We start from the raw sequence: 72089 nt of genomic DNA on the forward strand, positions 1-72089 counted from the left end.
GGGTTAAATTGACAATAAATATTCTTTTTCAATCATTTGACTACTTTGGATCCTGTTTGGATGGGAGGGGTAATTTTTTTACTAATTTTTTTAGTGGGCCTAGGAGAACTAACCCAAATAAACTCCTCTAGCGTGGGCTAGTTTTTTGGGGTGGGTTAGATCCAACTAACCCAAATTAACCCATCATGTTTGAATACTTTTAGATTATTTGAGCCTCAACTAACTAAAACTAACTCTAACTTAGGGATCCAAACAAGGCCCTTGCTCGAATCCATCTAGCAATATATCCGTCAAGCAACTGATCAGCGTGACAGTACATCGTCTGCCATAGTCCAGTCCACGTCGCATGAATAGTTCTAGGGACCGCATATTCATCTCTTTTTGCATCAGTCACTTTTGCTCATAGCCGTCAGATCAGGGATGAACGGCCAAATCTCATTGTTCCTCCTCCAACTGTTTAATCTTCTTCCTCCAATCGTGCAGCTCCCCCCACACCCTCACGCCCCGGATCCAAATCCAACCCTAAGAGCAACTTCAATGGGGCGACCCATTTCATTCACCCATGTCCATTTGGATTTGCGCGGACAAAAAGAACGGCCCAACGCAGAGACCCATTTCTATTTTGCGTCTGCTTTGTGTCCTTGCGGACCCATTTCCAGCTCAAATCTGGGTCTGATTTGGGTCCAAAGTGGAGACAAAGCAGGCGTTTTCTGCGTCCTCTTCGTCCGCCTCTGTCCACTGCCCCGTGCTCCCTGGCCCACCTGGCATTCACCCACCCATCTTTTCTGTATGTCTCACACTGGTCCACCGCTCGCCCACCCATCGAGTTGCTCTGCCTAATGCCAATCGTGGCACCACCGCATGCCCGAGACGTGCACGACCACGCCGCCTTGCCGGAGTTGTGCACCACCGCGCCCACCCCGCCGCCTCGTCGAAGCCGTGTGCCACCTCACACCGGGGCGGTTGGGGGTGGTTGCGTGCCTACACCTCCGCCGTGCAGCTGCTAGCCGGCGGCAGCGGCCAAGTCGTGGGTGGCGGGGCAGCACGCCAGCGCCTCCGCCGCCGCTGGGGTGCAGCAGCAGCTAGGCACTTCGGCCGAGCCCGCCATGCTCGGCCACGCCTCGACTCCTCGTCCGGGAAGGCCGCGCCCCGCCGCGCCTGGCCTCGCCTCGTCCGGGACGGCCGCGCCCTGCTACGCCCCGCCGTGCCTCGCCCGGGACGACCGCGCCCTGCTACGCCCTGTCGTGCCTCGTCCGAGACGGTCGCGCCCCCGTGCGCCCGGCCTCGCCTTGCCCGGGACGACCGTGACCTGCTGCCCCCTGCCGCGCCTGGCCTCGCCTCGCCCGGAACGGCCGCAACCCTGCCGTGCTCGTCGTTCCTTCCCCGCCGACCTCGCATTGCCCCCGCGCCAGGCCGGTGTTGTTGCAGCTCTCACCTTGCCTCCCCGTACAATGCGCTGCCTGCTACATGTTTGAGGAAATGTCAGGGTAGCATGTTAAAAATGGGTCTGGCCCCGTTGGGTGCATGGGCCGGCCCAATTGAAAAAGCGGATACGGACGCCCGGACGGGCGACCCAAATGGACAAAATGCGGACAAAATTGATGTCCGTTTGGGTCGGCCCATTGGAGTTGTTGTAAGTGCTTGCCTCCGCCAGAGGCTATGGTGGCCTCGTCGTACCGCCCTTCCCTTGACCTTACCCCACCACGTGTTGGCCGCCGCCCCGACCACCCCTCTAAGTCCCCCATGAACAACTCCCCTACACACCTCTCCCCTCCCGTCCCCTCCCCTTCCCTCCCCCCATTAAGTTTCTTCCCACGCCTCCACCTAAGACGCCGCAACTCGTTGTTGCTCACGCGTCGTTTCCGGTGAGGTCCTAGCTCGCCTCGGTGGCCGACACTCGTCGTTGCTGCTCCTCACATAGTCCCCATCTTCGGCCTCATGCTACGCGGAATCGACTGACGCCACCAAAAATTCCAGGCAGAACAACATATGATAAGTAATACTCCTTTTTTAAGAGTGCGGTGTTTCTTTTTAAATGGCAGAACAACAAACGAAAAATGCCTCCTTTTGTCACGGGAAAAAATGCCTCATATTTGATTAGTATTTGTAGCACTATATTTTTTAGGGGAATTTGTAGCACTATATTGACAATACATTTCTATTCCCAATTGAATACCAACTTCCTCACACAATAAGACCTCAGTTTGCTCGGGAAAAAATGTCTTAGGTAGTGGGAAGAAACTATTTTGTGTTTTTAAGGGGACAAGTACTACTTTATGTGGCAGATTTTTTTAGCACCGTAGATTTCTTTAGTATTTCTTTTTGAGCCCAACATATTTTTTTTGTGCCAAGGGTCGGCGGGAGGGCTCCGTTTTTACTCGTTTTTTCAATCTTGTTAGGGTTTGTGTCCTGCTCAGGAAGGCGAGACGACGACGGCTCCCTGAAGATGAAATAAAGGTCTCACCGCCTAGCCCCCATTCCGGCGGTGCGTTTAGCATCGTTGGTGGGCGTGTGGAGGTGTGTCTCTGGCAGATCTATCTTTGATGGATTTGCTCGGATCTCGTTGTTCTTCGTCTACGTTCGTGTGTCTTCGGTTTGGATCCTTCCGATCTACATTATTTTTCATTGGCGGCGGTTGCTGTTTTTGGGTGTTGGTCCTATGGGGCCTTAGCACGACGACTTCCCGACTGTCTACTACAACAAGTTGTGCCCGATTCCAGCGATGGAGGGGCGATGACGGCGGCGCGCCTTCGGCTCGTTTCGATGCTTGTAGTCGTTGATAGGTGGTGTACGGATCTGGATGTATTTTTTATTTCTGTTGTTTGTTGTACTGTCATGATTGAAGATGAATAGACTGAAAGATTTCCCGCAAAAAAACATAATTTTTTAATGGAGCAGCTTTTTCGTAGGAATTTTTTTTAGACATCTCACCAACTTTATTGATTCAAAATGGTGTTCATATGTACAAGGATTGGGTCGTGAAGATCACCCGATGCCTACCTATATCTAACATACAAGCAAATTTGGTGAAATTATGAGCTTCAAAATTAAAGATCGTACGTTCATAAAAGAAATTACAAGACTGAAAGATATTCTTTCCCTCTTGAATTTCCTGAATGAATGCTCCACACTCAAGACTCAAAGACTGTGAAGTAGTGACAGATTTTCTTTTAGCAAAATTTTTTTTAGGGGTGCATAGATTTTTTTTAGATTTTTAGATGATGTGGTGTAAAGGGAGAGAATCAAAAGAAGGCCCAAAAGAATAAGACGGCCCAAGAGAATAGAATCTAGGCCTGAAGCCGAAGAAACCGCATCTGAAAATCTAGGCATGCATCTCGCCGCCGACTACCCCCACCGCGGCGGTGGCCGCCTCGGCCTAGGGCCATTCGCGGCAGCCGTGTTCCGCACCGACAACCGTCGCCGTGCGATTGCAGGCGGCGCCGTCCTCGCCTCGGCGCTGCTTCTCGTGGCCACACCACGACTCCGCCACTCGCCGGCGCTCCACCTCTTCGCCGACATGCGCAACCTACTCGGCGTGCCCAACACCCTCAACGTGCTCACCGCCTACCCGCTTCTCCTTGCTGGAGTACCAGGACTTATCCTGTGCCTCTTCGGCGGTGGATGCTTCGGCATAAGGTGAGCCATATGCCCTTTCCCTTGCTCGCACACCAGCTATTTGGGGAAATGTCTAGCTTAAAGAACTAAACATGTGAATATATATATTTTTGCTTCACATGATATGCATCATTTTGAGGGTTTTGCTATACTTGTTTCTTTAAAGAATGGGATGAATAATCAAATTGTCAAATTCGCAGTAAAAGACCTTGAACAATTTTGTGAAGGACGCACATCTTATCAATTATGCTTGAGAACCTTACAAGAGAGTTCTTAGTGTGTACTAGTACCTACTCCCTCCGTTCCGATTTACTCGCCGTGATTTTAGTTCAAATTTGAACTAAAACCACGACGAGTAAATCGGAATGGAGGGAGTAGCAAGTAAGAGCACTTATTAATGGACGATGACCGAATTAAATGTGAGTATTGCAAAAGGATGGCCATGAACATGACTCACCATGGCCCAATGAGGCTTCAGCTCCACTGATTGAGAATATGCAGTAATGCTCTAATTAAAGAGAATATTCCTTATCCAGTGGAAATTGAATTTTTTTTCTCTTTTATATGGAAAATTTACCATGTTTTCCTACCTATTGCTAGATTTCTTGATGGAATGCATGAGCTTTAGAAATCCGCAGTCTTGCAACAGAGTAGAATAAAACAGTCGGTGGGATTTGAAATGTAGGTGGTAGGTTAAAATGTGTCAGTTAAGATGTGTATGATATTCCTGCTTGCAGAAGTCTGTCATTTAGTTCTCAACTAATCATCCTGTGGCTTGCTCCCTAAAGAAATATTCTAGTATCATTGTTAAAAGAACAAGCCGGAGTGAAATGATAGTGTGCTCCTTGCATTGTGTTAAGTTTCACAGAAGTAAAATTTGTAGCTGATATTTGTTACTTCAAAGAAAATTGTGCTCTCATGTTCTGCTGAATGTGTCAAATGAATTATACTGGTGTTAATAAAACCTATGTTACTTTTGTGGAAATTATGTAGCTTAAGGTGGGAAGCCTTGGGATGGTTCCTCTTCTATGTGGGGAATGTAGGGGCAGCATTTGGCTCAGCTTACTATCACCTCAAGCCAGATGATGACCGGTTAATTTGGGACAGGTTGCCGGTATTCTAAACATTTCTTCTTTCTGCCATCCTCCCCTCTGCAGTTTCCTAATTATTAGTTTGTCTTTTTGGTGTACTTAGGGACCGAGCTATTTGTTAATTAAACTTCTGATTTGCCTAGTTTGGACTCTATTGGTAAATTACTCTGTTCAAAATGCAGTTTGCCTACTTACATTTTAAATTCAAGCATTCACCATAGGCGAAAAATATTTGTATCTGGGTTTCTATGTGATTTAGATATTAATATTATTGCACTATGTATCTGATCTGAATGTTCTTTTGGTGCATAAACCAATGGGATCCATGAGACCCTTTGTTGAGACGAATGTTTACTGGATGCTCTCACAATGCAGATGATGATGTCGGCCTCCTCGCTTTTGTCGATATTGGTAATTGAAAGAGTTGATGAGAGGGCCGGGTTATCTTGTTTGATCTCGCTCTTGTCTCTTTTACTGGTGAGCAGTGCGTGTGAAAGGTATAGACAAGTGCCCAGTTGTGGGGCTTCTTTATTCTAATATCGGCGTCAAATAAATTCTGAAAATGTGTATGTAATGTGTTGTTCTGGCTTGGCTGGCTGCAGGATTCTTGATGATATGCGCCTGTGGGTAGTTTTAAACCTGGTTCCTTGTGTTGCCATTCCTGCAATGCTATTCTTGTTCCCGCCAAAGTATACACACTCAAGATTTTGGTTTCTTGCTACAGGTAAGGTAACAGTGAATTGATCTAATGCATCGAAACTTATTAACCTTAAAAAAAAGTCTTATTTAATTGGTATCTCGGTGCAGGCTTTTACCTTCTGGCAAGATTCGAAGGCCTTGCCGACAGAAAGGTTTACAGTGTGAATAGATATTTCATTAGCGGTCATTCCTTGGAGCACCTTTGCTTCGCCATGGTTACATTGATACTTACTGTGATGCTATCCTTCAGAAATATTAAGATCGCCAGGTACCAATCAACTGATGTTAGTCACATTTCATTTCTCTGAAGAGCTGCTTTCTTGAATCACTCTGGTTGATTTGGTAGTTTGTTAGGGTTTGTTACTCGCAAAGGTGTTTGGTCCTCTCTAAAGTATATAGTAATATGCTAGTAGTTGCTTAATACCAATTGCTTCTGTAGTTAATCGCGCTTGACAAATCATATGAATAAAACACAAGCTACAAGGTTTGGATTAATCTACCATTATGTGTCTTCTCGACAGGGACTCGTGACTACAACTCCACCATTGCTTGTTTGTAACAAATGGCAAATTTCCTGTCAGAATTTCTATGTTCGGAAGAGCCCCTCCAGAGTCCGGAAGCACCTGAAGAAACATAAATAGGTGATCTATGTATCCTATCTTTCCACTACCTGGGTGACTGACGCCCTGCATAGACATTATTTCAATGTATGTTCATGTCGTGAGTTGTTTGTGTTTGGAGCTTGTTAACTTGACCAGCAGAAACATTGGAGGACTATATTGCAATTTATACAGATTTCAGCTGTCACAAAACCATAGATTTGTTGCTCATCATAGTTTGCGTCCGCTGATTGTTCGAGGTTTGCTCAGTTCCTCGAAAAAGGGATTGTTCAGTAGGGTTGTACATCTGTACTTTGCTACTGGCTAACAACAAGAAATGTTGCTCCACCAGCTGGAGCATTATTGAGGGATACAAATGGAAAATTTATTGCGGGAGGGAACTAGAATATTGATGTGTGCGCAGATGTTCTTTCTGCAGAGGCCATGGCTCTTCGGGTATGGCTTGATTTTTTTTCGTTTTGTTTTTGAAATGAACATATGCTATTCCATTACGACGACCTGCTGGTTAAATCACCAGCTACATCGTTCATTACAATCTCAGGAAAATGGCCGAACCAAATTTCATAGCTGCCAGTCCCTAAGCTCCATATGCAGCTAAGACAGGTGCTGCATTGTTACAGGACCTTGGACATACATAAAGATTAACATTACCAAAAGCAACTTTCATTTTGAAATTTAATCTCCAGCAGCAAAGGCTCCCAGTGGCGCTAGATCACAGTTCTGGCTTGAGATCGTTTGCTTCAGTACCATGGAGTCCATTTCAAAGATGACTTGGCTACACCCATGTTGGTTGCTTTATTAAGCGTGTTTAGTAGTGCCCGTGTTTTAGCATGAAGGGCATCAGAGATATGTTCTAGATTTCCTGCACCTGCGGTAATGAGCGTTCCGCAATCATTTCTTACAGTAAAGCCCCAAAAGCCCCACCCGCCTGAATGTGTTCATGAAATGCACCATCAGTGTTTAGGAGCTCACTTGGCGGAGGAGTCAATTTTTAGGTGTTTTCCTGCTTTTGAGTCATTCTTGCCGGTTGACGTTTCTGTATTCATAAGTGTGGTGAAGATAATATATCATCCGAGGATATGATTTTATCTCCAGTATGGCTTGATTCTTGGGTTAATTGGATAAATGCCCAGTCTGTTCGGTGATCAGTTTCGACAAAGTTGAGGCAATTTGTCAGGACCCCGACTCAATGCCACATCGATCTAGCATGTAATACCTCATATCACTTTGCGGCCTCACGCACGGTATCCCCACGGGTGTCGCCTTACCTTTGCACGGGACCGTTTGCGCCTTTTGGCACACGTATATGACAGTGTCGCTAGCATCTATATGATAAGGAGGCCGGGCTGACATGGCTAGTCGTAAACCCAAAGTGGCACAAACTTACAGGGACAGGCATCCATGACCCAGCATCGAACGTGTCGGTCATCAGCGAGTGAATCCAGGTTGTAGCACTGGGCTAACAGGACTCCGGTGAACCGGGCTGTAGCGGGCTAACAGGACTCCGGTATTCATCGCGTGACATTTCCCCGAAGGGACAGACACATGATCGAAGAAGGACACATGCCGGCCAGCCTAAGTGTTCCGGAGCAGTAGCAAGCTACCAGGGCTCAGTGGAAGCACTAGGAGACATTTCCCGGTAAGAGAGACTACTAAGGATAAACAACTAGATAGTCAGATCCCACACATAGCAATACACATTACACGTACGCATAACATGCAAGTATGTGCTGTACAACATGGCATCACAGCATAACTCAACAACTCATATAGATAAAGGCTCAGAAGAGCCATCCTAGCATTTATTACAAACAGGGGTCACATGACCCAACATTCAGAGCAGTCAAGCAACAAACGGAAGCATTACATGTCTGAGTACAGACATCTATAAATGAAAAAGGCTGAAAGCCTGACTATCTGCAACATCCGATCAAGATCGTAGCTGAGGTACTAGCTACTAGTCGAAGTCCATGAGAACACTAGTAAGACCGAAGTCTCCGCTGCAAAAACATAAATAAAGCAACATGAGTACAAAGGTACTCAGCAAGACTTACATCAGATCCTATCATACATGCATTTATATCAAGAGGGTAATGTGGGGTTTAGTTGCGGCAAGCCAGCTTTGACTCTGTGGCTATCCTGTTCTACGACTACCAGAACTTCTTGAGGTGATATGGCGCACACGAGTCCACTAAGCACCACACAATACACTACTATGGATTCATCCCCGTCTCCCTACGAGAAGGCCATCCATAGCACTCACACTTGTCTTGAGCATTTTATAGTATCCACTTCAAATTTTCTATGTACCATGTAAGCATCTACGAAGTCCATAACCGCGGACCCGGCTATTCGAATAGATCATGTTAACCCTGCAGGGGTGTACTTCTTCACACACGCTCTCGCCACTTACCACCATGTACACGTCATGTATCTCGGCAACCTTCAAGCGGAAGCCTGGCGAGGGTGTCGGCCACGACCTGACTAACCACACAAGACTCTAATCCAGGTTTATCGCCTATTCGGGTTCCATCCGCAAGGAGATCCGGCCGGGGTGTCGCTCACGGCCCCAAACGATGTGTGCAGGGTTCCCAAGCCCACCTCGCCGGATGGATCTACGCTTGGTACACCGTGCCACTTGTGCCTAGTCTGTCCCAAGCCCACCTGGCCGGGTGCCACTTGGCAGACTACTAACACTACCTACAAACACCAGAAACTAGTTGCGACTCCTGGACAGAGATCAAGTTGGTTAATAAGTCGAGAGGGCTTGGAGCGCCCGGAGCCCAATGTGTGGTAGTATCGAGTCATTGGACAACATACATAGAACTCAGTGCTTAAGGACGGTTCCAGTGAGACAACCCACCATGTACTCCTACATGGCCTCTCACCGCTACCTTGACCAAATCGTGTTCACACACTTAACTCTCAGCACCAGAACATATCGTAACACTCCAATTCATTCCCAATGAATCAGACCTGACACAACTCTAAGCAATAGCAGGCATAGCATGGTAGGAACACAACAATGGCTTCAATCAACTCCTACACATGCTAGTGGGTTTCAACTATTTACTGTGGCAATGACAGGTCATGCAGAGGAATGGGTTCAGCTACCGCAGCACAAAGTAGCAGATGAATCGTTGTTGTCCTAATGCAATAACTGAGAGCAGGAGCGAGAGAGTAGGATTGTATCGGAATGAACAAGGGGGTTTGCTTGCCTGGTAAATCAACAAGGGAGGCACTGCTTCACAGACAGGTACTCTGGAACGTCTCCGGAGCAAGACCTATCGAGAAGGAACAGTGTCGGCAATCAATAAACAAACATATGCAACAATATGATGCATGAACATGGCATGAAGATGTGATGCTGTTTGGGCTAATGCAACTAGTACTCATTTGGTTTGAAGTCCATTTGAACCATAAGCTCAAATGCACTTCCAAAGTAGGCTCTTATATATGCCATAATGTGTTTTCCCATATTCAGCATGTATAAGTTGGTTTGTCATGCATGAAACTAGTACAGATGGATAGATTACATTTTTCTGATAATTTTTCATATATAATTTATTTCAATCTGAGCTACGGTTGAATTGATATGAATTTTTGAAGTTTAAATCAATTTCTGGAATTTCCTGAATTATTTTAATTCCAGAAAATATATATTGCGTCAGCAGTGAGTAAGCATGACGTCAGCAAGTCAACTGCGGCTGACTGGGTCAAACCTGACGTGTGGGGTCCACACGTCAGTGACAGGGGGTTAAACAGGGTTAGTTAAATCCTAACTAAAGGATTAGTGGCGCTGGGGCCCACTGGTCAGTGTTAGTAGCTAATTAGGTTTAGTTAATATTTAACTAAAATTAGCAGGGCCTGGCCCCACTAGTCAGCGACCCTGGGGTCAAACCCCAGGTCAAAACAAGTCAAACCCGCCGGCGGTTAGTCGCCGGCGAGGTCCGCGGCGTACTTGTGCCCCGGGTTTCCTCTGTGGTGCTCCAAATGGCGCGCGGCTAGGCGCGTTGGAGAGCTAGCTCGATGGCGCGTCGGGCGGTGGCCGTGGCTGGGCCTGGGGTGGCCGGAGTCGACGGCGGCGAGCACGGCTGCGGCTGCCGGAGTTCGGTCGTGCACGAAAACGCGTTTGGAGCTCGAAGACGAGCGAAGCAAAGCGCTAGGGATGCTCTACGGGGCCTTACGAGTGTGTTGGACTCGCCGGGGTGACCAAATGGTCACCGGAGCTGCGTCGACGGCGAGCTCGGCGGCGGCGGAGGTTCGGCCATGGTGGAGAAAGGGCTACGGCGTGCGGGTGACCAAGCGGGGAGGGGGAAACGGTAGCGGAGCTCACCGCGATTGCAGCGGGCGTCGAAGCGGGCTCGGGGACGCACTGGAGACGGCGGGGCGGCGATGGGGATCCACGGCGGCCGGCGATGAAGAAGACGACGGTGTCGGCGATGGGGCGCGTCCCTGGTCACTTGGCTCGTCGAGGACGATGCGGACGACGAGGCGGAGCTTCTAGGCTCGGGCGGAGGGCGAGGGGAGGCCGGTGGCCGCGGCAACGGCGAGCGACGGCGGTGATGGCGCTCGGGTGTGCGAGGGAGAGAGCAGGGGGAGGGGAGGAGGGCGAGGGAGAGTGCGAGAGAGGTCGGGGTGGCTGCGTGGCGTCTCCGGGGCATCCAGACGAGGAGGGGAGAGGGCAGGCAGGCAGGGAGGCTGGTGGCGTGGCGCGGCGGAGCGCGCGCGCGTCGGGCACGCGCCCACCCCCTGTCGAGGACGAAGACGACAGAGGAGGGGGCCAGTGGGCTGGGCCGGCGCTGGCTGCTGGGCCGGCCAGGCCGCACAGGAGCTGGGCCGCAGGTAAGTTTCTCCTTTTTATTTCTTTTCTAATTTTTCTGACATATGTTTTGATTTAATTAAAATACTAAATCATTTTATCACCTTATGCCATTTTTGCAAGAGCTAACTATATTATTCCAGAGCTCCTTAATAAATGGCATAGTTTTTGGACCATATTATATATATATAACAATATATATCCAGGGCAAATAATTATCGGATTAATTCAAATGGCCAAAATTAAATATCCATGAGCTCCTAAAATATTTGTTAGAATTTTACTTCTGATCAATATTTTCAGAGAGCAACATGAACATTTCCTTGGACCTTTTTGGAACAATTTTTATTTGGGTCATTTCAGAGATGATTCTGAGGATTTCACAAATCCTCATTTCAAAATTAAATGAAATTTAAACATGATGCACAAATGACTAGCTAGCCTAGGTCATACCAGACTAGGGATGTGACACAATTTCTCTAATGAATGATACGCATGCTTGTGTGTATTCGAGAAAAAAAAAGTTGAGGCAATTGAGACAGTGATCGCTGGAGGCAGATCTTTGGGTGTAGCTGCAGCAATCTTCCCACAATTGTTATCACCTCGTTTGTGAATTCCCGCAAACTATCTTGGACATTGTTATAAAGAAGCAAATTCTGTTGCGCATGAATTGGCCACAAATGGCTAGGTCTGGATTTTGTAGTACTAGTACTAGGTTTGAAGAGGTTCCAAGTGAACTGATCGCTCTATTGATTCAAGAATGTAACTGTTGTCACAAGCTAATAAAGGGGTGACATGATAAAAAAAACAAGAAAGCTTCCCAGATGGGCGTTTTGCTACGCCGACTGGTGGGACCCAGTGCCAGATGAGCCGTTTCCTCCGAGCAACCGATTCTCGTCGATGCCACCGGCAGCGCCGCCGCCTCCTTTCCGTCGTCGCTGGCGGCGACCAACCGATCCGCGACCTCCCGCCGACCACCTGCGCGATCCCATGGAACCGCCTCCTCCGCGCCCACATCTGCCGCTCCCGTCCAGACCTTGCGCTCGTGCTCTACCGCCGCATGCGCGCGCTCTGCCCCACGCTCCCCAACACCTACACGCTCCCCCTCGCCCTCCGCGCGGCGACCTCCCCACGAATCGCGTCCGCCCTCCACGCACACGCCCTCCACCTTGGCCTGCACGCCCACCCGGACGTCGCCGGCCAGCTCCTCGCCGCCTACGCCAGGCACGGCCGCGCCGACGAGGCCCGCCACGTGTTCGACGCAATGCCGTCGAAGGGGACCACCATGTCCTGGAACACGCTCATCTCCGCGTACTCGGTCTGCTGCGACCCCGACAGTGCAATGGCCACGTTCTGGCGCATGGCCGCCGCCAACGAGGCGCTCCCCGACGCCGTGACGTGGACGACGCTGCTCTCGGCGCACGCGAGGTGCGGTAAGCATCCGGTGGTTCTTGAACTGTTTGGAGACATGCACCGCAGCGGATGCGAAGGGAACGCCGAGTCTGTGGCCGTGGCGCTCTCGGCGTGCCCTTACGCCGGCGACCTCTCATTGGGGAAAGGGAGGGCTATACATGGCTACGGCGTCGCGAAGGGCGTCGTCCGTGGCTACCTGTTCGTCACCAACTCGCTGGTGTGCATGTACGGCAAGCTGGGGAAGATGGACGACGCCCGGGAGGTTTTCCGGGAAGCCAGGGAGAGGAACACCGTGACATGGAACGCCCTCATCACCAGCTACGCTGCTGCTGGGATGTGCGACGAAGCGTTGGACGTGCTCGTCCGGATGGAGCAGCGTGGCGGCATGGTTGCTCCCAATGTGGTGAGCTGGAGCGCTGTCATCGGCGGCTTCGCGTCGTCCGGGGACAATGAGCGCGCACTGGAGCTGTTCCGGCGGATGCAACAGCAATGGCTTTCGCCAAACGTGGTGACCTTAGCTACCGTTCTCTCAGCCTGCGCCGAGCTGCTGGCGGTGCGGCTGGGTCGGGAGGTCCATGCCGACGCGATCAGATCCATGGTTGACCGGCACTTGCTCGTCGCGAACGGGCTCATCAACATGTACGCCAAGTGCGGGAGAGTCGCCTACGCACGCACGGTGTTCGACAGTATGAAGAGCAGGGACCTGGTCTCCTGGAACTCTATGTTGGCCGGCTATGGGATGCACGGCCTGTGCGACGACGCCCTGGCAGTGTTCACAGACATGGCAGAAGCTAAGGTCGATCCTGACGGTGTCACCTTCGTCGCCGTTCTGTCGGCGTGCAGCCATGCAGGGCGCGTGTGGGAGGGCCGCCGGCTGTTTGATCAGATGATGCGGGAGCACAAGATTACCCCGTCCATGGAGCTCTACACGTGCATGGTCGACCTCCTGGGGCGTGCCGGCTTGCTCAAGGACGCGTCTGAGCTCATCGAGACGATGCCGGTGGGAGCCGACCTGTGCGTTTGGGGAGCGCTGCTCAACTCCTGCAGGATCCATGGGGACGCAGCCATGGCCGAAGCCACCATCGCGAAGGTTCTGCAGGCGGGCGCGGAGACCACCGGCAACCACACGCTGATCACGAACCTGTACGCCGCGTGCGGGATGTGGGACGACTCCAAGAGGGTGAGGGTGATGACGAGAGAGGCCGGCTTGAGGAAGAGCCCGGGGCAGAGCTGGATCGAGGTGAAGAACAAGGTGTTCGCCTTCGTGGCCGGCAGTGTGCCCCCGTCAATGCCCAGAGCTGAGGAGATCTTCAGGGTGCTCGACGATTTGTACAGCGCAATGGACGACGAGAGACGTACCATGGAGGACGATCATCACATTGTAAGCGTTCGATAGAAGAGAAAGTGTTTGCGGATACACCTATCTCGTACAGCAGGCAAACAGAGTGAGCAAGTCTTTCAGAGTGGCTCTTGTGAACCGAAGAAGAGCCTGAGGGTCCTGCAGATCTCGGTGGGCTCTGCCATGGCGCCGTTGCCGTAGTCCCCGCAGGCGAGCCGCTTGGTCACCGGAGGGATGAGGGAGACGCCGAGGCCGGCGACAGCGTCGAGGTGGCGCCTGGTGAAGGGGTTGTCCCACATGAAGGTGTTCATGGCCGGCGCGACGTAGATGGGCTTGCTGTAGTCCCACGCGCGCACCACGCACGTCAGGAGGTTGTCGCACTGCCCGCCGGCGATCTGAGCGCGGCAGATCGAGAGAAAAAAAAATATCAAAACAGAACAGCACAGAACGCCGCAGGTGTGTCCACGGTATTACAGTACCTACCTTGGCCAGGGTGTTTGCCGAGAGCGGCGCGATGAGCATGGCGTCGGCCCACTTGCGCAGCTCGATGTGCAGGACCTCGTCGCCGATCCTCCCCCAGGCGGACCACTCGTCGGCGTCGGTGAGGAGGGCGACGCCGCTTGGGAACGACTCCCTGTCGATGAAGTGTAGGGACGAGGCCGTCGCCACCGCCCGGACGTCGGCCCACTCGGCGAGGCTCCGGCAGAGGATCTCGAACTTGATCGCCGCCACGCTGCCGGAGGCGGCGACCAGGACGCGGGGCCTCCGAGGCTGGGCAGCGGCAGCGTCCGGCGTCGCGCCCTGCGACGGCTGCTTTCGCGTGGCCATTGCACTTGTGAATTACGATGGCTCTACGTGTTGGAAATGAAAAGGCAACTCTCTGAAATCACTGAAGGGAGATGGGAAGTAATTGCGGCACTCACACCTCTCGAGTCTCGATCGCAAACTCAGCAGTAGGGGGACAAGAAGGGCCGGTGTTAGCTGGAGAAACAAACAGCAGTAAATTGCGCCAACGATCCAGAGCGCAGCAGCAGCAGCAACAGTCACCACCCAAGGAAAACACATTTTCATTTGGATCTGCCCAGTTCAGATCTTATTCATAGCCATGACTCAAGAGTTCAAGGCACAGGGGGAGGCCCAAGAGCTTGACGAGCACGATCACACCGTCCATGGTTTCAACACACACAAGTTCTCACCAAGGGACAAATTCAGTTTCTAGTTCCTGGAGTCTTAGACTGGCAACGACGATGACAGTCAGTGCGATCGCCTAGTCTGCTGTCTCGCTGCCTACATGCTGTCCGAGATCGACCTCAGCTTCCCGTGACGACGCCAGAAGGCGTCATCCTTCTTCTCCACGGCCAGCAGGTCCTCGAAAGCGGTATCGCGTACCCCTTTGGCGAAGGCTGCTTCACGGATTTTCTTCTCCGCTTCATCGTTGCTCTCCTCCATCTGCCACGGAGAAAGGTTTGGTGTCACAACATCTGGTATGTTCATATCACGGACCAAAGGTACTTGCTTGCGAGAAGAACAGAAGCGCGTTACCAGTTTGTAGCACGATGACAGCTGAAGCTGCTCATGAAGATTATGGTAAATGCTGGCATCTTTCTTTAGTCTTTCATATTCAAATTCCAACTTACCCACCTACAGCAATGCCCAAGGGTATAAAAAAGGCTGAAGTCGGCACAACATTGCACCTTCGAATGTTAACAGCATTTCTTAGTTGATGTCGGTATGGATTTATTTTTCTCTAATGCCTCACCTGTTGACATAGGCGAAGGTGGTCATGTGAAGACCTACCATTACGACTGTTAGATAACATGGCCTTCCTTATTGTGATGCTTCTTCGGGTGTTCTCAGACCTGAGAAGCACAACACATCACTGAGAGTTTGTACAACATGTGGGGTATGCATGTCTGAACTCTGAAGGGTAAAGCTGAATGCAAATAGTCACATACTTTTGTAGTAGTTCGTCCCTCGCATCTACAAGAGTGTTAAGAAACTCATGGACCTGAAAAAACAAGGTAGAAGTACATGGAGAAATTGGTAAAAGGCACAAAGCCGTGAAGATAACAAAATATACTGTTTTCGGCTGCAAACTTGCTTTGGACAAACCCTCCAATACAGGTATGGTCCATGGTGATCTAACCAAATAAAGGTAAATCTTTAATCATATAAGCACTGAACACCTTAAATTCTCATAAAAACACTAATTAGACGCACAGATTCTACTATGCCCCAGTTAAACTGCACAATAACTCCACACTGGTGCACAATTTAGCTATGGAAGTTCACAGAACCACCAAAAATTATGTTCCTCTTTTAGAACGCACTCAAATCACACCAACCTCCACATTCAAATCAATTGAAGATGCAAAGCAGAACTGAAGAAAATAGTGTACAACCTGGTGAAAGAATTCTTCAATACCACCAAAAGCCCCAAACAACCGACGATACTCCTTGGTGATCCTTTGTTTCATTGGACCACTCAACCGGGGGAGGAGCAAGGTGTTCGGTGTTGGCCCCTTTTCCTCCTCAACAGCCCCCAACTTAGCTGTGCGATCCATGCCCTCCTGCTTCCTCCTCGGGTGTTTTCTCTTCTTCCCACCACCACCAGCAAGTGGCAATGATGGTTGGGGTGATTGAGGTGGGACCTGACGGGACAGGATGACACTAATAGCAAGGAGGACGAGATGGGAAACCCGCATGGTTGTAGATCTGTCGCGGAAGGTTTGCGGCGAAACCCACAATCGCAAGAGCAATATAAAGCTAGATCTAGATTTACAGTCTACACAAAAATGAATTCTAGTGGGGGTCACAGGTTACCACTTTGCTTGCGGCGTGTTTGCGTAAGAGCAACTCTAGCAGATGCCGGAAATCCGCCCTCCCCGCAAAATAAGCACCGATATACGGTAACGGATGAAAAAGGGTCCCGAACAGGTACTGTATATTGGCCGGACTCGTATATTTTTGGCAGCAAGCTCTAAAAATCAGCCCGCAACCGCCAAATTCCCCCTCCCCCCTCCCTGGTTTTGCCGCCAGGTCACCCCCCCCCCCCCCCCAAACAATCGACACCATGGAGCCGCATCAGCCACCGGCCTGCGTTTCCACTAAGGAAAGTTATAACTATATCAAAAGTCCATCAAAATGGGAAAAATCTTTTTTTTGTTCTACTGTATTGAGCCTCTGACAATCAAGTTGTGTATATAGCCCTCCAAATCAAAGAAATAAAACTGTCAGTTGAGGTTGTTTATTAGGAAGAGAACACTTTGTTAGAATAGTTCCATATGTGAACACTGGCACACAACAAGGATATACTAGGTTTTCATTTTGAGTATGATTAAACTAAACATATCGAAGCAACAAAACCACTGATTCCCTGCTATTGCAGTTACTCAAATGGTGCCAGGCTGTAATTACAAAAGGATGTCAGCATTATGTGCCACAGTTACTGACAAAAGCCCAATTTGACGGTGATGACAATTAACCACTACTAAAACTGGACCCATTTTTTGGAATGGGTTTCAGTGTCATTGGAGTAGCATCGTAAAATCCATAATAATTTAACTATCGTTGGTGGTAAAAATTCAAGTCAAAGCATTTAGCAGAACCAACAGCACACCGACATCCCGTCGCAGATGGACTAATGAAGCATGCACCTACCTAGCAATGGGAGCCCATTTGGTATCTTACTCCCTCCATTCCAAATTATTTGAATCTAATTTTGTCCTATGTCAATCTTCTTTATACTTGACCAAGTCTATAGACAAATGTGATATTATCTATAACATTGAACATATATACTCCCTCCGTTCCTAAATATTTGTCTTTCTAGAGATTTCAACAAATGACTATATACGGAGCAAAATGAGTGATTCTACACTCTAAAATATGTCTATATACATCTGTATGTGGTAGTCTATTTGAAATCTCTATAAAGACAAATATTTAGGAACGGAGGGAGTAGTATGTAAACATGTTTTATGATGAATCTAATGGAATTAATTTGGTGTTGTGGATGTTGATATAGTTCTCCATAGACTTAAGTCAAACTTCCTTGGAATAGAGAGAACATAGAACTTCAAGTAATTTGGAATGGAGAGGAGTAGTACTTCTCTAATCAAGCCGTTAAACTCCAATACTAGCTTGCCATCGAAACAAACACCAATTGTAGACTGACATTAGCAGGGGCTATCTGCGTTCGCAGTTGTTGGGGCACTAAACCAATCCCACAATTGGTAGCACGGCAACACCTGTCATTGGAGCAGAGCAGGGATCCTACGCTCAGCACATTAGTGCAAGGAAGCTAGTAATAAGGATGCCGAGAAGGGTCGCATTGCATTGGACGCACCCACCAACCTGGTCAATGGTGAGGGACTGGGCCTGGCTGGCCCGCGCGAGCTCGTCGTACCGCGCGGTGATCCGCCGCTGCAGTGCGCCGGCCACCGAGGCGAGCGGGAACCGCGGCCGCGGCGGCAGCGCGTCGTCCCCGCCGCCGCCTGCCGCCTGCGAGAGGGCCCCGTCGCCGCCCTGCTTCTGCTGCTGCTTCCGCCTCGCCCTGCGCCGCCGCCTCTTCTCCTTCCCGCCCTCGTTCTCCTCGGCCGGCGCGCTCGGCTCGAGCGCCGCGGCCGCCGGCTCGGGCGGCGTTAGGCGGCGGCGGCGGTTCAGGTGGAGGGCAATGAGGAGCGCCGCCGGCGGGGCAGCGAGGAGCACTAGGAGGAGGAGGAGTAGAGCTGCGAGGGCTAGCGGCAAGTCCATCGCCGGCGAGGGCTCGTCATCCCCAGCCGGGACTCGACCCTAGACTCACTGGCTCTCGAATTAGTACTAGGAGTATTTTCGTGCGCGTGGGCGCGCTTGGGAAGTGGGAAGTGGGGTGCGAGGGATGCGAGGAAGAAGTGATGGGTTTGAAGTCTCCGGGCGGCAGAGCCAGAGCGCCTGCTCGCTCAGCTCTTCGAGTGCTCTACAAGTGGTAGCCTCGAGAGAGGGGCGTGTGCACGAGTCGCGAGGTGAGAGCAGTAGTGGTCGAGGCTGGCTGTGGACCACGGATAAGGCTGGTTACACTGGAGAGTAATTTAGGGCATGTTTGGTTTCAATAAATCATCTAATTTATAAGTCAGGTGACGACTTATAAGTCACTGATTTTAAGTCACCTGACTTATAAGTCATCTGACACACCTTTCCACATCAATCAACAGCATGCAGGTGGTGGGACCAACGCAAAAGGGGGTGACTTATAAGTTTTAAGTTGGGGTGGAGCAACTTATGACTTATAAGTTGGGGTGACTTATAAGTCGTGTCTGTTTGACAAAATAAGTCATTTTTTTCACTTTTCGACTTATAAGTTGGTGACTTATTTGGAACCAAACAAGCCCTTACACTAGTAACATGCATATATTACTACCTTTATAGTGCATAGTATCATAGATTAGTATCATATGTGGTCTCATTTATTGCCATGCATGACATATAGTAGCATCACATTTATTATGTTACGATATCTACCTATGTTATTATAACCATCTCTTTCTTCTTTAATTGTCTGTCACATAAGCATGTTTGCGAGTCCCAAGTGCTTGACACTACTTATGTTACCACACTATGGCCAGCCTAAGGACGACCGACGGAGTAGCACAGCTATAGGCTATAGGAACATTCATTAGTTCAAAAGAAAAAACACAGGGAAATTTGAAAAAAAACTGAGATTTTGGGCCACATAAGTGTGCAATCTACTTTCATGTGAAATTTCGTGAAAATATATCAGAAAATGTAACCTTGGCAAACAAATAAAAAACCTATGTATGAAGAAAAGACCGTGTGGATGGATTGTAGATTGGAGTATATTTTCTTTGTCACAGATATATTTTCTGATATTCTTTCATGAAATTTCATATGGGAGTAGATGGGGCAAACTAATTTGATATCCCAAATTTTTAGATTTTTAAAAAAAATTGTCGGTACTTTTTGAATTTAAAATTCGTATAAGGGGTGGAGCATCCAGGCGCTCTGTGTATTTCCCACGACGAGGATGACTACAAAGCCAACATCCGCAACATGGATCACCAAAACGTTCTAACATTTGACATGGTTGCATGCATCCACCCCAAACTATTCTCGCTGAGTTAGGGAAAAAAGTCTATTTGGATAGGCCAACTCCAACGCATGATCCATTTTGTTTGTCCAGTCCATTTGGGTCGAAATGGATAAATGTGGCAGCCCAATGTGCGAGTGCAACCCCAAATTATGTCTGTTTCGTGTCCACCTTGACCAAAAGTTGGCGTAAATTTGGGTCGGATTTGTGTCCACGGGGACACGAGGCGGACCCACACGCGTCCTCTTGTCGCCCGTCCTAGGGCTCGCATGTCGGCCATGCAACCACTTCCCTATTGGTAAACGTAGTAGAAAACAAAAAAAATCACGCCTATGCACACCCAAAAACAATATGAAGATGACTGATAACCCACAAGTATAGGGGATCACAACAGTTTTGAGGATATTATTTGCCAAAATTTATTAATTCGACACAAGGGGAGACAAAAAATATTTGCAAATATTAGCATTTGAGTTGTCAATTCAACCACACTTGGAACACTAAATATCTGCAGCAAAGCGTTTAGTAGCATAGTAGTATGATAGTTTGATATCAGTGGTAACAGTAGCAATAGTAATAGTAATAGTAATAGTAATAGTAACAATATCAGTTTTGTAGTGATTGTAACAACAACAACAACGAAAGTAACTTAGTAAAGATCAATATGCAAAAAGCGTAGGCATTGGATCAGTGATGGATATCTGTGTTGGATGATATTCATCATATAACGGTCACAACCTAGAACGATACACAATAACTCCAATTCATCAGTGTAATATAGGCTGATGTCTACTACGCAACTTTTATTCTTATGGACGTTGTTGGTCCTCCAAGTGCAGAGTTTTGTAGGACAACAGCAAATTTCCCTCAAGTGGATGACCTAAGGTTTATCAATCTGTGGGAGGCGTAGGATGAAGATGGTCTCTCTCAAACAAACCTGCAATCAAATACAAGAAATCTCTTGTGTCCTCAACACACCCAATATAATGGCAAATGGTATAGGTGCACTAGTTCGACGAAGAGATGGTGATACAAGTGTAGTATGGATAGCAGATATCGGTGGTATAGGTGCACTAGTTCGGCGAAGAGATGGTGATACAAGTGTAGTATGGATAGCAGATATAGGTTTATTATCACTCCAAAGTTCTTATCTAGCGGAAAACATAAGATGAAATTATTGTAAGGTACGAAACCACCTCAAAGTTATCTTTTTCTAATCAATCTATTAAGCCATCCCTATAAGTTTCACGAACAGCCCTAGAGTTTGTATTAAAATAACATAATATGATACGCATCAACTAACTCTAATGTAACCTAGATACTTCAGTGTCACCACAAGTATCTGTGAGTTGATTATTCAATATGCATCAAACAACTTCAGATTCATAATATTCAATCCAACACAAAGAACTTCAAAGAGTGCCCCAAAGTTTCTGCCAGAGAAAGCAGGACGAAAACGTGTATCAACCCCTATGCATAGATTACCCCAATGTCACGATAATCTGCAAGTTGAATACCAAAACATATATCAATTGAATCAATAGAACACCACGTTCACGGGTATCCATATGCAAGACATACATCAAGTGTTCTCAAATCTAAAAAGTATTCAATTCGATAATAGTGAAACCTCAAAGGTAAAGACTCAATTCATTATTCATCACAACAAAGCCCACGTTACATCAAGATCGTGCAATCGACAAGAATTGGAGTTACAATAATAATCAGGAAGGTAATAAAAATGTCAAAGTTTGGCTTGATCGAGTGGTCGCCTGCCCCCAATGGTCTTCTATATATCCTGATTGCAAGGTTACTCATATTATCAGCTCCAGATCTGATCATTGTCCTATTCTTATTGAATTGATGGGTGCCCCTCACTCAGGTACGTTTTTTAAGCAGTTGAAATATGAAGCATGCTGGGAGAGGGAGGAAGCGGAGTTGAAAGTGCGGATTGAATCGTGTTGGAATAAAAGTATGCACGTTAATGATCTGGGAGATGTGGCAAATAATCTGGACAAGTTGATGAAGTCTCTTCATGGATGGAGTAAGGTTTACATTGGATATTTGCCAAAAAAAAACTTGACTCTGCTCGTAAAAGATTAAATGTGCTTTTTAAGAGGAATGACCATAATGCAATAGAGGAGAGGAAGAAAATTCTAACTGAGATGGATGAGCTCCTAATTAAGGAAGAAATTATGTGGAAGCAGAGATCATGTTTGGACAAAATGAGATGGGGGGATAGGAATACAAAAAAGACCATGGAAGGCTACATGGAGAGTGAAGTAGAATAATATTTCTGCCATTAAAAGAAGTGGATCTCTGTCTCATGATATGGATGAAATCAAAGGTATCGCTAATTCGTTTTTCAAGAACCTTTACTCTTGTGATGCTATGGTTAACCCATCTCGTATTATTCCACTTGTGAAACCATTGGTGAATGATGAAATGAATGAGGATCTATGTAAAGAATTTTTGGAGCAAGAAATTAGTGACGCTCTCTTCCAAATTGGTCCTTTGAAGTTGCCTGGGCTGGACGGGTTTCTAGCTAGTTTATTCCAAGGAACTTGGGTTTGTTAAAAGAAGACATTGTCGTGTCGTCCAACAATTCTTTGTCTCGGGAAGAATGCGCGAAGGGATAAATGATACTACCATTGTTCTTATTCCTAAAGTGAAGAATCCCCAGTCGATGAAGGACTTCGGCCAATAATCCTATGCAACATCATATATAAAATTATCTCCAAGTGTCTCATAAACAGAATGAGACCCCTTTTGGATGGTATGATTTCTCCTACCCAAAGTTCCTTCATTCCTGGAAGATTAATTTCAGATAATGCTCTCATCTCTTTTGAATGTATGCATTCGTTAAATAATCTCAAAGATAGTCGTGGTGAATATTGTGCATATAAGTTGGATCTTGCAAAAGCTTATGACCGTGTGGATTGTAAGTTCCTTGAAAATATGCTTGGAGTGTATGGCTTTGCACCAACCTGGATAAAGTGGATTATGACATGTGTCACATCAGTAAAATTTTCTGTGCACTTTAATGGCCAGCTGTTGGAGTCTTTTCACCCCTCGCGTGGGCTTAGGCAAGGGGATCCATTATCGCCGTACTTATTCATCTTTGTGGCTGAAGCCCTTTCTTTGCTTCTAAATGATGCATCGGCAAGAGGGGTGATCCAAGATTTCCGGTTGAATAGATAGGCTCCAGGTATCTCTCATTTATTATTTGCTGATGATAGTCTCCTGTTCTTTAAGGGTTCGGTGGAGCAAGTTTTGGCCGTTAAAGGATTTTTGACGGCTTATGAAGAGGGTATAGAAAAATTGTTAAACCCAGGAAAATGTTCCATTTTATTTGGGAAAAATGCTCTCTGGAAGATCAGGTGTCCATATTGGTCATCCTTCGAATCAGGAGTGAATGATTTGAGGATAAATATCTAGGTTTACCAGTGCCAGAAGGTCGTATGAAGGCGGGCAAATTCCAATCTACCAAAGATAAAGCACTTAAGTGGGTGAATGACTGGGTTGAAAAATATGCTTCTAGCAGGGTGAAGGAAATCCAAATCAAGTTTGTTATTCAGGCCATTCCGGTCTATGCCATGGGTATCTTTAAATTTCCTATGTCCCTCTGTGATGAGTTATCCAGAATTTCTGATGGGGTGATGAGGAAAATAGAAGGAGAACTCATTGGCTGGCTTGGGATAAATACCAAAAGGTGAGGGAGGTATGGGATTTCGTGATCTCGGACTATTTAATCAAGCACTTTTGGCCAAACAAGCAAGGAGGTTACTGGTTTTCTAGACTCGTTGTGTGCTAAGGTGATGAAAGCAAAATATTACCCTCATGGGCATCTTATTGACATTGTCTTCCCTCAATCAACATCACTTCCGTGGCAAGGTATTATGCATGGTCTCGACTTATTGAAACAAGGTGTAATTTGGAGAGGTGTCGATGGGGACAGTATAAACATATGGAGAGATAATTGGATCCCTAGGGAGTCTGGCCTAAAGATTACTGCTAAGAAAAATAGAACAAGGATTAAATGGGTGTCTGAGTTATTCATGACAAATTCTAGGAGGTGGGTGAGAATCTGATCAGGCACTTATTTTACCCTCATGATGCAGATGAAATCTTAAAGCTACGTACTCTGGATTTGGGTGAGGGAGACCTTATTGCTTGGCATCATGAGAAAAGTGGCATATTTTTCTATGGAGAGTGCGTATAGGCTCGCACTGAATATCAAGGACTCGACAGATAGTCTGGGGAATTCTAGTGGAGCAGGGAATTCTAGTGGAGCAGTTAATGGGTATAGGAGGATCTAGAATATTATCTGGAGAGCCAATGTTTCTCAGAAGATTAGAATTTTTGCCTGGCGAGTTGCTTCAAACAGTTTGGCGGTTCAAGTTAACAGAGTTAAGCATCATCAAGCCATCCTGAGTAGGTGTACAATATGTGGTGTTGAGGATGAATGCACTTTTCATGCCTTGGTGAGTTGTCCAAAGGCTTGTGCATTTTGTATGGCTTTGAGAAAGGTGTGGAATTTACCAGCTGAAGGGCTTCTCAAAAATACGGGGCCGGATTGGCTCCTTATTTTACTAGATCAATTAAATCCGTCAACACGTGAGCAAACTATATTCATGTTGTGGAGAGCTTGGCATTTAAGAAATGATCTGATTTTTGGGAAAGGTAAAGAACCCATCTCAGCTTCAGTAAAATTTGTACAAAATTACTGGGCTTCCTTTTCTTTTTGTCACTCAAAACCGCAGGGAGTGATAAGTAACAGAGGCAAGGAATTGGGGGATGACATTTGGGCTTTGAATAATGCGGAGAGGAGTTTTGTTGCTTGGCAACCTCCCAACAAGGAGTGCTTTAAGATTTGTGGAGGCAATCAACGCTGTGAGTGTAGGGGTGGTTGTCAGAAACCACTTTGGAGAAGTTGTCATCTCCTCTTGGGATTATATTGGAGCTTGCTATAGCGCTGAGGAAGCGGAACTTAGAGCGACACTCTCTGGATTGCATATCGGTATCACCCTTCACAAACCCATCATTTTAGAAATCGAATGTTCTTTTGTGGTCAGTGCTCTTGGAAATGACAGTCTTGACACCCCCCTTTGTTGACCTAAATAAACAAACTTTGAGTATTTCTAAGATGTTGGCGAATGTTAAGATCTCCAATATTAGCAGGAAAGCTAATATGGTGGCGCACGAGTTAGCTAAGTTTATTTTATTAATAGATGTGACGGTGCTCTTATTAATAGTGTTCCGGCCTGTGTGGCTGATGTTGTAAGAATGATTGTATGAACATTCTAATTTAATTAATATATGGGCTGGGTTTTCACAAGAACACGAGAGAGAGAGAGAGAGAGAGAGAGAGAGAGAGATCAAACACATATCTACTGGTACATACACTCAGCCCCGAGGGTGAACTACTCCCTCCTCATCATGGAGACTACTGGAATGATCAAGATGACCTTTGGTGATGATTTTCCCCTCTGGCAGGGTGCCGGAACAGGGCTGCAGATAAGATCCCTTTGGTACAGATGCTTGCGGCGGCGGAGCGGAAGTTCTAGGTTTCTTTCTAGGTTTTCTATATTTATAGAAAATTTTGGCATTGGTTTTACGGCAAGGGGGGCTGCTACTTCTTGAGCTTGCGTTGGTTTTTCCCTTGAAGAAGAAAGGGTGATGCAACAAAGTAGAGATAAGTATTTCCCTCAGTTAGAGAACCAAGGTATCAATTCAGTAGGAGGTACAAGCAAGTCTCCAATCTATGCACCTGCACAAACAATCGAACACTTGCACCCAACGCGACAAACGGGTTGTCAATCCCTTCACGGTCAATTGCAAGGATGAGATATGATAGAGATAGATATAAAAGATTTCTAAAATGTAAAACAAAGTAAAAACAAATAAATTACAACAAGATATTTTTGGGTTTTTTGTTTATAGATCTAAAAATATATGATGGAAAATAGACTCAGGGCCATTGGTTTCACTAGAACCTTCTCTATTGAAAGAAAATAACACGATGGGTGAACAAATTACTGTCGAGCAATTGATAGAAAAGCGCAAAGTTATGACGATATCCAAGGCAATGATTATGAATATAGGCATCATGTCCGTGTCAAGTAGATCGACTCCTGCCTACACCTACTACTATTACTCCACACATCGACCGCTATCCAGCATGCATCTAGAGTATTAAGTTCATAAGAACAGAGTAACGCCTTAAGTAAGATGACATGATGTAGATGGATAAACTCAAGAAATATGATGAAAAATCCATCTTTTTATCCTTGATGGCAACAATACAATACGTGTCTCGCTACCCCTACTATGTCACTGGGTGAGGACACCGCAAGATTGAACCCAAAACTAAGCACCTCTTCCATTGCAAGAATACAAATCTAGTTGGCCAAACCAAACCGATAATTCGAAGAAAAATACAAAGATATTAAATCATGCATATAAGAATTCAGAGAAGATTCAAATAATATTCATAGATAAACTGATCATAAATCCACAATTCATCGGATCTCGACAAACACACCGCAAAAAAGTATTACATCTGATAGAACTCCAAGAACATCGAGGAGAACATGGTATTGAGGATCAAAGAGAGAGAATAAGCCATCTAGCTACTAGCCATGGACCCATAGGTTTGTGGTAAACTACTCACGCATCATCGGAAGGGCAGTAGAGTTTATGTAGATGCCCTCCATGATCGAACCCCCCTCCGGCAGATCGCCGGAAAAGGCCCCAAGATGGGATCTCACGGGAACAGAGGCTTGCGGTGGTGAAAAAGTATATTGGTGGACGCTTCTGTTGGTTCGGAAATATTTGGGAATTTATAGGCCAAAGATTAGGGTTACAGGACCTCAGGGGGACCACAAGCTAGGGGGCGCGCCCCTACAGCTTGCCGTCTCCTCGTAGGTCTTCTGACCTCCTCTCCAAGTCTCATAGGTGTCTTCTGGTCCAAAAAAAATCACCGCGAAAGTTTTATTCCGTTTGGACTCTGTTTGATATTCCTTTTCTGTAAAACTCAAAAATAAGGAAAAAGCTGGCACTAGGCTCTAGCTTAATAGGTTAGTCCCCAAAATAATATAAAATAGCATATTAATGCATATAAAACATCCAAAATAGATAATATAATAGCATGGAACAATCAAATATTGTAGATACATTGGAGACGTATCAAGCATCCCCAAGCTTAATTCCTGCTCGTCCTCGAGTAGGTAAATGATTAAAAGAGAATTTTTGATGTGGAATGTTACCTAACATATTTATCCATGTAATATTCTTTATTGTGGCATGAATATTCAGATCCATAAGATTCAAAACAAAAGTTTAATATTAACATAAAAACAATAATACTTCAAGCATACTAATAAAGCAATCACGTCTTCTCAAAATAACATGGCCAAAGAAAGTTATCCCTACAAATTCATATGGTCTGGCTATGCTCCATCTTCACCGCGCAAAAATATTCCAGTCATGCACAACCCCGAAATCAGCCAAGCAATTTGTTTCGTACTTTAGTGTTCTCAAACCTTTTCAACTTTCACGCAATACATGAGAGTGAGCCATGGATATAGCACTATAGGTGGAATAGAATATGGTGGTTGTGGAGAAGACAAAAAGAAGGAGACAGTCTCACATCAACTAGGCGTATCAATGGTCTATGGAGATGCCCATCAATAGATATCAATGTGAGTGAGTAGGGATTGCCATGCAACGAATGCACTAGAGCTATAAGTATATGAAAGCTCAAAAAGAAACTAAGTGGGTGTGCATCCAACTTGCTTGCTCACGAAGACCTAGGTAAATTTGAGGAAGCCCATCATTGGAATATACAAGCCAAGTTCTATAATGAAAAATTCCCACTAGTATATGAAAGTGATAAAATAAGAGACTCTCTATCATGAAGATCATGGTGCTACTTTGAAGCACAAGTGTGAAAAAGGATAGTAGCATTGCCCCTTCTCTCTCTTCTCTCTCTCTCTCTCTCTATCTATCTTTTTTTGTGGGCTGTTTGCCCTCTTTGTTTCTTCTTCTTTTATATTTTTTGTCCGGAGTCTCATCCCAACTTGTGGGGGAATCATAGTCTCCATCATCCTTTCCTCACTGGGGACAATGCTCTAATAATGATGATCATCACACTTTTACTTACTTTATAGCTCAAGAATTACAACTCGATAGTAGAAAAAATATATGACTCTATATGAATGCCTCAGACGGTGTACCAGGATGTGCAATGACTCAAGAGTGACATGTATGAAAAATATGAATGGTGGCCTTGCCACAAATATGATGTCAACTACATGATCATGCAAAGCAATATGACAATGATGAAGCATGTCATAATAAACGAAATGGTGGAAGTTGCATGGCAATATATCTCGGAATGGCTATGGAAATGCCATAATAGGTAGGTATGGTGGCTGTTTTGGGGAAGGATATATGGTGGGTGTAATGCACCGGCGAGAGTTGCGCGGTACTAGAGAGGCTAGAAATGGTGGAAGGGTGAGAGTGCATATAATCCATGGACTCAAAATTAGTCATAAAGAACTCACATACTTATTGCAAAAGTCTAGAAGCCATTGAAACAAAGTACTACACGCATGCCCCTAGGGGAAGGGTTGGTAGGAGTTAACCATCGCGTGATCCTGACCTCAACACGAGTGATGGCAATCAAAAAATAAATCATGTTCTGACTTCATCACATAATGGTTCACCTTACGTGCATGCTACGGGAATCACAAACTTTAACACAAGTATTTCTAACAATCCATAATTCACTAGCATGACTCTAATATCACTATCTTTATATCTCAAAACAATATGCAAGGAATCAAACTTCTCATAGTATTCAATGCACTGTATATGAAAGTTTTTATTATATCCCTCTTGGATGCCTATCATATTAGGACTAAATTCATAACCTAAGCAAATTACCATGCTGTTTAAGACTCTCAAAATAATATAAGTGAAGCATGAGAGTTCAACAATTTCTATAAAATAAAGCCACTGCCGTGCTCTAAAAAGATATAAGTGAAGTACTAGAGCATATTGCCTAGCTCAAAATATACAAGTGAAGCACATAGAGTATTCTAATAAATTCACGATTAATGCATGTCCCTCTCAAAAGGTGTTTAAAGAAAGGATGATTGTGGCAAACTAAAAAACAAAGACTCATATCATACAAGACGCTCCAAGCAAAACACATATCATGTGATGAATAAAAATATAGCCTCAAGTAAATTTATCGATGGATTGAAGACGAAAGAGGGGATGCCATCCGGGGCATCCCCAAGCTTAGATGCTTGGTTGTGCTTTAATATTACCTTGGGATGCCTTGGTCATCCCCAACCTTAAGCTCTTGCCACTCCTTATTCCATAGTCCATCAAATCTTTACCCAAAACTTGAAAACTTCACAACACAAAACTTAACTAAAAACTCATGAGATCCGTTAGTATAAGAAAAGCAAATCACCACTTTGGGTAATGTTGTGAACTCATTCTTTATTTATATTGGTGTAATATATACTGTATTCCAACTTCTTCATGGTTCATACCCCTCAATACTACACATACATTCATCAAAATAAGCAAACAACACAAGAAAAACAGAATCTGTCAAAAAACAGAACAGTCTGTAGCAATCTGGAAACTTCATATACTTTCGTAACTCCAAAAATTCTGCAAAATTAGGAAAATATGGGTATTTTGTATATATTTCTTTTGTATAAAATTCATATTAAAATCATGCTTCTGTGAATTTCTAAAATTGTTTTACTGGGCGCAAAAGTTTCTGTTTTCCAGCAAGATCAAATCAACTATCACCGCAGATCATCCCAAAGGTCTCACTTGGCTCACACACTAATTAAAACACCAAAACACAATTACTATAGAGGTAATAATGTGTATTTTATTGAATAATGGTAGCAAACAAAAAACATAAAAAAGAAAATTGGGTTGCCTCCCAACAAGCGCTATTGTTTAATGCCCCTAGCTAGGCATAAAACATAGATCTAGGCATTATCATCTTTGGTATTAAATCCATAAGTGGCCCTCATAATACATTCATATGGCAACTTAATTTTGTTTATTGGAAAGTGTTCCATGCCCTTCCTTAATGGAAATTGAAATCTAATGTTTCCTTCTTTCATACCAATAATTGCACCAATCGTTCTAAGGAAAGGTCTACCAAGAATAATAGGACATGTAGGATTGCAATATATATCAAGAACAATGACATCTACGGGCACATAAGTCCTATTTGCAACAATAAGAACATCATTAATCCTTCCCATAGGTTTTTTAATAGTGGAATCCGCTAGATGCATATTTAAAGAACAATCATCAAATTCACGGAAACCTAGCACATCACATAAAGTTTTTGGAATCGTGGAAACGCTAGCACCCAAATCACACAAAGCATGGCACTTATAACCTTTAATTTTAATCTTAATAGTAGGTTCCCGCTCATCATAAAGCTTTCTAGGGATAGAAACTTCCAACTCAAGTTTTTCTTCAAAAGATTTCATCATAGCATCAACGATATGTTTAGTAAAAGCTTTATTTTGATTATAAGCATGAGGAGAATTCAACATGGATTGCAACAAGGAAATACAATCTATCAAGGAACAATTATCATAATTAAAGTCCTTGAAATCCGAAAGAGTGGGTTCATCGCTACTTAAAGTCTTGACCTTTTCAATCCCTCTTTTATCAATTTTTTCATTAAGATCTTTAAACTCTGAATAATTAGCATGCCTTCTAACTAAAGTTGGTTCATCTCTAGTCCCATACTTATCAAGATTTATATTAGCAAATAGAGATTCAATAGGAGTCACACCAATCACTTTAAGATCTTCATCATTATTATCACAAGAAATAGAAGAACACGTTTAAAAAAAACCAATCTTGCTTAGCACGCATCCTAGCGGTTCTTTCTTTACACTCATAAATAGAAATCCTAATAGCTTTCAGAGATTCATTAATAGTATGCTTAGGTTGCATAGATCTACTTTTCAAAGAATCAATCTCAAGAGAAATTATATCAACGTTCCTAGCCAAATCATCAAACTTGAGCAATTTTTCTTCAACCATAGTTTTGAAAGCTTTTTTAGAATTAATGAAGTCTTTAATACTGTTCTCAAGATCAGAGGGTATTTTATTATAATTTACATAAGAATTTTTGTAGGAATTACCATAATTATTAGAGGAATTACTAGGAAAAGGCCTAGGGTTGAAATTACCTTTATAAGCATTGTTACCAAAATTGTTCCTACCAACAAAATTCACATCCATTGATACATTATTATTCTCAATCAAAGTGGACAAAGGCATATCATTAGGATCAATAGGAGCACTCTTGCTAGCAATCAATTTCATAAATTCATCCAACTTTCCACTCAAAGTGTCAATTTCTTCAATGCACTTTTTACTAGTAGAAGATCTTTCTGTATGCCATTGAGAGTAATTTGCCATAGTATTATCTAGGAGTATAGTAGCTTCTCCTAATTTGATTTCCATAAAATTACCTCCCACGGCGGAATCTAAAAGATTTCTAGATGCAAAATTCAATCACGCATATTATTTTTGTATAATCATCCATAAACTCAAACCATGCGTAGGGCAATTTCTTATCATCAATTTCATCCTCTCCCAAGATTGTGCAACATGTTCATGATCAAGTTGCTTAAAATTCATTATATTGTTCCTAAGGGAGATGATCTTAGCGGGAGGAAAGTACTAGGAAGTAATAGCATCTTTACACTTATTCCATGAATCAATACTATTTTTAGGCAAAGATGAAAACCAAGTTTTAGCACGATCTCAAAGTGAGAATGGAGATATCTTCAATTTGACAATATCATTATCCACAACTTTTTCTTTTGCATATCACACAATTCAACGTAAGTGTTTAGATGGGATGCAACATCTTCAGTAGGAAGGCCGAAAAATTGTTCTTTCATAACAAGATTCAACAAAGCGGCATTAATTTCATAAGATTCCGCACTAGTGGCGGGAGAAATCAGAGTACTAATAAAATCATTATTATTAGTGTTGGAAAAGTCACACAACTTAGTATTCTCATGAGTCATCGTGACAAAGCAAGCAATCTAGCACACAAGCAAACAAAAATTAAAGGAAAAGACGAACGAAAGAAGGGCGAATAAAAAGGCAAATGTTTTATTGTTTTTCCAGAAATCGTTTTAGAAGTGGGGGAGAGGAAAACGAGAGGCAAATGGCGAATAATGTAATGCAAGAGATGAGAGTTTATGATGAGTACTTGGCAGGCTTGATGTATAACCTCCATAGCAACGACGCCAGAAATTCTTCTTGCTACTTCTTGAGCTTGCGTTGGTTTTTCCCTTGAAGAGGAAAGGGTGATGCAGCAAAGTAGAGACAAGTATTTCCCCCAGTTAGAGAACCAAGGTATCAATCCTGTAGGAGGTACAAGCAAGTCTCCAATCTATGCACCTGCACAAACAATGAAACACTTGCACCCAACGTGACAAAGGGGTTGTCAATCCCTTCACGGTCAATTACAAGGATGAGATCTGATAGAGATAGATATAAAAGATTTCTAAAATGTAAAAAAAAAGTAAAAACAAATAAATTGCAGCAAGGTATTTTTGGGTTTTTTGGTTTATAGATCTGAAAATATATGATAGAAAATAGACCCGGGGGCCATAGGTTTCACTAGAGGCTTCTCTCTTGAAAGAAAATAACACGGAGGGTGAACAAATTACTGTTGAGCAATTAATAGAAAAGCACAAAGTTATGACGATATCCAAGGCAATGATTATGAATATAGGCATCATGTCCGTGTCAAGTAGACCGACTCCTGCCTGCATCTACTACCATTACTCCACACATCGACCGCTATCTAGCATGCATCTAGAGTATTAAGTTCATAAGAACAGAGTAACACCTTAAGTAAGATGACATGATGTAGAGGGATAAACTCTAGAAATATGATGAAAACCCCATCTTTTTATCCTTGATGGCAACAATACAATACGTGCCTCGCTAGCCCTACTATGTCACTAGGTGAGGACACCGCAAGATTGAACCCAAAACTAAGCACCTCTCCCATTGCAAGAAATACCAATCTAGTTGGCCAAACCAAACCGATAATTCGAAGAGAAATACAAAGATATTAAATCATGCATATAAGAATTCAGAGAAGATTCAAATAATATTCATAGATAAACTGATCATAAATGCACAATTCATCAAATCTCGACAAACACACCGCAAAAAAGTATTACATCGGATAGAACTCCAAGAACATCGAGGAGAGCATGGTATTGAGGATCAAAGAGAGAGAGAATAAGCCATCTAGCTACTAGCCATGGACCCATAGGTCTGTAGTAAACTACTCACGCATCATCGGAAGGGTAGTAGAGTTTATGTAGATGCCCTCCGTGGTCGAATCCCCCTCCGGCAGATCGCTGGAAAAGGCCCCAAGATGGGATCTCACAGGAACAGAGGCTTGCGGTGGTGGAAAAGTATTTTGGTGGACGCTCCTGTTGGTTCGGAAATATTTGGGAATTTATAGGCCAAAGATTAGGGTTAGAGGACCTCCAAGGTGACCACTAGCCAGGGGGCGCACCCCTACGGCTTGCCGTATCCTCGTAGGCCTTTTGACCTCATCTCCAAGTCTCGTAGGTGTCTTCTGGTCCAAGAAAAATCATCACGAAAGTTTTGTTCCATTTGGGCTCCGTTTGATATTCCATTTCTATAAAACTCAAAAACAAGGAAAAAACAGAAACTGGCACTAGGCTCTAGGTTAATAGGTTAGTCCCAAAAATAATATAAAATAGCATATTAATGCATATAAAACATCCAAAATAGATAATATAATAGCATGAAAGAATCAAAAATTATAGATACATTGGAGACGTATCAGGGCCCACGCGGGAGCGACAAGCCTGCCACACGTGCCCTGGGGGGAGGCCGTGCCCCCCAGGCTTGTCACTTCCTCGTGAGTCTTCTAGTCCTTACTCGAAGCTTCATGGGTCTCTTTTTTCCATAAAAAATCACCGCAAATTTTCAGCCCAATTTGAAAACTTTTATTTTTGCACAAAAAACGACACCACGGTAGTTCTGCTGAAAACAGCGGCAATCCGGGTTAGTTCCATTCAAATCATACCAAAATGCTACCTCTTATGCTTGCGTTTGGTTTTCCCTTGAAGACGAAAGTGTGATGCAGCAAAGTAGCATAAGTATTTCCCTCAGTTTGACAACCAAGGTATCAATCCAGTAGGAGACAACGCACAAGTCACCGAATACCTGCACAAACAATCAACAATTTGCACCCAACGCGATAAAGGGGTTGTCAATCTCTCCATGGTTACTTGCAAAAGTGAGATCTGATAGAGATAGATAAACGGTAAAGTAAATATTTTTGGTATTTTTGGTTTATAGGTCAAAAAGTAAAAGATTGCAAAATAGTAGATCGGAAACTAGTAGGTGTAAAAGAGATTCAATATAATGGAAAAGAGACCTGGGGGCCATAGGTTTCACTAGTGACTTCTCTCAAGATAGCAAATATTATGGTGGGTGAACAAATTACTGTCAAGCAATTGATAGAAAAGCGCAAAGTTATGGAGATATCTAAGGCAATGATCATGAACATAGGAATCACGTCCGTGTCAAGTAGACTGAAACGATTCTGCATCTACTACTATTACTCCACACATCGCCAACTCTTTCCTGCATCTAGAGTATTAAGTTCATGAAGAACAGAGTAACACATTAAGTAAGATGACATGATGTAGAGGAATTAACTCAAGCAATATGATGGAAACCCCATCATTTTATCCTCGATGGCAACAATACAATACGTGCCATGCTGCCCCTACTGTCACTGGGAAAGGACACCATAGGATTGAACCCAAAGCTAAGCGCTTCTCCCATTGCAAGAAAGATCAATCTAGTAGGCCAAACTAAACCGATAATTCGAAGAGACTTGCAAAGATATGAAATCATGCATATAAGAATTCAGAGAAGAACCAAACAATATTCATAGATAATCTGATCATGTATCCACAATTCATCGGATCTCGGCAAACACACCGCAAAAGAATATTACATCGAATAGATCTCCAAGAACATCAAGTAGAACATGGTATTGATAATCAAAGTGAGAGAAGACACTACTGCAGGATGCTGCTAACGCGACACTACGATCAGAGACCCTTCGAGAAACTGTGTGTGATGTAATAATCGCAAATGGTGGTGTAAGAAAACCGTCAAAAATGTGTAAAACGTTTGCGATGACGGATGCATCAAACACGGTTCAGATTTTAGTTGCGTGTGCGGTGCAGGGCATACGGTTCAGTTCAACGAAATGTTTGTGATGAGGAGGAAAAAAAGAAACGTGCAGCTCGATAAAGGTGTGTGCGATATTCAACATACGGTTCACTCAGATGAACTGTTTGTGATTAGGCAACACAAAACAAACGGTCAGGAAAATCAAGGTGTGTGTGATATACGGCATGCGGTTCACTCGGATTGTTTGCGTTGAGATAAGAGAACATAAACGGTTCAATATAACAAGATGTGTGTGATACGCGGCAAACATGTCTGTAATCAGAAATGTGTGCGAAGACGATAATAACACAAATGATTGCTTCTAGTAAGACATATGTGATATGCTCTGTCTACACAACATGTATTGGCCATTGGGGGATGGGCGGTCATCTGGATACGCCATAAGGATGCGAAGAGGCATCCTATACCAGCAAGGACTAGCTATTCCACCAGTAGCTCATCTAAGAGAATTCTCAAGTTAAGTGTGCTCAGGCTGGAGCAGCCATCAGATGGGTGACTGGATGGGAAGTTGTATTGATGTTAAATTAACTGATAGGATGGGTCATTTCGGTCAAATTACCGAAATGACCTGAAATGACCTATTCCCTCAGCTAATTTAACCTCGAGGTCCTTGTTTTTTATTTTTATTTTATTTTTTAACATATGTTAAAGAAGGTATACCGCATTACTTTTTGACAATGTGTATACATGGCATACAGTTGATCCATCTGACCTGTTTGTGATGGAATAATCCGTGTGTGTTGTGGGCAAACACTTGCTAGTGTACAACTGTTTGTGATTGATGAATTCATCACCGATGGGTTCCCTAGTGTCGTCCGTGTTCATCTCATCATCATCTACTTCTTGTGTTAGCTCGATGTTCCTTATATATGCTAAGTTTCCATTAACTGATGGCGTTCTATGAACACGCTGCCGTTTCCTGCCATTTCCTCACCTGTTTCTCGCCACCCAACGATATTGCACATAAACCTAGGCATGGCACGACACACGGAGGCAACAAGCGCAGCCTGTAGCACATCCACCTTTTCCAAGCATGCCAACGCACCAAAGCGCCGCCTCTGCCATCAACCTCGTCGACGAGGAAAACTAGAAGGTGCCACGACCCATCGAGGCCGCGGCGCTCCCTGGCAACATGATGGATGTCGCCGTGATGCACGTCATCGCCAGGGTTGAGCAGACCCTTGGCGCATGGCGCTTCAGCGCCACAGATCAAGATAGGCATGTCAGCGCTGAGAGGCTGCAGCTCGCCACACAACATGATCGATGGCGCGCCATAGAGCAAGCTAGGTGCGTCCGCGCCAATAGGATATGGCTCGCCACACGGCGAGACCGTTGGAGCACCGTAGAGCGAGAGGCGCGGCATGGCGCACAGCAAGAGCGGATCCATCGGTGCTTGCCTGCTGTCGATAGGGTGTCGCAGCTGGGTACACGTCCCGTCAGTACCCCCATTCCTCGCGAGGAGTGGGCACATGCCCTCTGTGCCATACTTGCACCAGAGGCCGACCGTGCCGTACTTGCACCAGACGCCCGCCATGCCGTTCACATGGGTCGTGCCATTCGCCTTGTCCGCGGCCTGCTCGATGCCAGTGCGCTGGTTGGTAGGCTCGACCACCTCCTTGGCCCATGTGTCCACCTGGACGCAGTAGAGGAACATGGCCGTCGCATCTGCAAGGTGGCAAGCTCTGATGAAATAGCAAACTTGGAGCTCGAGATCGCGCTCCAGATGTACCGCGAGCGTGTCGACCGCTTGGACGAATGCCTGCACGAGTTCAGGAAGAGCCAAGAGCTACCGTAGGCAAGGGCTGATGGTCATGGTCTCATGGACGCGTTTATTTTGTTGAGTCGTTTCGACGTGGGTAGCTATGTATTCACAGCAATCATACTATTGCTCTGTTTATTGCTCTGTTTCAATGTGTGTACTCTGTTTTCCGTTCTTATATGTTCTGTTTCAATGTGTGTTTATACACTTTCCATTCTATATATGTGGATGATAAAAGATAGTTTCAAATTAGTATATAAACATAGATAGAAAATGGAATTCATAATATGTATAATATTAATTGTTCATTAGTTCATCATAGAATATATATAACATCATCACATATACGTGATGATACTTAACTACTAGGTACAACGCATAAAATTGAAAACGAACAATACTAAAACTAATAATCCCTCCTGGGGCCATTATTCCGACAGCCCCGCGCCAGCAGCTCCCTGGTGCACGGCATCTTCCCAAAGCGGAGGCAGTACTCCGCCTCCTCCGCCTCACAGCGCTTGACGTGCCGATCTACCTCTTGCAGGCGGAAGCGCGCGAACAATCTTGCCATTTCATTGGCACCCACCGGAGCTCCTCGTCGGTGGCACGCTAGAGCTTATCGGCCCAGATCCATGCAGCGATGAGGCGCCTAGCGCCTCTGGCCTTCCTCGTGAAGTACCTGTCTTCGTACAGCTCCTCCGCACGACGACATGCCCGCCCCAAAGCTCTGACGCCTCCTTTTTCCAGGCGGCATCACGGGCTTCACAGGCCGCCTGGTACCTGGCATCCTCCTCTTCCATCTCCTTCTTGAAAGCCACTTGCCTAGCTTTCTCAGCCGGTGGCAGAGAATTCCAAAGACAAAGATCATACTGGCCCCAAAACCAATCCAAAGTTGGGGGATCCAGTGCAACCTCGTCCGGCAGCGCGTAGGTGTCCTTGTCGCTGCTCTTCGAGTGAGCATCCTCGGGGTGTGGCGGCTGAAGGAAATATGCCCTAGAGGCAATAATAAAGTTATTATTTATTTCCTTATATCATGATAAATGTTTATTATTCATGCTAGAATTGTATTAATTGAAAACTTAGTACATGTGTGAATACATAGACAAAAACATATTGTCCCTAGTATGCCTCTACTAGAGTAGCTCGTTAATCAAAGATAGTTATGTTTCCTAACCATAGACATGTGTTGTCATTTAATGAACGAGATCACATTATTAGGAGAATGATGTGATGGACATGACCCATCCGTTAGCTTAGCATTATGATTGTTACAGTTTCATTGCTACTACTTTCTTCATGACTTATACATGTTCCTCAGACTATGAGATTATGCAACTCCCGAATACCGGAGGAACACTTTGTGTGCTACCAAATGTCACAACGTAAATGGTGATTATAAAGGTGCTCTACAGGAGTCTCCGAAGATGTTTTGTTGGGTTGACATAGATCAAGATTAGGATTTGTCACTCCGTGTTTCAAAGAGGTATCCCTGGGCCCTCTCGGTAATGCTCATCACTATAAGCCTTGCAAGCATTGTAACTAATGAGTTAGTTGTGGGATGAAGTATTACAGAAGTAGTAAAGAGACTTGTCGGTAACGAGATCGAACTAGGTATGACGATACCGACGATCGAATCTCGGGCAAGTAACATACCGATGACAAAGGGAACAACGTATGTTGTTATGCGGTTTGAGCGATAAAGATCTTCGTAGAATATGTAGGAGCAAATATGAGCATCCAGGTTCCGCTATTGATTATTGATCGGAGATGTGTCTCGGTCATGTCTACATAGTTCTCGAACCCGTAGGGTCCGCACGCTTAACGTTCGATGACGATATATATTATGAGTTATGTGTTTTTGATGGCCGAAGTTTGTTTGGAGTCCCGGATGAGATCACGGACGTGACGAGGAGTCTCGAAATGGTCGAGACATAAATATTGATATATTGGACGGCTATATTCGAACACCAGAAGTGTTCCGGAGAAGTTTCAGATAAAACCAGAGTGCTGGAGGGTTATCGGAACCCCCGGGGGAACTAATGGGCTTCGATGGGCCTTAGTGGAGAGAGAGAGAGGGGCGGCCAGGGCAGGCCGCGCCCCTCCCCCTTGGGTCCAAATTGGACTAGGAGGGGGGGCGACGCCCCCCTTTCCTTCTCCCTCTCCCTCTCCCTCCTTCCCCCTCTCCCCCTCTTGGTGGAAACCTACTAGGACTTGGAGTCCTTGTAGGATTCCCCTTTTGGGGGCGCTCCTAGGAGGGCCGGCCGGCCTCCCCTTGCTCCTTTATATACAGGGGTAGGGGGGCACCCTAGAACACACAAGTTTCTCTCCCAACCGTGTGCGGTGCCCCCTCCACAGTTACACACCTCGATCATACCACCGTAGAGCTTAGGCGAAGCCCTACGCCGGTAACATCATCATCACCATCGCCATGCCTTTGCGCTAAAGGAACTCACCCTCATCCTCAACTGGATCAAGAGTACGAGGGACATCATCGAGCTGAACGTGTGCTGAACGCGGATGTGTCGTACGTTCGGTACTTGGATCGGTTGGATCGCAAAGACGTTCGACTACATCAACCGCGTTATTGAAACGCTTCCGCTTTCGGTCTACAAGGTACGTGGACACACTCTCCCCTCTCGTTGCTATGCATCATCTAGATAGATATTGCGTGATCGTAGGATTTTTTTTGAAATTACTACATTCCCCAACAGTGGCATCCGAGCCAGGTCCATGCATAGTTGTTATATGCACGTGTAGAACACAAAGAGTTGTGGGCAATAATAGTCATACTGCTTACCAGCATGTCATACTTTGATTCAGCAGTATTGTTGGATGAAGCGGCTCAGACCGACATTACGCGTATGCTTACGCGAGACTGGTTCTACCGACGTGCTTTGCACATAGGTGGCTGGTGAGTGTGTGTTTCTCCAACTTTAGTTGAATCGAGTGTCGCTACGCTCGTTCCTTGTTGAAGGTTAAAACAACACACTTGACAAAAAATCGTTGTGGTTTGTATGCGTAGGTAAGAACGCTTCTTGCTAGAAGCCCGTAGTAGCCACGTAAAACTTGCAAAAACAAAGTAGAGGACGTCAAACTTGTTTTTGCAGGGCTTGCTGTGATGTGATATGGTCAAGGCATGATGTGATATAAATTGTTGTATGAGATGATCATGTTTTGTAACAAAGTTATCGGCAACTGGCAGGAGCCATATAGTTCCCGCTTTATTGTATGCAATGCAATCACCATGTAATTGTTTTACTTTATCACTAAGCGGTAGCGATAGTCATAGTAACAATAGTTGGCGAGACGAGAACGATGCTATGATGGAGATCAAGGTGTCGCGCCGGTGATGATGGAGATCATGATGATGCTTCGGTGATGGAGATCATGAGCACAAGATGATGATGGCCATATCATGTCACATATTTTGATTAAATGTGATGTTTATCTTTTATGCATCTTATTTTTCTTAGTACGATGGTAGCATTATAAGATGATCCCTTACTAAATTTCAAGGTATAAGTGTTCTCCCTGAGTATGCGCCATTGCTATAGTTTGTCGTGCCGAGACACCACGTGATGATCGGGTGTGATAAGCTCTACGTTCACATACAATGGGTGCAAGCCAGTTTTCCACACGCAGAATACTCGGGTTAAACTTGACGAGCCTAGCATATGCAGATATGGCCTCGGAACATTGAGACCGAAAGGTCGAACGTGAATCATATAGTAGATATGATCAACATAGTGATGTTCACCATTGGAAACTACTCCATCTCACGTGATGATCGGACATCGTTTAGTTGATTTGGATCACTGATCATTTAGATGACTAGAGGGATGTCTATCACGTGATTAATTGAACTTTAATTTATCATGAACTTAGTCCTGATAGTTATTTTGCATGACTATGTTATTGAAGGTCGATGGCCCGTGCTACCGTTCCTTTCAATTTTAATGTGTTCCTAGAGAAAGCTAAGTAGAAAGATGATGGCAGCAACTACACGGACTGGGTCCATAACTAGAGGATTATCCTCATTGTTGCACAGAAGAATTATGTCCTGGAAGCACCGTTAGGTGTACCTCCCACGCCAGCAACTGCAGACATTGTGAATGCCTGGCAAACACGTGTTGATGACTACTCGATAGTTCAGTGTGCCATGCTTTACGGCTTAGAATCGGGACTTCAAAGACATTTTGAATGTCATGGAGCATATGAGATGTGCCAAGAGTTGAAGTTAATATTTCAAGCAAATGCCCGAGTTGAGAGATATGAAGTCTCCAACAAGTTCTACAGCTGCAAAATGGAGGAGAATAGTTCTGTCAGTGAACACATACTCAGAATGTTTGGGTACCATAACCACTTGACTCAGTTGGGAGTTAATCTTCCTGATGATAGTGTCATTGACAGAGTTCTGCAATCACTGGCACCATACTATAAAGGCTTCGTGATGAACTATAATATGCAAGGGATGAACAAGACAATTCCTGAGCTCTTTGCAATGCTAAAGGCTGCGGAGGTAGAAATCAAGAAGGAGCATCAAGTGTTGATGGTAACCAAGACCACTAGTTTCAAGAAAAAGGGCAAAGGGAAGAAGGGGAACTTCAAGAAGAACGGCAAAAAGGTTTCTGCTCAAGAGAAGAAACCCAAGTCTAGACCTAAGCCTGAAACTGAGTGCTTCTACTGCAAAGGGACTGGTCACTAGAAGCGGAACTTCCCCAAGTATTTGGCGGATAAGAAGGATGGAAAAGTGAAAGGTATATTTGATATACATGTTATTGATGTGTACCTTACTAATGCTCGTAGTAGTGGGTATTTGATACTGGTTCTGTTTCTCATATTTGCAACTCGAAACAGGGGCTACGGATTAAATGAAGATTGGCTAAGGTCGAGGTGACGATGCGCAAGGGAAATGGTTCCAAGGTCGATGTGATCGCCGTTGGCACGCTACCTCTACATCTACCACCGGGATTAGTTTTAGACCTAAATAATTGTTATTTGGCGCCAACATTGAGCATCAACATTATATTTCGATCTTGTTTGATGCGAGATGGTTATTCATTTAAATCAGAGAATAATGGTTGTTCTATTTATACAAGTAATATCTTTTATGGTCATGCACCCTTGATGAGTGGTCTATTTTTGTTGAATCTCAATAGTGATGATACACATATTCATAATATTGAAGCCAAAAGATGCAAAGTTTATAATGATAGTGCAACTTATTTGTGGCACTGCCGTTTGGGTCAAATCGGTATAAAGTGCATGAAGAAACTCCATGTTGATGGACTTTTGGAATCACTTGATTATGAATCACTTGGTGCTTGCGAACCATGCCTTATGGGCAAGATGACTAAAACTCCATTCTTCGGAACAATGGAACAAGCTACTGACTTACTAGAAATAATACATACTGATGGATGCGGTCCAATGGGTGTTGAGGCTCGTGGCGGGTATCGTTATTTTCTTACCTTCACAGATGATTTGAGTAGATATGGTTATATCTACTTAATGAAGCATAAGTCTGAAACATTTGAAAAGTTCAAAGAATTTCAGAGTGAAGTGGAAAATCATCGTAACAAGAAAATAAAGTTTCTACGATCTGATCATGGAGGAGAATATTTGAGTTACGAGTTTGGTCTTCATTTGAAACAAGATGGGATAGTTTCACAGTTAACGCCACCTGGAACACCACAACGAAATGGTGTGTCTGAACGTCATAACCATACTTTATTGGATTTGGTGCGATCTATGATGTCTCTTACTGATTTACTGCTATCATTTTGGGGTTATGCTTTAGAGATGGCTGCATTCACTTTAAATAGGGCACCATCAAAATCCGTTGAGACGACGCCTTATGAACTGTGGTTTGGCAAGAAACCAAAGTTGTCGTTTCTTAAAGTTTGGGGCTGCGATTCTTATGTGAAAAAGCTTCAACCTGATAAGCTCGAACCCAAGTCGGAAAAGTGTGTCTTCATAGGATACCCAAAGGAAACTGTTGGGTACACCTTCTATGACAGATCCAAAGGCAAAAACTTTGTTGCTAAGAATGGATCCTTTCTAGACAAGGAGTTTCTCTCGAAAGGAGTGAGTGGGAGGAAAGTAGAACTTGATGAGGTAATTGTACCTTCTCCCTTATTGGAAAGTAGTTCATCACAGAAATCAGTTCCAGTGATTCCTACACCAATTAGTGAGGAAGTTAATGATGATGATCATGAAACTTCAGATCAAGTTACTACCGAACCACGTAGGTATTCGGGAGTAAGATCTGCACCAGAGTGGCACGGTAATCCTGTTCTGGAAGTCATGTTACTAGACCATGGTGAACCTACGAACTATGAGGAAGCGATGATGAGCCTAGATTCCGTGAAATGGCTTGAGGCCATAAAATCTGATATGGGATCCATGTATGAGAACAAAGTGTGGACTTTGGTGGACTTGCCCGATGATCGGCAAGGCATAGAAAATAAATGGATCTTTAAGAAGAAGATCGACGCAAACGGTAATGTTACTGTTTACAAAGCTCGACTTGTTGCGAAAGGTTTTTGACAAGTTCAAGGAGTTGACTACGATGAGACTTTCTCACCCGTAGCGATGCTTAAGTCTGTCCGAATCATGTTAGCAATTACCGCTTTTTATGATTATGAAATTTGGCAGATGGATGTCAAAACTGCATTCCTGAATGGATTTCTGGAAGAAGAGTTGTATATGATGCAACCAGAAGGTTTTGTCGATCCAAAGGGTGCTAACAAAGTGTGCAAGCTCCAGCGATCCATTTATGGACTGGTGCAAGCCTCTCGGAGTTGGAATAAACATTTTGACAGTGTGATCAAAGCATATGGTTTATGCAGACTTTTGGAGAAGTCTGTATTTACAAGAAAGTGAGTGGGAGCTCTGTAGCATTTCTGATATTATATGTAGATGACATATTGTTGATTGGAAATGATATAGAATCTCTGGATAGCATAAAGGGATACATGAATAAGAGTTTTTCTATGAAAGACCTCGAAGAAGGTGCTTACATATTGGGCATCAAGATCTATAGAGATAGATCGAGACGCTTAATTGGACTTTCACAAAGCACATAACTTGATAAAGTTTTGAAGAATTTCAAAATGGATTAGTCAAAGAAAGGGTTCTTGCCTGTGTTACAAGGTGTGAAATTGAGTCAGACTCAATGCCCGACCAGTGCAGAAGATAGAGAGAAAATGAAAGTCATTCCCTATGCTTCAGCCATAGGTTCTATCATGTATGCATTGTTGTGTACCAGACCTGATGTGTGCCTTGCTATAAGCATAGCAGGGAGGTACCAAAGTAATCTCGGAGTGGAGCAGTGGACATCAGTTAAGAACATCCTGAAATACCTAAAAAGGACTAAGGATATATTTCTCGTTTATGGAGGTGAAAAAGAGCTCGTCATAAATGGTTACGTCGATGCAAGCTTTGATATTGATCCGGATGACTCTAAGTCGCAAACCGGATACATATTTTTATTGAATGGAGGAGCTGTCAGTTGGTGCAGTTCCAAGCAGAGCATCGTGGCGGGATCTACGTGTGAAGCGGAGTATATTGCTGCTTCGGAAGCAGGAAATGAAGGAATATGGATGAAGGAGTTCATATCCGATCTAGCTGTCATACCTAGTGCATCGGGTCCAATGAAAATCTTTTGTGACAATACTGGTGCAATTGCCTTGGCAAAGGAATACATATTTCACAAGCAACCAAGCACATCAAGAGACGCTTCAATTCCATCCGCCATAAAGTGTCGGAAGGGGACATAGAGATTTTCAAGATACATATAGATCTGAATGTTGCAGACCCGTTGACTAAGCCTCTTCCACGAGCAAAACATGATCAGCACCAAAGCTCCATGGGTGTTAGAATCATTACTAGGTAATCTAGATTATTGACTCTAGTGCAAGTGGGAGACTGAAGGAAATATGCCCTAGAGGCAATAATAAAGTTATTATTTATTTCCTTATATCATGATAAATGTTTATTATTCATGCTATAATTGTATTAACTGGAAACTTAGTACATGTGTGAATACATAGACAAAAACATATTGTCCCTAGTATGCCTCTACTAGACTAGCTCGTTAATCAAAGATGGTTATGTTTCCTAACCATAGACATGTGTTGTCATTTGACGAACGGGATCACATCATTAGGAGAATGATGTGATGGACATGACCCATCCGTTAGCTTAGCATTATGATCGTTACAGTTTCATTGCTACTGCTTTCTTCATGACTTATACATGTTCCTCAGGCTATGAGATTATGCAAGTCCCGAATACCGGAGGAACACTTTGTGTGCTACCAAACGTCACAACATAAATGAGTGATTATAAAGGTGCTCTACAGGTGTCTCCGAAGGTGTTTTATTGGGTTGGCATAGATCAAGATTAGGATTTGTCACTCCGTGTTTCGGAGAGGTATCTCTGGGCCCTCTCGGTAATGCTCATCACTATAAGCCTTGCAAGCATTGTAACTAATGAGTTAGTTACGGGATGAAGTATTACAGAACTAGTAAAGAGACTTGTCGGTAACAAGATCGAACTAGGTATGACGATACCGATGATCGAATCTCGGGCAAGTAACATACCGATGACAAAGGGAACAACGTATGTTGTTATGCGGTTTGACCGATAAAGATCTTCGTAGAATATGTAGGAGCAAATATGAGCATCCAGGTTCCACTATTGGTTATTGATCGGAGATGTGTCTCGGTCATGTCTACATAGTTCTCGAACCCGTAGGGTCCGCACGCTTAACGTTCGATGACGATATGTATTATGAGTTATGTGTTTTTGATGGCTGAAGTTTGTTCGGAGTCCCGGATGAGATCACGGACGTGACGAGGAGTCTCGAAATGGTCGAGACATAAATATTGATATATTGGACGGCTATATTCGAACACCAGAAGTGTTCCGGAGAAGCTTCGGATAAAACCAGAGTGCTGGAGGGTTATCGGAACCCCCGGGGGAACTAATGGGCCTTGATGGGCCTTAGTGGAGAGAGAGAGAGAGAGGGGCGGACATGGCAGGCCACGTACCCCCTCCCCCTTGGGTCCGAATTAGACTAGGAGTGGGGCCTTTCCTTCTCCCTCTCCCTCTCCTTGCTTCCCCCTCTCTCCCTCTTGGTGGAAACCTACTAGGACTTGGAGTCCTAGTAGGATTCCCCTTTTGGGGGCGCGCCTAGGAGGGCCGGACGGCCTCCCCTTGCTCCTTTATATACGGGGGCAGGGGGGCACCCTAGAACACACAAGTTTCTCTCCCAATCGTGTGCGGTTCCCCCCTCCAGAATTACACAGCTTGATCGTACCATCGTAGAGGTTAGGTGAAGCCCTGCACTGGTAGCATCATCATCACCGTCGCCACGCTGTCGTGCTGATGGAACTCACCCTCGTCCTCAACTAGATCAAGAGTACAAGGGACGTCATCGAGCTGAACGTGTGCTGAACGCGGAGGTGCCGTACGTTCGGTACTTGGATCGGTTGGATCGTGAAGACGTTCGACTACATCAACCGCGTTATTGAAACGCTTCCGCTTTTGGTGTACGAGGGTACGTGGACACACTCTCCCCTCTCGTTGCTATGCATCACCTAGATAGATCTTGCATGATCGTAGGAATTTTTTTGAAATTACTGCATACCCCTACAGTGACTCCTCGTCGGCGCGTGGGCAGACCGGCGGCGCCATGGCAGAGATTTGAGAGAGAGAGAGAGAGCAAGGGGAGGATCTAGATGAGAATCCAGGTGGGACGACTTGAGCAAGGTAATATTTATTGGTGGCCAGAATCTTGATCGACTGGAACAGTACACATGCCGATCGCCGGAATTTACAAGTACTGTAGTGTGAATTACACACGATTACCGCAGCAAAATCCGTGTGTGAACATAATAGCCGACGGTTCCGAATGCAGAACCGTGTCTGATTAATAAAGCCCGCCACTCACCTTCCAAACCTCGAGGTGTGAAATAGAGTGCCAATCATGTGGGGTCGGTTGTCTTGCCAGATTTTACATTTTCTTTTTTGAACACTAGATATTTACATCGTCTGGTGATTTTTTTAACTTGCACACAAGTACACAAATATGATTTTTGGAACCGTTATGGTTAGCCGTTGCATGTTCAAATTTGAATTACGGTCATTAAATGGCTAGGAAATCACTTAAATGTCTTCAAAAGGTCAAATGACTCCTGAAATTTTCCAAATTTTCACATGATAGTTGTATTAATTAGTGCATGTTACACGTAGAAAAAAATTGAAGGTCGTAAGAGGAAGCTATCTGCCGTTCGTCATCAAACATGCACTGTTCCCTTCTCGAAACCACGAGCCTTCTAGTGAGTTTCTCCGGTTTGTGAGGGGTGTGTGTCCAAACTTTTGTCAAACAGGCCAATTTTTTTACCACATCATCTTGGTGGCATGACATTACATGAAGCAAGGTTTCATGTTTTCCTGATCATTTTTTAATTTTTTGAAATAAAAATGCCATGGCACTCCATGCATGTGTCCATGCCGTGAGACCAATATGTTTGAAAATTCCTTCTAATTTACTGCACATGGAATTAACTCGCACACAAGTACACAAATATGATTTTTCAAACTATTATGGTTAGCCGTTGCATGTACATCTAGTTCAAATTTGAATTACGGTCATTAAATGGCTAGGAAATCACTTAAATTTCTTCAAAAGGTCAAATGACCCCTGAAATTTTCCAAATTTTCACATGACAGTTTGTATCAGTGCACATTACACGTAGAAATTTTTTGAAGGCCGTAAGAGGAAGCTATCTGCCGTTCGTCATCAAACATGCATTTTCCCTCTCAGAACCACGAGCCTTCTAGTGAGTTGCTCCAGTTTTGAGGCGTGTGTGTACAAACTTTCGTCAAGCAAGCCAATTTTTGTACCACATCATCTTGGTGGCATGACATTACATCAAGCAAGTTTCATGGTTTTCTGATCATTTTTTAATTTTTTGGAATGAAAATGCTATGGAACTCCATGCGTGTACATGTGTCCATGCCGTGAGACCAATATGTTTGAAAATTCCTTCTAATTTACTTCACATGGAATTAACTTGTGCACAAGTACACAAATATGATTTTTCAAACCGTTATGCTTAGCCGTTGCATGTACATCTAGTTCAAATTTGAATTACAGTCATTAAATGGCTAGGAAATCACTTAAATGTCTTCAAAAGGTCAAATGACCCCTGATTTTTTCAAAATTTTCACATGACAGCTTGCATCAGTGCCCATTACACATAGAAAAAATTTGAAGGCCGTAAGAGGAAGCCATCTGCTGTTTATCATCAAACATGCATTGTTCCCTCTCGGAACCACGAGCCTTCTAGTGAGTTGCTCTGGTTTGTAAGGGGTGTGTATCCAAACTTTCGTCAAACAGGCCAATTTTTTACCACATCATCTTGGTGGCATGACATTACATCAAGCATGGTTTCATGTTTTCCTGATCATTTTTTAATTTTTTTGAATAAAAATGCCATGGCACTCCATCCATGTGTCCACACTGTGAGACCAATATGTTTGAAGATTCCTTCTAATTTACTGCACATGGAATTAACTCGCACACAAGTACACAAATATGATTTTTCAAACCGTTATGGTTAGCCGTTGTATGTACATCTAGTTCAAATTTGAATTACGGTCATTAAATGGCTAGGAAATCACTTAAATTTCTTTGAAAGGTCAAAGACCCCTGAAATTTTCCAAAATTTTCACATGACAGTTTGTATCAGTGCACATTACACGTAGAAAAATTTGGAAGGCCGTAAGAGGAAGCTATCTGATGTTCGTCATCAAACATGCATTGTTCCCTCTCGGAAACACAAGTCTTCTAGTGAGTTGCTCCGGTTTGTGAGGGGTGTGTGTGTGTCCAAACTTTTGTCAAACAAGCCAATTTTTTTTACCACATCATCTTGGTGGCATGACATTACATCAAGAAAGGTTTCATGTTTTCCTGATCATTTTTTATTTTTTTGGAATAAAAATGCCATGGCACTCCATGCATGTGTCCATGCCGTGAGACCAATATGTTTGAAAAATCCTTCTAATTTACTGCATATGGAATTAACTCACACACAAGTACACAAATATGATTTTTCAAACCGTTATGGTTAGCCGTTGCATGTACTTCTAGTTCAAATTTGAATTACGGTCATTAAATGGCTAGGAAATCACTTAAATGTCTTCAAAAGGTCAAATGACCCCTGGAAATTTTCCAAATTTTCACATGACAGTTTGTATCAGTGCACATTACACGTAGAAAAATATGAATTTTCAAACCATTTTGGTTAGCTGCTGCATGCACATGTAGTTCAAATTTCAATTATGGTCTTAAATGGCTAGAAAATCAATCAAATGTCTTAAAAGGTCAAATGACCCCTGAATTTTTCCAAAATTTGAAATGACAGTGGTATTAGTACTAAAAAAATTCTCGTACATTTAAAACACCATCCGTTGCCACTTTACTCCAAATTCGTCTTTCACAGCTAATAAAAAATATCTACAACATCACGCATAGTTGTTTTGTAGGAATCGTTTGCCATGAAAAATTCTGGGTCTATTTAAGTCTTCCTCGTTAAGCTTCGCTGGCTCGTCTGCTCCAGTGCCGGCAACCCCTGAATCCACAAATCTCAATCCCCATTCCTGCACCCCCTTCTTGCAAACATGACACCATGGAAACACTTCGTGAAGGCCCGTATGATGGCCGCGTCCCCCCGAGCGCCGCCGCCTGTGCCGAGAGCGTGGCTGCCTACGTCGAGAGTGCCGCCGCATCCGCATTGAGCACAGCCGCTTCCATCGAGAGGGCGTCTGTGGCAGCTGACAGGGCAGCTGTAGTAGCCGAGACGGCTGTAGCTACTGCTGCGACGGCGACTTCAAACTCCGAGAGCGCTCGAGCTGCCGTCTGTGCCACTGATGTCGCCCTGGCCCAGGTCGAGGCCATCCACGCCAAGATATTCCAGGCCACCTCGGAATCTAGCATGCAACCCACATCCGAAAAGGCGGCGGTGGCCATGGAGCACCTGCTTCCTCATGAGGTCATTGAGCAGGAGCTAGAGATGTAGGAGGCGGCGGAGATCGAGGAACACCAGGAGGAGGAGTTGCGCGTGGCCCGGGTCGAGGTAGAGAAGAGTCTGTCAGTCGAGGAATCGACGGTGTAGTACCAACGCGAGCTCTGGCGCAGCCACTACTATGAGTACTACAACCTTGATGGCGGTGCCAAGGACGAGGACGAGGATGATGACGCGGTCGACTTCAGCAGGGGGGACGTGGAGTCCACCAACGGCGGCATGTCGCCAGAAAAAGTCATCGACGTCTCATCTCACACCGGCGATGCATAGGCCGGTGTGGCGGTGGATTTGTTAAAATTATTCATACTTAGGCTTTGTTTTTAGTGCTGATCTTTTGTTAGAGCAATGTTTAGGTGAACTTTCTCTGTTTAATTACTAAAATTGCTCGATTCAGTATGTCTGGTCTGTGTGCTATACGCTCTTTTGTGTGCCCAAATTAGCAAGCGATGTTAAATTATGCAATGACGCACACGGGGAAATTTCCACCAAAATTTCAATTATCAAACTCATCCCATGCGCGTTAAGCAGAAGAATCTTTTGCGATGCACACTATCGTTCAAAGTGAATGGTGTCCGGCGGCACCACGTGCAAAGTTTCCATCCACATTTCAAAATATTTGGCCTACCGCTGAAATATCTACCCCCTCCCCGTCCCCTTTTCTCCCCGACCACAAGCCACATTTCCCCTGTTTCCCCCTTCATCCCTTCCTAAGATATAGCCGCTTCCTTGCTTGCTTCCTCGCTCTCGTCGTCTCGCACCCTACCGCCGGGGTCGCCATGGTCTTCTTCAAAGACCTCTCCAGCGGTTCCTCCTCCTCCTCCGACTCCTTCACCACCCAGGGTATGCGTCTCTTCTCTCTCTTGGGCTACGACTTGGAATGAAGGATTTTTACCTGTCGGTAGATTTGAGTCATTTCTTCCTCTTGTAGTTCCCTAGGACCATCAGTTGCAATGAATGGAGCGGGGTGGCTGAAGATCTGTCTGGTCGTTGTCACCATCAATCTCCATGCATGAAGCTAGTTGCGTTTGAATATGTGGACAGTGGTAGGAAGTTTCTGGCATGTGCAGAGAAGGTTAGACCCTCTTTAGTTGTTACAAATCATTTGTTAGATGTTATTCAGACACTGTTACGGTCCCAACCCATTCATACCACACCTTCAACCAAACGCATCCTAAGACAGTGTCACAGTTTGTACCTAGTATCTAAAAATGTTGCCATCTCATTAGCGGTGCCACTAGAAAATTATTTGGCACCGCTTCAACAGTTTGTGGAGCCAACTTGTCCACACATACGAGGAGCCAAGCAGTAAAATACTAAATCTTTATGGCACGAAGGAACTGGGCCTTGGAGCAACTAGGTGCTTCGGAGTTCGAGTCCCTGATTTTTTTTCTACTGCATCGGCTCGCTAGTGCAGGGCATCGGTGCGAGATGTAGCAACAATTGTATTTCCACCGGTTTTGGCATACATAGAGGACACCTTAGTGCTATTAGTTCTATGTTACTAAATTTGTGCATGTACACACCTGTTAGTATCAATTTGCTGTCATACAAACACTGTCGCTATGTTGTTGCAGTTTGTTGTAGTTAATTATAGCTTCTGATGTTTCAGAATTTGATTGTTGTGTCATAGCAATTAATTCATTTGCACATTGATCTTTTTGAGAAGATATGTCAAAATTAACCTGTTTCTTCAGTTTTTCAAAATAAGTATTGGTGATTTTCTATGTTGCTATAAACCCATTTTCCCTACAATTGTTACTGATCTAGTTTTAAATATTATAGGATGAACGGAAGTGTTCTTACTTGGAGTGGGTTGATCAAGAGTGGCCACAGTATTTGAAGATGTGCCTAGCAAAGCTGTGGATCATGTATCAGGAAGAGAACAGAGGTAGGCTTAGTGAAAGTGTTGTCAATGCTGAAGAATATTTGAAGATATGGGATAAAAAGAGGAAGGTGGAGAATGAGCTCAGATTTTTTAAATCAGACTTTGCTAAGATGGTGTTGGCGAAGGAGGAGGCACTTTCCCAGTTGGCCAGCGCAAAACAGGTTCTTACTGAACTAAAAGCAGAGGTGGATAAGGCGATCCTGGATGGTCTCGATTAGGGAAATGAACATATTGTTCTAATATTGTTCCTATGGAGTTGAACTATCTATATGTTGTACTGTGCTATTTTCCGATAGCTATCGTACTGTGATGTTAAAATATATCTATGTGCCTGATATGAAATTGGCAAACAGCTGTTCGATATGAAATGTGAATTTGTGTAATACTAGAATTATTAAGTGTAAACTAATAAACCTGCAAAATGGGTAATGGAACTTTGCAAACGGTTCTAGAGTAAAAGCGCTTGTGATGGATAGCCCAATGCCACACAGTTTTCTTCATCAAATCGTGTGTGATGTAGTTGATAAAAGCAAACAGTTAACCAAGGCAGAGTGTGTGTGATAGTTACACGTATCACACACGAGCCTATACATAAACCTGTGTGGTATGTACATATAAACGGAAACATTTTCCCTGGATTGACTTTGTGGGATGTATATACGAACGGAAACGTTTTCCTTAGATTGACTGTGTGGGAAGTACATAAGAACGAAAACGTTTTCCCTGGATTCACTGTATGTGATGTACATGAGAACTGAAACGTTCTCCTTGGATTAACTATGTGTGATATACATACGAACGAAAATGTTTTTCTGGGATTCACCGTGTGGGATGTACATACGAACGGAAACAATTGGGTTTCGATGCCTCGCTCGATCGCACACGAGCTGGCCGTGTGCCATGAGGGCCTATCCCCAACGGTTTCTGGGTCGTGTGGGAAGGACCCCCCTATCACCCACACTCACTTGGCGATGGTTCCAAGTGCCATCACAGAAAGGGGTTAAAAACCGTTTGTATAGCACCATCTCATACCAGTGAGAAGCCATCTAGCTATGGACCCGAAGGTCCGTGGTAAACTACTCACGCTTCATCGGAGAGGCAATGGTGTTGATGTAGAAGCCCTCCGTGATCGAATCCCCCTCCGGCAGGACGCCGAAAAAGTCCCCTAGATGGGATCTCATGGGTACAGAAGGTTGCGGCGGTGGAAAAGTGCTTTCGTGGCTCCCCTGAATGTTTTTAGGGTATAAGAGTATATATAGGCGAAGGAGCTAGGTCAGGAGACCCACAAGGGGCCCATGAGGTAGGGGCGCGCCCTCCTGCCTCGTGGCCGCCTTGTTGCGTCTTCGACTTCATCTCCAAGTCTTCTGGTTTCCTTCTGGTCCAAGAAAGATCATTGCGAAAGTTTCATTCCGTTTGGACTCCATTTGGTATTCCTATTCTGCGAAACACTAAAATAGGCAAAAAAACAGAAACTAGCACTGGGCTCTTGGTTAATAGGTTAGTCCCAAAAATAATATAAAATAGCATAAAAATGCCTATTAAACTGAAGGAAAAATACCCTAGAGACAATAATAAAGTCATTATTTATTTCCTTAATTCATGATAAATGTTTATTATTCATGCTAGAATTGAATTAACCGGAAACTTAGTACATGTGTGAATACATAGACATAACATATAGTCCCTAGTATGCCTCTACTTGACTAGCTCGTTAATCAAAGACGGTTATGTTTCCTAACCATAGACATGTGTTGTCATTTGATGAACGGGATCACATCATTAGGAGAATGATGTGATGGACATGACCCATCCGTTAGCTTAGCATTATGATCGTGTTAGTTTCATTGCTATTGCTTTCTTCATGACTTCTACAAGTTCCTCAGACTATGAGATTATGCAACTCCCAAATACCGGAGGAACACTTTGTGTGCTACCAAACATCACAACATAAAAGGGTGATTATAAAGGTTCTCTATAGGTGTCTCTGAAGGTGTTTGTTGGGTTGGCATAGATCAAGATTAGGATTTGTCACTCCGTGTTTCGGAGAGGTATCTCTAGGCCCTCTCGGTGATACTCATCACTATAAGCCTTGCAAGCATTGTGACTAATGAGTTAGTTGCGGGATGAAGTATTACAGAACGAGTAAAGAGACTTGCTGGTAACGAGATTGAACTAGGTATTGAGATAGCGACGATCGAATCTCGGGCAAGTAACATACCGATGACAAAGGGAACAACGTATGTTGTTATGCGGTTGGACTGATAAAGATCTTCGTAGAATATGTAGGAACCAATATGAGCATCCAGGTTCCGCTATTGGTTATTGACCGGAGACGTGTCTCGGTCATGTCTACATAGTTCTCGAACCCGTAGGGTCCGCACGCTTAACGTTCGATGACGATTGGTATTATGAGTTTATGTGATATGATGTACCGAAGATTGTTTGGAGTCCTAGATGTGATCACGGACATGATGAGGAGTCTCGAAATGTTTGAGACATAAAGATTGATATATTGGATGACTATATTCGGACACCAGAAGTGTTCCGCATAAGTTTAGGATAAAACTGGAGTACCGGGGGTTACCGGAACCCCCCGGGAAGCTATTGGGCCTCATGGGCCTTAGTGGAGAAGAGAGAGGGCAGACAAGAGGTGGCGCGCGGACCCCTTGCCCTAGTCCGAATTGGACAAGGGGAAGGGGCGGCGGCCCCCCTCTCCTTCCTTCTCTCCACCTCCTCCTCCCCCCTTCTCCTTGTTGGAATAGGAAGGGGGGGACCTACTTGGAGTAGGATTGCCCCCCCTTGGCGCGCCTCCTCCCTTGGCCGGCCTCCTCCTCCCTTCCTCCTTTATATACGGAGGAGGGGGGCACCCCAAAGACACACAAGTTGATTGTTTAGCCGTGTGCGGTGCCCCTTCCATAGATTTCCACCTCGGTCATATCGTCGTAGTGCTTACGCGAAGCTCTGCGCCGGTAACTTCGTCATCACTGTCACCATGCCGTTGTGCTGACAAAACTCTCCCTCGACCTCAGCTAGATCTAGAGTCCGTGGGACCTCACCGAGCTGAACGTGTGCAGATCGCAGAGGTGCCGTACCTTCGGTGCTAGGATTAGTCAGATCGTGAAGACGTACAACTACATCAACCGCATTGTCATAACGCTTCCGCTTTCGGTCTACGAGAGTACGTAGACAACACTCCCCTCTCATTGCTATGCATCACCTAGATAGATATTGCATGATCGTAGGAATTTTTTGGAAATTACCACGTTCCCCAACAGTGGCATCCGAGCCAGGTCTATGCGTAGATGTTATTGCACGAGTAGAACACAAAGAGTTGTGGGCAATAATAGTCATACTGCTTACCAGCATGTCATACTTTGATTCAGCAGTATTGTTGGATGAAGCGGCTCAGACCAACATTACACGTACGCTTACGTGAGACTGGTTCTACCGACGTGCTTTGCACATAGGTGGCTGGCGAGTGTGTGTTTCTCCAACTTTAGTTGAATCGAGTGTCGCTACGCCCGTTCCTTGTTGAAGGTTAAAACAACACACTTGACGAAAAATCGTTGTGGTTTGTATGCGTAGGTAAGAACGGTTCTTGCTAGAAGCCCGTATCAGCCACATAAAACTTGCAACAACAAAGTAGAGGACGTCTAACTTGTTTTTGCAGGGCTTGCTGTGATGTGATATGGTCAAGGCATGGTGTGATATAAATTGTTGTATGAGATGATCATCTTTTGTAACAAAGTTATCGACAACTGGCAGGATCCATATTGTTGTTGCTTTATTGTATGCTATGCAATCACCATGTAATTGTTTTACTTTATCACTAAGCGGTAGCAATAGTCGTAGTAACAATAGTTGGCAAGACGACAACGATGCTATGATGGAGATCAACGTGTCGCACCGGTGACGATGGAGATCATGACGATGCTTCGGTGATGGAGATCATCAGCACAAGATGATGATGGCCATATCATGTCACATAATTTTATTGCATGTGATGTTTATCCTTTATGCATCTTATTTTGCTTAGTACGACGGTAGCATTATAAGATGATCCCTTACTAAATTTCAAGGTACAAGTGTTCTCCCTGAGTATGCACCATTGCTACAGTTCGTCGTGCCGAGACACCACGTGATGATCGGGTGTGATAAGCTCTACGTTCACATACAACGGGTGCAAGCCAGTTTTGCACACGCGGAATACTCGGGTTAAACTTGACGAGCCTAGCATATGCAGATATGGCCTTGGAACACTGAGACCGAAAGGTCGAACATGAATTGTATAGTAGATATGATCAACATAGCGATGTTCACCATTGAAAACTACTCCATCTCACGTGATAATCGAACATGGTTTAGTTAATTTGGATCACATGATCACTTAGATGATTAGAGGGATGTCTATCTAAGTGGGAGTTCTTAAGTAATATGATTAATTGAACTTTAATTTATCATGAACTTAGTACCTGATAGTATTTTGCATGTCTATGTTGTTGTAGATCAATGGCCCATGCTACCGTTCCTTTGAATTTTAATGTGTTCCTAGAGAAAGCTAAGTTGAAAGATGATGGCAGCAACTACACGGACTAGGTCAATAACTTGAGGATTATCCTCATTGCTGCACAGAAGAATTACGTCCTGGAAGCACCGCTAGGTGCCAGGCCTGCTGTAGATGCTATTGATGATGTTAAGAATGTCTGGCAGAGCAAAGCTGATGACTACTCGATAGTTCAGTGTGCCATGCTGTACGGCTTAGAATCGGGACTTCAAAGATGTTTTGAACGTCATGGAGCATATGAGATGTTCCAAGAGTTGAAGTTAATATTTCAAGCAAATGCCCGAGTTGAGAGATATGAAGTCTCCAACAAGTTCTACAGCTGCAAAATGGAGGAGAATAGTTCTGTTAGTGAACACATACTCAGAATGTCTGGGTATCATAATTACTTGACTCAGCTGGGAGTTGATCTTCCAGTTGATTGTGTCATTGACAGAGTTCTTCAATCACTGCCACCAAGCTATAAAGGCTTCGTGATGAACTATAGTATGTAAGGGATGGGCAAGACTATTCCCGAGCTCTTCGCGATGCTAAAGGCCGCAGAGGTAGAAAACAAAATGGAGCATCAAGTGTTGATGGTCAATAGGACCACTAGTTTCAAGAAAAAGGGCAAAGGGAAGAAGGGGAACTTCAAGAAGAACAGAAAAATGTTGCTGCTCAAGAGAAGAAACCCAAGTCTGGACCTAAGCCTGAAACTGAGTGCTTCTACTGCAAAGGGACTGGTCACTGGAAGCGGAACTGCCCCAAGTATTTGGCGGATAAGAAGGATGGCAAAGTGGAAGGCATATTTGATATACATGTTATTGATGTGTACTTAACTAATGCTCGCAGTAGTGCCTAGGTATTTGATACTGGTTCTGTTGCTCATATTTGTAACTCGAAACAGGGGCTACGGATTAAGCGAAGATTGGCTAAGGACGAGGTGACGATGCACGTGGGAAATGGTTCCAAAGTCGATGTGATCGCGGTCGGCACACTACCTCTACATCTACCTTCAGGATTAGTTTTAGACCTAAATAATTGTTATTTGGTGCCAGCGTTGAGCATGAACATTATATCTGGATCTTGTTTGATGCGAGACAACTATTTATTTAAATCACAGAATAATGGTTGTTCTATTTATATGAGTATTATCTTTTATGGTCATGCACCCTTGATGAGTGGTCTATTTTTTTTGAATCTCGATAGTAGTGATACACATATTCATAGTATTTAAGTGAAAAGATATAAATTTAATAATGATAGTGTAACTTATTTGGGGCACTACTGTTTGGGTCATATCGGTGTAAAGCGCATGAAGAAACTCTATGCAGATGGACTTTTGGAATCACTTGATTATGAATCACTTGGTGCTTGCGAACCGTGCCATATGGGCAAGATGACTAAACCTCTGTTCTCCGGAACAATGGAACGAGCTACTGACTTCTTGGAAATAATACATACCGATGTATGCGGACCAATGAGTATTGAAGCTCGTGGTGGGTATCATTATTTTCTTACCTTCACAGATGATTTGACCAGATATGGTTATATCTACTTAATGAAGCATAAGTATAAAACTTTTGAAAAGTTCAAAGAATTTCAGAGTGAAGTAGAAAATCATCATAACAAGAAAATAAAGTTTCTATGATCTGATTGTGGAGGAGAATATTTGAGTTATGAGTTTGGTCTTCATTTGAAACAACATGGGGTAGTTTCACAATTAACGCCACCTGGAACACCACAGCGAAATGGTGTGTCCGAACATCATAACCGTACTTTATTAGATATGGTGCGATCTATGATGTCTCTTACTGATTTACCGCTATCGTTTTGGGGTTTTGCTTTAGAGACGGCTGCATTCACTTTAAATAGGGCACCATCAAAATCCGTTGAGATGACGCCTTATGAACTGTGGTTTGGCAAGAAACCAAAGTTGTCGTTTCTTAAAGTTTGGGGCTGCAATGCTTATGTGAAAAAGCTTCAAACTGATAAGCTCGAACCCCAAATCGGAGAAGTGCGTCTTCATAGGATACCCAAAGGAAACTGTTGGGTACACCTTCTATCACAATTTCGAAGGCAAAAACTTTGTTACTAAGAATGGATCCTTTCTAGAGAAGGAGTTTCTCGCGAAAGAAGTGAGTGGGAGGAAGGTAGAACTTGATGAGGTAGTTGTACCTTCTCCCTTTTGGAAAGTAGTTCATCACAGAAATAAGTTCCCATGATTCCTACACCAATTAGTGAGGAAGCTAATGATGATGATCATGAAGCTTCAGATCAAGTTAATACCGAACCTCTTAGGTCTTCCAAAGTAAGATCCGCACCAGAGTGGTACGGTAATCATGTTCTGGAAGTCGTGTTACTAGACCATGATGAACCTACGAACTATGAGGAAGCGATGATGAGCCCAGATTTTGCGAAATGGCTTGAGGCCATGAAATCTGAGATGGGATCCATGTATGAGAACAAAGTGTGGACTTGCCCGATGATCGGCAAGCCATAGAAAATAAATGGATCTTCAAGAAGAAGACCGACGCTGACGGTAATGGACTTTCTACAAAGCTCGACTTGTTGCGAAAGGTTTTCGACAAGTTCAAGGAGTTGACTACGATGAGACTTTCTCACCCGTAGCGATGCTTAAGTCTGTCCGAATCATGTTAGCAATTGATGCATTTTATGATTCTGAAATTTGGCAAATGGATGTCAAAACTGCATTCCTGAATGGATTTTTGGAAGAAGAGTTGTATATGATGCAACCGGAAGGCTTTGTCTATCCAAAGGGTGCTAACAAAGTGTGCAAGCTCCAGCGATCCATTTATGGACTGGTGCAAGCCTCTCGGAGTTGGAATAAATGATTTCTAGTGTTATCAAAGCATATGGTTTTATACATACTTTTGGAGAAGCCTGTATTTACAAGAAAGTGAGTGGGAGCTCCGTAGCATTTCTAATCTTATATGTAGATGACATATTGTTGATTGGAAATGATATAGAATTTCTGGATAGCATAAGGGGATACCTGAATAAGAGTTTTTCTATGAAAGACCTTGGAGAAGCTGCTTACATATTAGGCATCAAGATCTATAGAGATAGATCAAGACACTTAATTGGACTTTCACAAAGCACATACATTGACAAAGTTTTGAAGAAGTTCAAAATGGATTGGTCAAAGAAAGGGTTCTTGCCTGTATTACAAGGTGTGAAGTTGGTTCAGACTCAATGCCCGACCACTGCAGAAGATTGAGAGAAAATGAAAATCATTCCCTATGCTTCAACCATAGGTTCTATCATGTATGCAATGCTGTGTACCAGACCTGATGTATGTCTTGCTATAAGCATAGCAGGGAGGTACCATATAATCCGGGAGTGAAGCACTGGACATCGGTCAAGAACATCCTGAAATACCTGAAAAGGACTAAGGATATGTTTATCATTTGCGGAGGTGAAAAAGAGCTCGTCGTAAACGGTTACATCGATGCAAGCTTTGACACAGATCCGGATGACTCTAAGTCACAAACCGGATACGTATTTTTATTGAATGGAGGAGCTGTCAGTTGGTGCAGTTCCAAACAAAGCATCGTGGCTAGATCTACGTGTGAAGCATTGTACATTGCTGCTTCGGAAGCAACGAATGAAGGAGTTTGGATGAAGGAGTGATACGTCTCCATCATATCTATAATATGATTGTTCCATGCCAATATTCTACAACTTTTACATATTTTTGGCAACTTTTTATACTATTTTTGGGACTAACATATTGATCTAGTGCCTAGTGCTAGTTCATGTTTGTTGCATGTTTTTTGTTTCGCAGAAAATCCATACCAAACGGAGTCCAAACGGGATAAAAACAAACATATATTTTTTTTGGAATATATCTGAATTTTGAGAAGTGGAATCAACATGAGACGATGGTCGAGGGGCCCACGAGGCAGGGGGCATGCCCCAGGGGGTGGGCACGCCCCTGACCCTCGTGGACACCTCGTAAGGCGGCTGTTGCCCTTCTTTCGCCGCAAGAAAGCTAATATCCGGAGAAAAATCGTGTTCAAAGTTTCAATCCAATCGGAGTTACATATCTCTGGGAATATAAGAAACGGTGAAAGGCCAGAATCTGGAACACAGAAACACAGAGAGACAGAGAGATAGAACCAATCTCAGAGGGGCTCTCACCCCTCCCACGCCATGGAGACCATGGACCAGAGGGGAAACCCTTCTCCCATCTAGGGAGAAGGTCAAGGAAGAAGAAGAAGAAGAAGGGGCGCTCTCTCGCCCTCTCTCCCGGTGGCGCCTGAATGCCGCTGGGGCCATCATCATCACCGTGATCTACACCAACACCTCCGTCATTTTCACCAACATCTCCATCACCTTCCCCCATCTATCTATAGTGGTCCATTCTCCCGCAACCCGCTGTACCCTCTACTTGAACATGGTGCTTTATGCTTCATATTATTATCCAATGATGTGTTGCCATCCTATGATGTATGAGTAGATTTTTGTTGTCCTATCGGTAATTGGTAAATTGCTATGATTGGTTTAATTTGCTTGTGGTTATGTTGCTGTCCTTTGGTGCCCATCATATGAGCACGCGCGTGGATCACACCATAGGATTAGTTGTATGTTGATAGGACTATGTATTGGAGGGCAAGAGTGATAGAAGCTTCAACCTAACATAGAAATTGATGCATACGGGATTGAAGGGGGACCAATATATTTTAATGTTATGGTTGGGTTTTACCTTAATGAACGTTAGTAGTTGCGGATGCTTGCTAATGGTCCCAATGATAAGTGCATAGAATACCAAGTCAGGGATGACATGCTAGCAGTGGCCTCTCCCACATAAAACTTGCTATCGGTCTGGTAAAGTAGACAACTGCTTATGGACAATTTCACAACTCCTACCACCAATTTTCCACACTCGCTATACTAACGTTATTGCGTCTTTATCTAAACAGCCCCTACTTTTTATTTACGTGCTCTTTATATTCTTGCAAACCTATTCAACAACACCTACAAAGTCCTTCTAGTTTCATACTTGTTTTAGGTAAAGCAAACGTTAAGCGTGCATAGAGTTGTATCGGTGGTCGATAGAACTTGAGGGAATATTTGTTCTACCTTTAGCTCCTCGTTGGGTTCGACACTCTTACTTATCAAAAGAGGCTACAATTGATCCCCTATACTTGTGGGTTATCAAGACCTTTTTCTGGCGCCATTGCCGGGGAGTTATAGTGTGGGGTGAATATTCTCGTGTGTGTGTGTTTGCTTTATCACTGAGTAATTTTTATTTGCTGTTCTAAGTTGTTCTCTAACTTTAGTTATGGATATGGAACACGAAATACCAAGAGATGGGGAACCTCCTAAAACCCTCGATGCTCATTATGTGAAAGATATTATGTACTACTTTGATAATCCTGAGAAAACCCCATTCAACTTTATAATTGGAGTAATGTTGGATCAACGCGAATACTTTAGGGATTATCGCTTGACTCAAAAGGGGAAACTATTATGGGATCAAATTCATATGTTGCATTGGTATGCTCAGGAACTGTGCTTGAGATATGATTATACTTGTTGCTCTAGGATGAAGGCTCCACACCTTCCCTTTTCATGTGAATTTAATGATAATAAAACCTTAGCTTCTTATGCTAATGGTATATATGATTACTATGATGTGGAACAAATAGAAGAATTCGTTGCTTTTATGGGTGCTTATGGAATTGAATCTTTGTTTAAAGTGTGTGAAAATATTTATGATGCTGCTTACAGACCTGAAAATTTAGCTATCCTTAAATATTGCTATGAGAATTATAAATACAATTATGATATTGATGAATTTATTGAGAAAGTCTCCGCTGTCCAAGAAGAGACTAATATTTTGCAGGAATCTATGGAAGAAGAAATTGATGAAACTATGGCTCATTAGATGAAAAAGATGAGGAGGAGAGTGTAGAACAAAATGAGGAAGAGCGGATTGATCACCCGTGCCCACCTTCTAAGGAGAGTAACTCTTCAACTCAAACATTGTTTAATTTCCCTTCGTGCTTACCGAAGGATGATTGCTATGATGATTTTTATGATCTCGTTGATTCTCTTGAAATACCCCTTTTTGATGATGCTTACTATGCTTGTGGCCATGATGCCAATATGAATGATGCTTATGGAGATGAACTTGCTATATCTCCTTATGTTAAACATGAAATTGTTGCTATTGCACCCACACATAATAGTCCTATTATCTTTTTGAATTCTCCAAACTACACTATATCGGAGAAGTTTGCTCTTATTAAGGATTATGTTGATGGGTTGCATTTTACCGTTGCACATGATGATTTTGATAGATATAATATGCATGTGCTTGATGCTCCAACTTGCAATTATTATGAGAGAAGAACTACATCTCCGCCTCTTTACGTTTCCAACACGATAGAATTGCAAGAAACTGCTTATACTATGCATTGGCCTTTACTTGGTGTGCATGAATTGTTCTTTTATGACATGCCGATGCATAGGGAGAGAGTTAGACTTCGTTGTTGCATGATATATATTACTTTGTGCTCACTACTAAATCACAAATCATTGTTAATTAAAATTGGCTTTGATATACCTTGGGATCCGGGTGGATCCATTACTTGAGCACTATATGCCTAGCTTAATGGCTTTAAAGAAAGCGCTGCCAGGGAGACAACCCAGAAGTTTTAGAGAGTCACTTACTTCTGTTGTGTGCTTTCATAAAGTTTAAAAACAAAATAAAAATAAAGAGGGGAACCCAAAAAAATTTCAAAAAGAAAAGCGGAAGTGAGAAAGACGAGCATTGTTAAAGTGGGAGCTAGCCTTGAACTTTGTTCATGCTCATGGAAACTTTGTGAATCTTGATTACAGAAACTTTTTGCGGTGCAGGAGGTTTGCCTTTAGGATGTTTGCCTTTAGGATGTTTACAATGCTTGTTGGTTTGTGCGGTGCAGGACAAAAATTTTAGCTGTAGTGCGCGATTTTACATTTTTTACTGGGACGTCAAACGGTTCTGAAACTTTTGGCAATGTCTTTCTATACAATTTTGTTTATTTTTCCTGATTTTGGCAGAATTGTTGGTGTACCAGAAGTATGGTGAATGTTCAGATTACTACAGACTGCCCTGTTTAAGACAGATTCTGTTTTTGATGCATAGTTTGCTTGTTTTGGTGAAACTATTGATTTCTATCAGTGGATTAAGCCATGTAAAAGTTATATTACAGTATATTACAGTAGCTATAATGCAAAAATAAAATATTAATTGGTTTGCAACAGTACTTAGAGTAGTGATTTGCTTTATTATTCTAACGGATCTTATCGAGCTTTCTATTGAGTTTTGTGTGGATGAAGTGTTCGAAGATCGAGGAGGTCTCGATGTGAGAAGAAGAAGAAGAGCCAAGAGCTCAAGCTTGGGGATGACCAAGGCACCCTAAGTAAATATTCAAGGAGACTCAAGCGTCTAAGCTTGGGGATGCCCCGGAAGGCATCCCATCTTTCTTCAACAAGTGTCGGTATGTTTTCGGATTCGTTTCGTTCATGCGATGCCGGTGTACCAAATTAGGGGCGCTCTTTTGTACCCCTTATTTGTGCACGGGCAGTCAGTGCCGCGCCCACGATCGCACGTAAGCAGGGAGGAGACACATAATCCAAGCCGCAAGATGACCAAAGCAACGCCAAGACAGAGGCATAAAGAGCAAGAAGGCGAAGTGGTTCCCCCCGGCAAGACCTTGCCGGTGTGGCCTCCACGGCCCCGACAAGGACCTTGCCGGGGCAGCCTACCTAACGCCAGCAGGGCGTGCCACCCTTGGGCCCCAGTTTCTCTAGCATCACCAACCGCGTTAGGACATAGACTCGGGAGGCGCCTCCATGGTGGCATGCAGATCTTTATGAAGACAAGGAACACTTCAAATCAGAAGAGTAAAAGATGAAGAACCTCGGCGACATCCTCGCCGAGAAAACCCACAAGACCCCCGGCAAGACCCTTGCCGGGGGCGACCGCAATGCCGCGACAAGACCCTTGCCGGGGCCCCGGAAAGGCCCTTGCCGAGGACATCCACGAGGCCGAGGCCAGGCCCGCACCCGCCAAGATTCTGCCACCGCTCCCATGCAGCTGCCAGCCCACCAGCTGGGCACGCGCCTGCGTGTCGGCACGAGGCTTCTCGGCTAACTCAGCGCATGCCTACGCGGTGGCATGCAAATCTTCGTGAAGGCCCTACCACCGTGCCACCTCAGCAGCCTGCCAGCCTACATGGCGCTGATCGCCTCGCGGGCCCAGGCGCGTGTCAAGGCAGGGCGAGGCGGCGGTAAAGTGAAGGGGACATGTCAGGGGCGCATTAAATGCACCTTGTCCCGTAATGGCAAGTGATAGGCTTAATCACAGTACCCCGATGTCACCTCCTGTGTGCCACTGTGGCGATCCCCTTGCCTATAAAAGGAGGCCCAAGGCACCCAGGAGAAGGATTCAGACTTTTGGACAAGTTACGCTTATTGTAGCTAGTTCAAGAACCTCAAGAACACAAATACACACATCAAAGCAGTACTAGGGTATTACGCATCCCTGCGGCCCGAACCTGGGTAAACGACCCGCGTGCTCATATTGACTGCTGATCCTGATATCCTCACAACCTAGCGCCCCGCAACCGTAGTAGGGATTCTTGTGATCCCATAGGTATCGTTTCCCACCGACATCTTTGGCATGCCAGGTAGGAGGCGCACTTGTGAGAATCTGGTTTAGCAGCTAGCAGCACAACTCTTCATCACCATGGCTCCCAAGAGGAAGACGACCACGGCGATCGGTTCGTCCGGGACCGGACTGCCTGTACCGGTGCAGACCAGCAGCGGGTCGGTCGCGGAGAGAACCCGTGGCGCGGCCCGTGAACATCCACACCATCCTGGCAGTCCGGGCCTGGTAAGCGGCGTCGTTCATGCGCTAGGCGACGAGCCACATGCCGCAAACTCCAGAGACAGAGTTGGGTCCCCCGCAGGCGGCGCGGGGCCCTCCAGGGGCGTCGTCGTGCCGCCAGACGGCGGCGCGGCGACCCCCAAGACACCAACACCGGCGCCCACGGCGCGCTCCTCTCAGGTCGTGCGCGATGAGCAGCGCCACCCCGCTGGTGACCCTGGGCGCCACCCTGGGAAGAGTCCCGTGCGCCCTTCACGTGACAAGGAGGGCCAGCATGCGCGCCGAGGTGTTGGCGGAAATGGCGGATGGCCGCAGGGCCGTGATGGAGCTCCTTCTAACGTAGTTAGAAGTCGAAGCGCGTCACGGTCCATGCAACTTTTGCCGCCACCCACGCCAGCAGAGGCCCTAGCACATGCGCAGCTACTCCTCGACTTTCCTCCTGCCGCGGAGAAGCTCGACGAATGGAGGGCCACCGTCCAGAGCCTCGTCGGCATCGCCAAGAAAGATGAGTTGCGACCGACGGGGCCCGTAGGCTGTCGCTCCATCGAGCCACCGCATGCCAGCGGTGGACGGGCCGGAGGTGATGCAGCCATGGTGTACTCCCCTCCTCCACACCAGCCACCACGGGTGTCAATCCATCATGATGACGCTCGTGATGATATTTCCATAGCGTCGTCCAACCTGCGAACCCACCACGATCAACATCAAGTTCTTCGGGAGCAAGCTCATGAAGATGCTGGAACCACCATCGAGCACCGACGCGATGCGCACCACCAGTCGGACAGGCGGTCAGGGCCCACTATGGACCACCCAGCACCGGGAGGCTACGGTAGCCTACCCTACGAGGTGGGCTGTCCGGCCTTCACTCATGAGCTGTGGCAGTTCCAGTGGCCCTCCCACCGCACGTTCAAGCCCGACGTTGGCGAGAAGTACAACGACAAGACTCACCCGTCGGAGTTCCTCAACATCTACACCATCGCGATGCAAGCTGCTAGGGCTCGTGACGATAAGGTGCTTGCAAATTACTTCCTGTTGGCACTCAAGCCCAATGTTATGTCATGGTTGATGCACTTGCCGGTGGACTCCATTTCTTCCTGGTCGGATCTGTGTCATGAGTTTGTTGGCGCCTTTACTGGAGGCGACCAAGCTCATGGCCAGGCGAGCGATTTGCATATCATCCCCTAGAAGGAGGGAGAAAACTTGCGCAAGTACATCCAAAGGTTCAGCCGAGTGTAGTACAACATCCCAGACGTTCATCCTACCGCCGTGATCAGTGCATTCCATCAGAATGTGCGCAACCGCAAGATGCGTGAGGAGCTGGCGATGAACAAGCCTAAGGACATGGCCGAGCTTTATGTTCTAGACGATCGGTGCGCTCGAGCTGAAGAGGGGGGGAAGTACCCTAGTGAGGACACTGGTGCGGAAATCGACTCCACGGATGACACCGCCACCCCGGCAAAGAAGGGCCGACGTTGTAACAGGAAGCGCAAGGGCAAGACCGTGCTTTCTATCGAGCGGTCCGACGACACTGACACCACCAAGAAGGCCAAGGCAAGTGACCCCAGCAAGGAGGTTGCCAGGTGTGCCACTTGCTGGGCCTTGGCGGCTGCTGACAAGCCAGGGGGCTCCGACAAGCAGTATTGCAAGATCCACCGCACCAAGGGCCATGACCTCCAGAACTACTGGCAAGTTGAGCTGCTCGCTGAGAAGCAGAAAGCCGAGTATGAGCGGTGGGACAAGGAGAAGGGCCAAGAGGGTGCCGAAGGATCTGGCAAGAAATGTGGCGGCCAAGAAGGCCGCTGTGGCAAAGATAATCAGCAAGAGAGGCCCGCCCGGGGCCGCGACAAGAAGCAGGAAGACGATGATCATGACGAGGACAATGAGTCTAGCGACCATGAGTTCTAGAAAGCTACAGAGGCCATGTGTGTCGATGGTGGCGCCTCGTTGCATAAATCCCACCACCAGCTCAAGCAATGGGCGCGTGAGATCACATCGATGGAGCCGTCACTCAACGCGCGGAAGCCACTGAAGTGGTCCAGCACGCCTATCATCTTTGACACCGAGGACCACCCTGACCGCGCTACTGCGGTCGGGTGCTTGCCATTGTTGGTTTCGCCAATGATCCGCAACCTCAAGGTGACAAAGATGCTAGTTGACGGCGGGGCCGGTCTAAACTTGATCTCACCTGTTGTGATCAAGAGGCTGCAGATCCCTGATGGGGACCTCGAGAAGATGGGCACGTTTCAAGGGTCAACCCAGGGAGTAGCCAGCCAAACGGAAAGGTCACGCTGCCCGTGACGTTTGGAGGCGAGTTAAACTACAGGACGGAGAGGATTGTCTTCAACGTAGCCGAGAACCCCTTGCCCTACAACGGGATCCTCGGCCGCCCGACACTGGCCAAGTTCATGGCGGATTCTCACTACGCCTACAACACGCTAAAGATGCCCGAGCCAATGAACATCATCACCGTCCCCTCCAACAAGAAAGACGCGTTCGTTTGCGCTGACCAACTCTACCGGGAAGCGGTTGCAGCAGCTGCCACCAAGGCACCTGCTCCTGCCATTGAAGCCCCGGGAGGAAAGATGACCGTCAAGACTCCTCGCACCCACTCCGGCAAGCGCACATCTTCGGGGTGTTGCGCTCCCATCGAGGATGTCCCAGAGAGCTCCACCGGCAAGAGAAAGAAGTCCACAGCTGCACCACCAGAGACCAAGAAGGTGTCCATCAAGGAGGACGACACGGGAGGAGCTTTTACCATAAGCTCCACCCTTGACGGCAAATAGGAAAGCGAGTTCGTTGCTTTCCTGCGGGCAAATGTCGATGTGTTTGCATGGCAAGCATCCGACATCCCCGGCGTTCCCAGGGAAGTGATTGAGCACCACCTTGCTGTATGTCCTCATGCACGGCCCATCAAGAAGAAGGTCAGGAAGCAAGCTCTAGAGAGGCAGGAGTTCATCACGGAGGAGATCAGAAAGCTAGAGGCGGCAGGCTTGGTAAGGGGGGTGCTCCATCCGACGTGGCTAGCCAACCCGGTAGTGGTGCGCAAGGCAAACGGGAAGTGGAGGCTGTGTATTGATTACACAGACATCAATAAAGCTTGTCCAAAGGATCCTTTCCCGTTACCGTGCATCGACCAGATTGTTGACTCCATGACCGGGTGTGACCTGCTATCATTCCTCGACGCCTACTCAGGGTACCATCAAATCTTCATGACAAGAGAAGGTGAGGAGAAGACATCATTCATCACCCCATGTGGTACGTATTGCTTTTTACGCATGCCTTTCGGGTTGAAGAGTGCTGGCTTGACCTTTGCAAGAGCAGTACAAATTGGTTTTGAGCCCCAGCTACATAGAAATATGGAAGCTTATATGGATGACATATTGGTCAAAACCAAGGACAAAGCAACACTTGTGCAAGATCTGGAGGAAACATTTGCAAACCTGCGCAAGATCAACCTCAAGCTGAACCCTGAGAAGTGTGTCTTTGGTGTCCCGTGTGGCAAGCTCTCAGGTTCTTTGTGTCGCAGCGTGGGATTGAGGCAAAGCCAGACAAGATCAAGGCCATCGAGCAGATTGAGGCACCTAAGCGGATCAAGGACGTGCGTCGGCTCACTGGCTGCGTTGCCGCCATGAGCAGATTCATCTCCAAGTCCACGGAGCATGCCCTTCCCTTTTTTAAGATCTTGAAGAAGGCGGGCCCAATGGAGTGGACCCCGGAGGCCGAGGCAGCACTGCAGGATTTGAAGAAATACCTCTCCTCTACCCCAGTGCTGGTTGCGCCTAAACCACAAGAACCATTGCTGCTGTACCTAGCGGCGATGAATCAGGTGGTTAGCGCCGCACTGGTGGCGCAGAGAGAGGTCGACGAAGAGGCAGCAGCAATGGCAGAATCAACAGATGGTGAGCCGGAACCCTCCCCGGCAGGGCTCGGTCCCGACAACACTGAGTCCCCGGCAAGGGATGACGGCAGTGCAACAGGGCCCGTGCGACTAGGTGAAGTGGTGCATAAGAAGAAAATGGTGCAGCACCCAGTTTACTTCATAAGCTCCCTCTTGCAAGGGGCTAGGTCGAGGTACTCATGTGTGCAAAAATTGCTCTTCGGCCTCCTTATGGCCTCGAGGAAGTTGCGTCATTACTCCCAAGCGCACAAGATCACCATTGTCACCCGCCTCCCGTTGCAACAGATACTGCATAACCCAGATGCAACGGGGAGGATTGTGGAATGGGCCCTGGAGCTGTCAAGTTTTGGCTTGAAGTTCGAAAGCACCTCGACGATTCAGAGCAGAGTCTTGGCGGAGTTCGTTCCTGAATGGACCTCGATGCCTGACGAAGAGGTCCAGGAGACCACTCTCCCTGGCAAGGAAACGAGTCGCAATTGGATCATGTACTTTGATGGAGCCTTCTTGCTACAAGGCGCCGGCGCTGGTGTGTTGCTCGTCGCACCCACCGGAGAGCACCTCAAGTACGTGATCCAAATGCACTTTCCCAGGGAGATGTCGACAAACAACACTCTCGAGTATGAGGGATTGCTTGCCGGTCTCAAGATCGCGGCAGACCTCGGAGTCATAAAGCTCATCGTTAGGGGTGACTCGCAGCTTTTCGTCAGGCAGATCAACAAAGATTATCAGAGCCCGTTGATGGAAGCTTACGTAGATGAAGTGAGGAGACTGGAGGAGCGCTTTGACGGTATAGAGGCAGATCATGTCCCCCGGATGGAGAAAGACATCACTGACTACCTGTCAAAGCATGCTGCCCTCAAGCTACCTGTGGAACCAGGTACTTTTGTGCTTCGGTTAACTCAACCATTCGTCGAACCATCAATAGAACAAAACAAGCGGAGGAAGCTAGGACCCAACAAGTACTTCGCCGCTGAGCTCCCTGGAGCCACCGGTGAAGGAATTTCCATGGACGCCGAGCCTGCCGTGGGACAACCGACTCCGATGGGGTGCCAGGCCCTTGCCGCGGAGGCAACCGTTCCCGCGGCAGAAGAAATGCCTTTGGTCCTTGCCGTTGAGCCACAAGATCTAGCATGGGTGTAGCACACCGTCCGATTCCCCCAAATAGGAGAACTTCCTAAGGAGCAGGAAGAAGCAGAGAGAGTAGCCCGCCGGTCTGCTCTGTACCAATTCGTTTACAATGTCTTGTACAGAAAAAGACTGAATGGGGTGAAATTGAAGTGCATCTCCTGGGAGGAAGGACTGGAGCTATTGGCGGAGATACATGGAGGCATATGTAGCTCCCACATAGGGTCAAGGGCCCTTGCTGGCAAAGCTTTCCAGCAAGATTTCTTCTGGCCCACTGCCCTCCAGGATGTGACGGAACTAGTAACCAAGTGTGAAGCGTGCCAGTTCCATTCGAAAAAAATTCATCAGCTAGCTCAAGCCTTACAGACAATCCCTCTCTCCTGGACATTCTCAGTTTGGGGGCTCGACATACTGGGCCCTTTTCCCCGCACCGTCGGGGCTTTGTGTACTTGTACGTTGCCATCGACAAGTTCACAAAGTGGCCGGAGGTGGAAGCAGTGAGGAAGGTGACCGCACAATCAACCATCAAATTCTTCAAGGGACTAGTTTGCCGCTTTGGTGTGCCGAGCAGGATCATCACCAACAACGGCACGCAGTTCACAAGCCACAACTTCATGCAGTATATCGAGGACCTCGGCAGCAAGGCATGTTTTGCTTTCGTGGCACACCCGCGGAGCAATGGCCAAGCAGAGAGGGAGAATGCGGAAGTGCTACGTGGCCTAAGGACGAAGACTTTTGACAGGCTGCACAAGAGCAGGAGGCGCTGGATTGATGAGTTGCCGGCGGTTCTTTGGTCAATCAGAACGACGCCAAATCGAGCCACCGGCCAGGCACCCTTTGCCTGGTTTACAGGGTAGAAGCAGTTCTCCCCATGGAACTCATATACGGGTCACCTCGAGTGCTCACTTATGATGAGCTTGAGCAAGAGAGATTGCGGCAAGATGACGCAACATTCCTTTAGGAATATCGTCCTCGGGCGGCTGTGAGAGCAGCACGCTACCAGCAAGCCTTGTGTTGCTACCATATCCGCAAGGTTCATGCCCGGAGCTTTGAGGAAGGCGACCTTGTTCTTCGGTGCATTCAGTCGGCCAAGAATTCCAACAAGTTGACACCAAAATGGGAAGGCCCTTATTGGGTAACACGAGTCACCAGGCCTGGCGCAGTTCGCCTGGAGACCGAAGATGCCATTCCAGTGAGCAACTCCTGGAACATCGATCATCTTCACAAGTTTTACCCATAAGGCGCGGATGCCGGGGCCCCTGGCAAGCCACCTTTTGTACAAGCCTTGCAGGCAAGGCATGTAACCCTCTGTACAAAGCCAGGCGCAGACCCTAGGCATAAATAAACAAAGCGCTGGTGCCCTAAGTTATAGCATGCATGCTAGATTGAGTCTCTCCCTCGGTTAGGGTTGATAGTGCTTAGCAGCAACTAACCCCTAGCATAGAGGTCGAGTTTGCATCTCTTTGTTCCTATCCATCCTCTTTGGTTCGTAGGGTACATAGATGTTTCCTCCAAGCTGAGTTGAAGGAAGAGGACAAGCCGACGCTCCAGACCCGGCAAGCCAAGCTTGCCGAGTGCTGAAGACACGAAGGTCCACCCACGACAAGCTAGGGTTGCCGAGGGCTGCAGATCCAGATAAGTTTTCCCATCCCCTGTTATGCATTTCCGTATGAAGCTTGGAATGTATGGAACCTCGTTTTGTTCCAAGGCTGCCATGCTCCCCTCATTCCTATCACCCAAGAACTTCTTGGTTCGGAATACGGTTGTAGCCGCGCCAGCAAGGAAGCAAGCGCAGGACCCACCCTGCTTTGTCCCTGCCTCCACCAAAGGCGTGAGTATGGATGAACGGAGTGG

The 72089-nt window shown here is 45.4% G+C and overlaps 3 protein-coding genes across 4 annotated transcripts; 1 reads left to right on the forward strand and 2 right to left on the reverse strand.

The window, feature by feature from the left end:
• The first annotated feature begins 3282 nt into the window (after nt 1–3282).
• On the forward strand, nt 3283–6235 carry LOC123065142 (uncharacterized). Its single transcript, XM_044488496.1, has 6 exons — nt 3283–3636; nt 4609–4729; nt 5082–5203; nt 5309–5430; nt 5514–5673; nt 5927–6235. Exons 1-6 carry the CDS (start codon nt 3329–3331, stop codon nt 5934–5936), a joined length of 843 nt encoding a protein of 280 aa, XP_044344431.1. The 5' UTR covers nt 3283–3328; the 3' UTR covers nt 5937–6235.
• Nucleotides 6236–13639: 7404 nt separating this feature from the next.
• LOC123069197 (phosphopantothenoylcysteine decarboxylase) lies at nt 13640–14533 on the reverse strand. The gene is made up of 2 exons (XM_044491982.1): nt 14083–14533; nt 13640–13994 (listed from the first exon to the last, which is right to left on the reverse strand). The coding sequence occupies exons 1-2, from the start codon at nt 14425–14427 to the stop codon at nt 13719–13721; spliced, it is 621 nt and encodes a 206-aa protein (XP_044347917.1). The 5' UTR covers nt 14428–14533; the 3' UTR covers nt 13640–13718.
• A 116-nt stretch (nt 14534–14649) lies between these two features.
• LOC123069196 (uncharacterized) lies at nt 14650–18540 on the reverse strand. Of its 2 annotated transcripts, none has more exons than XM_044491980.1 (5): nt 17956–18540; nt 15555–15607; nt 15359–15458; nt 15142–15240; nt 14650–15048 (listed from the first exon to the last, which is right to left on the reverse strand). In XM_044491980.1, exons 1-5 carry the CDS (start codon nt 18352–18354, stop codon nt 14887–14889), a joined length of 813 nt encoding a protein of 270 aa, XP_044347915.1. In that variant the 5' UTR covers nt 18355–18540; the 3' UTR covers nt 14650–14886. The 2 variants fall into 2 exon arrangements, with proteins under 2 accessions (XP_044347915.1, XP_044347916.1); XM_044491981.1 differs by lacking the exon at nt 17956–18540 and adding an exon at nt 16002–16604.
• Between the last annotated feature and the right edge of the window lie 53549 nt (nt 18541–72089).

The sequence above is a fragment of the Triticum aestivum genome, chromosome 3B (assembly GCF_018294505.1).
Source record: "Triticum aestivum cultivar Chinese Spring chromosome 3B, IWGSC CS RefSeq v2.1, whole genome shotgun sequence".
In the NCBI taxonomy this organism is placed as follows: domain Eukaryota; kingdom Viridiplantae; phylum Streptophyta; class Magnoliopsida; order Poales; family Poaceae; genus Triticum; species Triticum aestivum.

What these genes read in the sequence shown, in the direction of transcription:
- LOC123069196 (XM_044491980.1), bottom strand. Translation starts at nt 18,354, where the DNA reads ATGGACTTGCCGCTAGCCCTCGCAGCTCTACTCCTCCTCCTCCTAGTG. An exon ending in AGTCCCTCACCATTGACCAG is followed by an intron (nt 15,608 to 17,955) that starts GTTGGTGGGTGC and finishes TTGTTTTTTCAG; the next exon opens with GTCCATGAGTTTCTTAACAC. An exon ending in AGGGACGAACTACTACAAAA is followed by an intron (nt 15,459 to 15,554) that starts GTATGTGACTAT and finishes TGTGCTTCTCAG; the next exon opens with GTCTGAGAACACCCGAAGAA.
- LOC123065142 (XM_044488496.1), top strand. Translation starts at nt 3,329, where the DNA reads ATGCATCTCGCCGCCGACTACCCCCACCGCGGCGGTGGCCGCCTCGGC. An exon ending in GGTGGATGCTTCGGCATAAG is followed by an intron (nt 3,637 to 4,608) that starts GTGAGCCATATG and finishes GAAATTATGTAG; the next exon opens with CTTAAGGTGGGAAGCCTTGG. An exon ending in ATTTTGGTTTCTTGCTACAG is followed by an intron (nt 5,431 to 5,513) that starts GTAAGGTAACAG and finishes ATCTCGGTGCAG; the next exon opens with GCTTTTACCTTCTGGCAAGA.
- LOC123069197 (XM_044491982.1), bottom strand. Translation starts at nt 14,427, where the DNA reads ATGGCCACGCGAAAGCAGCCGTCGCAGGGCGCGACGCCGGACGCTGCC. An exon ending in CGGCAAACACCCTGGCCAAG is followed by an intron (nt 13,995 to 14,082) that starts GTAGGTACTGTA and finishes TGCCGCGCTCAG; the next exon opens with ATCGCCGGCGGGCAGTGCGA.